Source organism: Dipodomys ordii, unplaced genomic scaffold, assembly GCF_000151885.1.
Source record: "Dipodomys ordii isolate 6190 unplaced genomic scaffold, Dord_2.0 Scaffold150, whole genome shotgun sequence".
Classification (NCBI taxonomy): Eukaryota; Metazoa; Chordata; class Mammalia; order Rodentia; family Heteromyidae; genus Dipodomys; species Dipodomys ordii.
This window is the reverse complement of record NW_012267366.1, coordinates 1416321-1488409: the sequence shown is the minus strand read 5'-3', so window position 1 is coordinate 1488409 and position 72089 is coordinate 1416321. Positions and strand designations below refer to the sequence as shown.

The 72089-nt window shown below is 39.9% G+C and overlaps 1 protein-coding gene across 4 annotated transcripts; it reads right to left on the bottom strand.

The window, feature by feature from the left end:
* Positions 1-32159: 32159 nt before the first annotated feature.
* Positions 32160-46420, bottom strand: Msl3 (male-specific lethal 3 homolog (Drosophila)). Of its 4 annotated transcripts, none has more exons than XM_013032195.1 (13): positions 46228-46420; positions 44728-44810; positions 44255-44350; positions 43527-43627; positions 42605-42690; positions 41955-42077; positions 41236-41396; positions 40401-40559; positions 38858-39120; positions 37668-37777; positions 34827-34926; positions 34442-34526; positions 32160-32278 (listed from the first exon to the last, which is right to left on the bottom strand). In XM_013032195.1, the coding sequence occupies exons 1-13, from the start codon at positions 46327-46329 to the stop codon at positions 32179-32181; spliced, it is 1569 nt and encodes a 522-aa protein (XP_012887649.1). In that variant the 5' UTR covers positions 46330-46420; the 3' UTR covers positions 32160-32178. The 4 variants fall into 4 exon arrangements, with proteins under 4 accessions (XP_012887649.1, XP_012887650.1, XP_012887652.1 ...); XM_013032196.1 differs by having other exon boundaries at positions 38858-39124; positions 40405-40559; positions 46228-46348; XM_013032198.1 differs by having other exon boundaries at positions 42608-42690; positions 46228-46348.
* Positions 46421-72089: the final 25669 nt, after the last annotated feature.

Here is a 72089-nt window from a genome sequence, read left to right as displayed (position 1 = left end):
CATACAAGGCAACAAAGAAATCATCTTATAAATATGTTAGACACAATCGCAAGAAAGAAAAAACATTTGAGTCCTAATCTTGGGGTTCATTTCACCTAACATCAACTTATCTGACCTTTTCCGCTTGATTCACACATATACTAGATATTGCAAATAAGGGAAACCATGGGATCTATGTTTCTTTGGGCTTGGCTTACTACACTTAATATAATGTTTTCCAAGTCTTTCCATCTCCTAACAAATGGGGCAATGTCATTCTTTCTGATGGAGGCATAGAATTCCATTGTGTATATATACCACATTTTCTTGATCCATTCATCTACTGAGGGGCATCTGGGTTGGTTCCATATCTTAGTTTTTTAAATAAAAGTATCTGAGGTTAAGAAGCCAAATCTGATAGCCTTCCTGCTGACAGACTTCCAAAGAAGTGCAAGGTATTAACACGACAAGGGACAGGGAACACCTGTGTGCATTCTGGTCTTTCTTCTGCTTAGAAAGCCACTAATATTCAATTATAGGTGTTCAACCATAATGCTGTTATTTAATGTTAATCCCTGCCCAAAGACTCTGCCTCCAAAAACAGACTGTTTGTCCCCTGTTAACATCATAATAGAGATTAAAAACCACTATGAATTTTGGATGAAACAAGCCACAATTAAATCATAATAGTAATAAACTGCCTTTGTGCTTTTAATTCACACTATCTATAGTGTGAAATATTCAGCCAGAAAGTTAAGTTCCTATATTTTAGGGCCCAAAAAATGAATCTCAGTTTCACTCTTTGCTTGTGTCTACTTTAGCAACTCCTATGAACTGTCTGTCCCTCTCCTGTCTCATCAAAAAGAATAATACTGCCTACTTTATACATTACTAGGTAGACTGAACAAGGTATTTTCTCATCATTAAAAAGCTCACATTTAGCTGGTGACTCATGCCTGTCATCCTAGCTACTAAAGAAGCTGAGATCTGAGGATCGTGGTTCAAAGCCAGCCCCGGCAGGAAAGTCCATGAGACTCGTTATCTCCAATGAAAACTAGAAGTGGTACTGTGGCTCAAGTGGTAGAGTGCTCATTTTGAGCTGAAGAGCTAAGGGACAGCACCCAGGCCCAGAGGTCAAGCCCCATGCCCAGAAAAAAAACTCACATTTATTGATACTATGGTAAGATGCTCACTACAAAAATATTTCTGACCACATATTGATTAGAAGCAATACCTATCGTTTAGGAATCAGCTTCCTCAGGCTGGCAATGTATCTTAGAGGTACAGCATTCGCCTAGAAATCAGCTTCCTTTATCACTATAGCTGTTTATCCTTTCAATTCACTTTGTTGCCTGAGGAGCCATTTTCATGAGTTGTCTTCTCTATGCACATATGTCAAGGACCTAATCATTAAGTTAGCTTCCGATTACTCAAAAATAAGAACAGGTTGCTGGTGGCTCATGCCTATAATCCTAGCTACTCAGGAAGCTGAGATATGAATATTGAAGTTCAAAGCCAGCATAGACAGGAAATTCTGTGAGACTCTTACTTCCAATTAACCATCAGAAAAATAGAAGTGGAGCTTTGGCCCAAAGAAAGTAGTATACACTAACTAGTCTTGAGCTGAAAAGCTCAGGGACAGTATCTAGGCCCTACAACTGACAAAAGAAAGAGATTAGACATCAATGAGTAATTTTTGTGTTTTCTCATAATAGGTTTTGTGCAAAAAAATAAAATAACATTTCTAACTCAAAAACTAGTTCTGAAACTTTTATATTGAACTCATTAATCATATTACTATATTCATAAGTCTATCGAATTTTTAAGATCATTCCTGAGGAATCTTTAATTAATATTTGTTCCCATTTCCAAAGTAGTTGATTAGACCTTGTCTGGTGTATTAAACAACACTTAATTTTAATATATTCTATTTATTCTCTTTCACACAGGTTTCAATTGTGTGAGTAACAAATCATCCCAAGTACTTAAGTACTATTAATAAATTGAAGAGATTGAATTTATAAATATGTGAATATACTTAAAGTTTCTCTGAATTATTTTGCTTTGTTTTGTTTTGTTTGTAGGTCCTGGGACTTGAACTCTGGACCTAGGTGCTGTCTTTGGACTCTTTTTTTCTCAAGGCTAGCACTCTACCACTTGAGCCACAGCACCACTTCTGGCTTTTTTTGTGATTAATTGGGGATAAGAGTCTTGTGGACTTTCCTGCCTGGGCTAGCTTAGAGCCTTGATCCTCAGATCTCAATCTCCTGATTATCTAGGATTACAGGTGTGATCCACTGGCACTCTCTGAATGTTTTAATATTGCTGATATAGTCAGTATTTACTATGCAAACAATGAACTACGTAATTTATGGGCAGAGACAGAATTGAGAGAGTAGGAAAAGTGAAGGTAAGGGTGACATTGTCCAAAAAGAATTGTAATCATTACTTGACTTATAGAATGGTAACTCTTTGGTGCAACACCTTAATAATAACAATAAAATATTTTCAAAAGTACGTTTCCAAGGTAAAATCGCAACTTTGAATCAATAAGTCAAAGACACACTCGAATTGCTATCACAATGCTAATTAGTTATTTTATAGGGAAAATTCTCTTAGATATAGAATTCCACACTGAAAGTTCCAAATGTGCGTAGATTGTTTCTAGCACCTATATATTAATTCTTGAGTTTTGATTCTCTTATTTTTTTAAATAAATTCTTACTTTACTTTGCATAGTTGTTTCCTGAAACATTGAGTTTTCACTCAAGCAGTTATGTCATCACCCAAGAACCTCTCAGATTAAATTTAAGCTTGTCTTCTAGTCCCCTGAAAAAGAGGCCCATGCCTTCCCCTACAAGATTCTAGTATGCAATCCCAAAGGGATGCACTGAAATCTCTTTATCGCTGACACATTAATGCCCTCCAAATGGAGTCGAGTGGTCTCACAGCTCAACTCATGTAATCTGATTCTTGAGTCTGCTAATGGAAGTCTGGAACTCCTCTCCAAATCTAAATGATGAGGTTTTGAATTTGTTTGGCTCAGAAAGCTATTGATTACCTTCGGGTCTAACTCTAGAGACTTTAGTGAATTTTATAGTATTTTCTTAGACTTACTGTCTAGGAAAGTCACATTCCTATAGATATTAAAATGACATACAACTGAAGAATGCATTGTAAGAGTGCAATGGTTGAATGTGTATTCCCCAAAGCATAGGGAAACTTCCATTTCTAATGTAACAGTGTTAAGAAGTGGAGCCTAATGCGAAGTCTTGAGGTCATGAAAGCTCCACCTTCATAAATGAACTAATATAGTTTATAAAATCGCCTGAGGTTTCAAGTTCAATTTCTTGATCTTTCTTATTCTCTTTTTGCCATTTCATCATGGAAGACTGTATCAAGAATGCATCTCATCAGGTGCTGGTCCCTCAATCTAGACTTCACAGCTTCCACAACCGTGATCTAGTCTGCAATCGATTATAAACTACCTATTCTGTAACAGAACAAACTAGACTTAAACAGGATATAAAAACAGAAGCAGGAGAGCTAGGAAAGAATGGCAGTGGCATAGGTGACACATGCCGTTGGCCAGCACCAATGCGAAAGATCATTGAAAGGACTTGAAGGATTTCTCTCACATTGAATGAAAAAAACAGAAAGCAGGGATAATGGCAGGACATTTGCTTGGTAATTGGTTATGTTGTTTACCAAGCTAAGGAAAATGAGTGAAAGGAGCTATTATTAAAGAAAAAGACTGATAATTTTCTTTCAGGCATGTTAAGGTTGAGATGCCCTTCAAACAATCAAATGGCAATGTCATATCACAAATTTGAGCCTCCAGTGCTAGAGAAAAAAATCTGCACTGGAAATAAAAATTTGTAGGCCATCACCATAGAGAGAGTAGATGAAATTACAAGACTGAACTAAGTTACCTAGAGAGTAAATGTAGATAAAGAAGTCTAGGAGGGAGCACTCAGGGCTAGCTACTCCATGAAGTTGCATTTACAAATTTTAAGAGAAAGATATTTAGCAAGAAGCAAATGTGAATGCATACAAGATGGAGACTGAGGAACCCTAGTACTTGGGGAGAGAGACAAGGGAGAATATCCTGTGTGGCACATAAAACAACGTAAAAGCTTAGCTCTTCATCAGTAGTCCAATGCTTCAGTTCTCCTTCCAGAAGAAAAGACAAGGCTTAGATTAGCCAACACTAGCTTCTACAAACATTTTCAGAATAAAAATGAAGTCATTTCTGTCAAGTTCTCATAAAATGAACTCGGGAGGCTTTGAAGGTAGGGTTCTCCCATGTGTTCATCTGATAACATGAACTATCATGAGTCCATGTCAAACCACATCTTTGTAGTTAGGGCCACTTTCATGGGGACATCTTTCCAGTAACAGCAAGCCTAATGGCAGAAAGCCTTACTAAGGGGCTTACTGCAGTGGTTCACACCTGTAATCTCAGCTACCTGGGAGGCAGAGATCTGGAGAATTGAAGTTGGAAGGCAACCCAAGCAAGAAGTTATTAAGACTTCATATCACCCAACAAAAAGCTGTGCATGGTGTTAGATACCAGCCATTTCAGCTAAATAGGTAGTATAAATAGAAGAATAATAGTCCAAGCCAGCCAGGGCATAAACATGAGACCCTGTTCAAAAACATGGATAAAGTAAGGCAAAAAGGGCTAAGGGAGTGACTCGAGCCATAGAATGCCTCCCTAACAAGTATGAAGCCCAGAGTACCATCACAAAACAGCCTAACTAAACTGCATTCAGGGTTGTTCCCATGATGAACCTCTCCTAGCAACATCCAGTACACATACCATTGCCTGAGATCAGCCCCTAAAATGAATGAACTTCTGTTTTAAAATGCTCATGTACTTCTCCTTTCTGCCTTTGAAACCTCACCAGGTGTCCCTTTATTCTATCATAGCGCATGTGTCCTACATCACATGCATGATCCCTCCCTTGCTCATTCCCAAATGAACTGACAATGTTTTAGAGACTTACCCTGTATGTTGTTTAGGTTGTTATTATATTTGCTACTCCATTATCATTTCTATAAAATAAGTCAAAACCATGTCTACAGATACCTTGTTTACCTTCAAATAAGAAAGAATATTTTCATTGTACAAGCTCTGGATACACAGAATCTTCTATCACAAGATTTGTAATCATATTTGTAATATGGATTGCCCTTGAAAAGCTAGAACATCATAGAAGATACTGGCTAAGCTAAGAGCTATATGTTACTGTGATGCTTAATTTGCATATGTCTACTTGTCTAGGCTATGGTTAGTCATTTGGTCAAACACTAATCTATATGTTGTTGTGACTAACATTTATTACCAAGTGAAAATATGATTACTCTCCATAATATGGATAGGCCTATCCATCCAATGGATGGTCTTAAGAACACAGACTTTCTCAAGACTTTGCCACAGACTTCCTTTCTGAGTTTCCAACAAGCTTTGGCCTTACACATTTAAAAAATATCAGGTCCCATGACCATGTGAGCAAATTCCATAAAGCAAATCTATCTGCACATCTATACATGTACATACATATCTGATTGCTTCTGTTAGGTCTGGAGAATTCTGAATGATGAAGTTATTTATTAGAAAATTACATTTACTACTCAAATAGTATTGTGAGGTTCCTTTTTACTGTGTATACTACCACTGGCACATCAGAGATGCTTTGTAAAGCTTTGATGATTGTCAAGAGAAGAAAGGAGGCAGACATTTTCATGTGCTGCATAAAGGGCTTGTCTGGAGTTCTGCTTGGCTGGAGAGGGAGGTGATCTACAACAGCTGGCCTCGCTGCTACTGAAGACCAGCCTCGGCACCTCTTGTCAGGTTTGTCATGTGCTACTCACAAAAGAAAAGGGCTGATGAGCTGTTCTGCATAGAAACCAGGGGGAGATTTCCAAAACCATAACTATTTTGGGAGACAATACACCATTGATAAGAAATTATTTCAAATTGCAAAATGCATCTGTGTAAAAGAAAGGCATGTGAAAACCTGTGCCTTCTTTTGTTAGTTAAACGGAATTCGGCTAGATAGTGTTTTTCGTATTGTTACAAAGCGAGTTGTACATTAATTAGCAAGCTCTCCGAACAGAATGAAAGGCAGCTGATTTTCTAAATCACTTGCTTACTAATACATGACTGCAATTTAATAGGCCACTATGAATAACTTATTTTTAGGACAAATTTTCTGCCTGACATTATTTTCACAATGAGGTGTTTTATTTTATAAATTGTTTTCCCTGTCCTTGACAAATTTTATATGAGTATTAAATTAAAAAAAACTTAATTTGATTTTGTTTTGTTTTTTGGGGGTCCAGTCGTGGGGCCTGAACTCTGGGCCTGGGCGCTGTCCCTCAGATCTTCAGCTCAAGGCTAGCGCTCTACCACTTGAGCCACAGCGCCACTTCTGGCTTTTTTTCTTTTTGCTTATGTGGTGCTGGGGAATCGAACCCAGGGCCTCATGCATGCAAGGCAAGCACTCTACCATTGAGCCACCTTCCCAGCCCAAAAAACCTAATTTGATTGTAGGCTTAAACCTACAAATTTTATTGCGGAAATCAGAGAAAATGATTGAAAACACAGAACACAGATTTCTTTTAACAGGATGCAAACAGCACTAACCATAAAATAAAAAGTAATAAATTAGACTTCACCGGAATTTAAAACTTCTGCTAACCAAAAGATACTGTTAAGAAAATGAACATAGAAGCCACAGACTTGGGATCATACTTATAACATATAATCCATGACAAAGTACATGAAGCCAGATAATAAAGAGAATTTCTAGAAATCAATAACAAAAGACAAACTACCCAATTTTATAAGTGAAACTTGAAAAAATACTTCACAAAAGATAATAAAGGTTAATAAGAAATGAAAAGACACTCCATGTCATTAGTCATCAGGAAATACAAATTAAAATTACAATGAGATGTTATTATAAACTTAATAAAATGGCTAAAATGAAAAGATTAACAATTATTAGCTGCTGGGGAACACATGGCATTCTCATACATGGCCGGTGAAGTTATAAAATGATGTACCATATTTTTAAAAAGGTTGACACTTTTTAAAAGTAACTTTCCATACTTCTATGTATTCTACCCCTAGGCATTTTCCTAGCAGAAGTGTAGACATTTCTACCAAAAGACTTGTATGTAGATATTCATAGAAAATTTATTCATGCTAGCCCCAAACTAGAAACAGCAAAATTTTCATCAACAGGTGTTATATTCATATAATATTATATTACTCAGCAATAAATAAGAATGCACTAGTGATAGATGCCGCAGTTCAAATGAATATCAAAATCTGCATGTTGATCAAACAAAACCGGCTGTGAAGAGTATGCTGGCTATTGTATGGTTCTATGTATATGAATTTCTAGAACAAAGGTAACTTCGTTAGCAAACAAATCAGTTTGATAGTAGCCCGGAGTTTGGGTAGAAACTTGAATTTAACTGAAAAGTGAAAGAAATAAACTTTCCAGAAAGACAGAAATGTGTGCTTATGATTTTCACTGCCTGTCAATTATGCCTCTCCAGAAATTTCTTCTTCATAGAGTAACATATATTATTGTTTCCATATTTTCCCACTCGTGAGAACATTTCTAAAATATTTATAGGCCAGTTACAATGTTTGAATATGTGCTCAATTTCTTTCAAACACCCCCAAAGTAAACAAGTCCTTGGGAAATGATGATGATTGTAGTAATATTGATTTACAATATTTATCTTTTCTAGAAGAGGATGAACATTGTAATGATAGACTGAGTTTCCATGCTGTGCTCCTGTGAGCTCTCACAGCACTGAGGGCATTCAGATGCAAAATCACATGTGGAAGAGCAGGCATGGTGACAGCCACCTACATGATTCAAGACCACTTTCTGCTCATCAGCCTAATTTCATGATATCCTGTGTTCTATTGTGAGAGTTGAACAGTTCTCCCTAGGCTGCTATGGGGCTGTGTGCCAAGGTAGCCATGGCTCTACTCAGAAAATGTTCTTTTGCCGGATTGGGGTTTTTACTCAGGGGCTGGGTGCTGTCCCTTAGCTGTTTCACTCAAGGCTAGTGCTCTACCACTTGAGCCCCCACTTCCATTTCTGGCTTTTCGGTAGTTAACTGGAGATAAGCTTCTCATGGACTTTGCTGCCCAGGCTGGCTTCAAACCACACTCCCCTGATCTTAGCCTCCAGAGTAGGTAAGATTATAGGCATGAGCCACTTCTTAGGTATGCAGTCTAAGAAGCCTTCTAACATGCACTACGGTTCTCCATTACCCTAACTTTTTGTCTCTTCTCTTGAAAGCATATGTCCTTAACTAGGATTGGAAGATAACTCAAGGATATCTGAGGATTCTTTTCTACAATTGTTGCTTCCTTCTGCCTTGCCTCAAACCTCTATCTAATCTTAGCCTTACTGAGCTCTTAACTGTGAAGTGTTGAACTTCTGTCCAACACTTAGCAGTTGGTTCTGTGGTTTAAAAGGAAAATTCAAGATATTTAAGGCTCAGCTGCTTCTCCTGTGGCCTGAACCTTAATATATCATCTGATTCTCAGTATCCTTTATTCTATCCTATAGATCCTAACTCCCAGTTCACGTACTGAGCTGTCTTCCAAAGGGTTAAGACCTGTCCTTCTTTCTACCAGTATTCATTGCTATAAATGATGCATTTGCCCCAGTGATTGTCAAGAAATAGAATGTAATAAGCAGCATGGAACTAATGAAAAAGACAAATATTTGAGGACAGTTTACAGAACTCAAAGATGAGTAGGTTTACAAAGTATTTTTTCTAGTTTTTTGGTATATGTAAAATTGAAAATATTTGAACTATTCCTACCTTACATACATTTTGGTCAGAAGGACATATTGTAATTTGGATACATTGAAATGATGTTTTAACAACTTGGTGTTTTAAGGTATAAATCTGAGTGGAAATTTTCTTTGAAATGCTGAAACCTCATATACGTATACTCCAACTTGGAAGGACTGGTAATTCAGTAGTAAAGTACTTGCCTCCAATACATAAGGCCCTGAATTCAAACCCTAGAATTAAAAAAAAACATATATCCAAATTTGAGGGATAATATTAGGTTTTTATGAATAAAGGGCTAGATCACCAAATTAGCAAGTTTTTGTGTTATCTAAAGAAAAAACCTATATATCGATCCTGAACTAACTTACTATCAAAAATAGAGGCCTTGTTTTTGTCTTCTTGTTATTGTGGTTAATGAAGTTTTGAAACCAATCTGAATTTATAGCCAAACCCAATAGCACATCTTGATAGACTAAAATGAAAAAGAAAACCTACAGAATTAAGTGTGCATCACACTTCAAAATACTGTGTCATAGAGAAACTTAAGACACTCAAAGGAAATTCTTTTGTCCCAAGTTGAAATGCAACAGACTAAAGTTCAATTTAGAAGGCTGGAACTATAATCTATTATTTTTTTCACCCTAGCCACTACACTGTTAAAATGGAAGATGTGGCTAATCAATTATAGCAGCTGAGGTGGAATATTGCATGGCTTGTAATCTCTGAAGCTTAAAAGAAAATCCGTTTACAAAAATTCAGAGATACATCAAAATGACAAGGGGAATAAAAGTTCCTTCATTTTCAATTAACACCAGGCAGAGTTTTAGAAAGCTGTAACATCCTATTCTCCTTTCTCTTACCTCTTCAAATGTCTTCCATTTTGACCATAATCATGCCATGGAAACAGAATTGATGGGATGTTTACAAAACAGATGTTTTCAAGTGATGCTAATAATATATTTAGAGCCAAAATCTACTTTCCCAAAGGGACATAAATTACAAGTGACACAATACAAGGTAAACAAGAATGCATGAAAGTATATACCACAGAGCAGACAAAATCATGGGAGATGTTGTCTAGTAGGTATTTATTGAACTACTATATGGCAGAAAGATCCAAATTTCTTCTAAAGAATTCATCTTCTTTCAGTCTGTCAAATTGTCTACTTTTCATAAGATGACACAGAAAGAAAAAAGTATAATATTTCATGCTACTCAAAATCAATAGAGGAAGACACAAGAACACTGAAGATCATATCTTCTTATAAGTGAAGGAGTAGGGTAACCTACCTGCAAGCAAGAAATTCGATACATATATAGGAAAAAAAGCCTTAATTGTAGTTTTCCTTTGTCTGACATTTTGGAATGAGGGGGTGCTTGTGTTTTTCATCTCTTGCCAAGCTCTTTATATAAGCCTGTCCCTTTCCTATAGGATGTAATCCTTCTCCAATATTATGCAACATGCAGTTAAGTTCTTATCCAGATGGATGACCCACAGGGAGCCAAAGGAACTACCTATGTGAGAGATGAAGGCCATTCATGATGTTAATGGTGATCTTGTGGAGGTGGGTAGGGCTCCAGAGAGTGACTATTCAGTGGGCACCACTGCCTCACTCCTAGCTACTCAGGAGACTGAGATCCAGAAGATTACAGTTCAAAGCCAGCCCATGCAAACAAATATGACAGATTCTGCCTCCAAAATGATCAGCAAAAAGCAAGGCTAGAGACATGAATCCAGTGGTTGAGTACCAGCCTAGCAAATGCAGTACTTGAGTAGTGGGGGAAGGGGGTCAATTTGACAATTCATTCCAGAGACCACTGTTTTCTTTATAGACAACCCAGGAGACAATATTTTTAAAAGAAATGTAATCTCTGAACCCAATATTTCATCCAAAAACTCGCTAAAATAGAAACTAGTCTATGTCTCTTTAGAAAGTGACAGTGTCTGCTACAAAAGATTATTTCTAAGAAAATGCCTTGTTGCATCTTTAAAATGTTCCTTTCCCTCCAGGACTTTCAGGGAAAAGTCTTCTTGTGAGAAATAATAAATCAAGCTAAATAAAATATGGCCTAAAAACGGATTTACGCTTCCATTTACAAGAATGAGTAGCGGCAATAGATGAATCAAAGTCAACTTATTTAATTCATGGTCCTAACAAGCCTGGTTTGTCTGCTTTCCCAGCCTATAGGAAATAAAGAATGAGAAATAGGAGGGGGACAGAGATAGGGTTTCAGAGAAATCTGCAAGGCTGGTGGCAGTAAGCAGACACAAATAAATACCTGCTGCCTAAGGGTGAAAAAAGAGAGGCACCAACAGCTACTTGACAAGTAGCTCTAAACAATGTCAAGCCAAATTTGTGAGGTATTATTACACTAGACAAAGAAAGAAAGTTGAGTTTCTGGGTTGGTATTAATAAACAGCACCTGGCACATAGTTGACATCTTATGAATGCTTATTGAATAAATATTAAATGGATAAATAATACTGAGCCTGGACACGGGGTAAAGTGAAGTGACCATATGGACAGCACTGGTATCAGTAGAAATTATATTTTCTGTTTTGGAAAGTTATCTTAAAAAAAAATGTAACAGATCTTCAAATTACTTATAACTTTGGATTCACCATTGTTTTTAATAAATCTGATTTTTAAAAATAATCACTTTTTTTGCCAGTTCTGGGGCTTGAACTCTAGGTCTGGGCACTTTCCTAGAGCCCCTTTTGCTCAAGGCTAGTGCTCTACCACTTGAGCCACAGCTCCACTTTTGGCTTTTTCTGTGATTAATTGAAGATAAAAGTCTTAAGGCCTTTCCTGCCCAGTGCTGGCTTCATACTGCGATCCTCAGATCTCAGCCACCTGAGTAGCTAGGTTTACAGATGTGAGCCACCAGTGCCCACCCTAAAGAAATAATCTTTATCTTTAAGAAATGCCTTATATAAAAATATTCCAATTGATAGAGTGTTAGTAATATTATTGGAAACGAGTCAAATTTCCAATGAAGAAGAATGGTAAAAATTTAATGGGATATTAAATAGCCAGGAATATTTTTTTTCATCACAGTCTATAGTAGGTAAGAAAATGCTTCAAATTATTGAAATTTATCTATATATCTATATACATCTATATATGAATAGATATAAACCTGTATATATGATGATTGTAACTTTGTATTGGATGAATATGCATTCTTTCCTCTTTGAATTATATGATAATCAAATATGTTTTAAAGGAAAGTTTCTTTTTAAGTATTCCAGCAATAAACATCAAATGAGAAAATTCAAATAGCATTGGGTTTATTATCTTTTCTGACAAATCACCCCAGAATATGAAATAGGAAAAGCTAAAATAGCATAGTTTCTAAGGGTCAAGAATTTAGGAGTAGTTAAGCTAGGCGTTCTGGCTTGGTGTCGTTCAAGAGATACGATCTAGATGTCAAGATGTCAGCTCAAGTGTAGCCATCTGAAGGCCTGATGTGGTCCACAAGTTAGAGCTACTGGTTTTGTCCTGAGGGAGTGGCCCAAAGCAGTGGGAGGAGAGGGGCTTTTAAGACTTAACCTTACAAGTGACATACCATTTATTTTTGTTGGTCATGAGGCTTGAACTCAGGACCTCGGCGCTCTCCCTGAGCTTTATCCCTCAAAACTAGTGCTACCACTTTAAACCACAGCTCCACTTCCATTTTTTTTCTGGTGGTTGATTGGAGATAAGAGTCTCACAGACTTTCTTCCCAGGGTTGGCTTCAAACCTCCATTCTCAGATCTCAGCCCGAGTAGCTAGGATTACATGCACCAGCCACTGATACTCAGCTCCATTATTTCTTTTATATTTTTGGTCAGGCCAACTTGATATAGTGCAGGAGAACATTACATGAGAGCATGAATACCTGGAAGCAGGGAGCATCAGGGGCCATCTTGGAGGTAAACTATGTCAAATACCATTTTTCGACCATCAATGACTTGATGCATCTATACTATGATCATTAATACCCATTGATGCCCCAAAAGAAACAATCAGACATGAAATATCACTAATCTTAGTGACCAGATCAGCACTGAAATAGTCTTGCCAAAAAATTTGAACTTGGACCTGATTAAGTTGTGATTCTCTTTACTAATGCACAGGAATCAAGGAGAACAAAAGAACATAAAACAACACCATGTAAAGGCAATTACCATGCAAATGCCATACCATGTAAATACTAATCCAAATGGTGAGCAATTTTCCAAGACAAAGAACTACTTGATTTTTTAAAAATCAATTGCAAAGGGATTTAAGAGCAGGAGGGAAGAGAAAACCTAAACTCTAGTAGAAACTTAAAGATAGAATATCCAATCACAATATTTGAACATTATCTCAATCCTGAGGAGAATAACTAAACTGGAAAACATGTCTATGCATGTAAGGGAGAAACTTTACACCACACAAATAGATAACACAATATGCTGAAATCATTCCTTTTAAGGGGGAGAATATTCCTACATACCTAATATTTTAAGAAAATATTATGGTAGGATTGTTCATTTATCCACTCTGTTAACAAAGGCTTATTGAGTAGCCAATATGAGCAACACATGTAGTACAATGGTTTCTTGTCATCTGTGGGTGACAAGTTAGACCCTAAAATGTTCCTTGCTTGCCTGAACCCTTAATGATACCAAACACTATACAAACTGTTTTTCCCATGAATGCATACAAAGCATAAAGTTTAATTGATAAATTAAACACAGTAAAGAGAAAAATAATTAAGAATAAAATAAAATAATTGTAACAACAAAGTGGAATGAAAGTTATTTAGGCAATACAAATTATTTCTCGAATTTTCCACTGAATATTTTTGGATCATGTTTGATCATTGCAAACTGAAACGATACAAAGAAGACTACTGTTAAGTATCACTGCCATAACATTATGCTTGATAATCAGTATTCAAGAAGGTAACTAAGTAAAAGGTGTGTTTTTACATGGTATAAAAAGAAGATTGAGATTCAAATATCTACAATTCTGACTAGTGCAGAAGACATCAAATAACATTTCGTATCTTCCTTGAATTAGTTTTATAACAGACATTTTAGAAAACATCTGATTTATAACTTCTTGCCTACCACTCAACGTGAGCTCAAATAGTACAATTCTTTAGAAAGACTAAGTCAAAGCCCAACAAAATAAGCACCAGGATATAGGTACTTTCAAGGGGCAGGACAGAATAAGGCAAGGGAACCAATGGCATAGGGGTAGACAAATGAAGAGGTAGGGTGGGGACAATAATGCAGTCCAGAATTCATTGCGTATACCACAAGTTAAAAAAACTAAGGGATGTGGTGGGTCAAAGGGCGTTGAAATGTTGAAGGAATGACACAGCTCAAGAAGTATTGTATACATAAATTGCCTTGTTAAATGGCTAGAAAATTCACTTCATATCCTAAAAATAAGAAAAGTGAGGGAATAAGTGGGTTGGGAAGTATGGGTGAGAATGTGGAAAGGGGTAATGATGAAACTGCTATGGTGGACGGCAGCTCTTTCATACAACTACTTAAAGATAATAAAATATTCTAAAAATAAATAAACATTTCACCATTTTACATTTATGATGAACACACTTGTCTTAAACCTTCCATATTAATGACAAGGTAAATCTATTAACTTTCCTTTGGTGTAAACATTCTTATTTCCATATATACGCCTTTTGTTTTTGTTCTTGTTCTTGTTTTTGCTGTACTTGGGTTTGAACGCAAAGCCTCCTGCTCTGTCTCAGCCTTTTTATTTACAGCTAGTATTATTCCACTTGAGTCACTTCTCCAGCCTTGTTTTTTACTGATTATTTTAGACATGGAGTCTCACACTTTCCTGCCTAGGCTAGCTTGGATCTACAATCCTCCAGGTCTCTGACTCCTGAATAGCTAGAATTACAGGTGTGAGCCACCAGAGCACTGTTTCATAGCATTTTGGAGATAAGATGAATTAATCAAAAGTGTACAGTTTAGTTTTTAGTATACTCTCAAAGTTGTGCAGCTATCAACTTATTCTAGAACTATTCATCAACCCCAGGAGAAACTTCATGGCAGTCCAGGCCAAGATTTCCACTGCTCTTTTCTTGCACCCATATTCACTCTCTTGACATCTTTCTGTTTCTATAAACTTGCCTATTATAGATATTTCATCAGCGTGGTACCATATTATATATGGTCTTTTATAACTGGCTCCTTTTCCATAGTCTAATGTTTTCAAGGTTCATCCACAAGGTACTATGCATCATACCTCATTTCTTGTTATGACCACACATTGCATGGATAGACCACATCATCATTCAATGATTTTCACCACTTGGCTACTATGGAAAATGCTATTATGGACATTGGCACACAGATTTTATGGTGGGCATTTTCTTTCATTGAACATGTTTTTAATTCTACCTATCTAGAGTGGAATTGCTGGACTCCGTGGCTCCTATAAGTTGAACACTTTGAGGAACTTTCTCACACTTATGTCCATACATTTATTTATTGACAAAACAAATACAAATGTTCCTCACTGTATGATGGTATACTTGCAAAAGGCCACTGTGTGTGGCAACAGCATTTAGCACTCTAAGTACCAAATTTCCTCACCTAGCAACATGGCCCACCCTAAAATACTAGTGTGCTGCCCTGTGATTTTGTGGCTGGTGGGAGCTTCTGTTGGCTAGAATCATGAGAGTGGGCTATAGAGCCCCAGTGCTGGAAAAGATCAAATGCCAAATATAAAGTCCAAAAACTGTAAGTCAAAATCCCAATGTAATTCTGGGAACCTGTATTTATTGAACAGTTAGAACATTTTGATTTGCCTGGCTTTCAATTCATACCTAATATGTTATTTTGAAAAAGTGTGGTTTATGCCATGAGGGTTGATAATTTGATTGCCAGATGTCACTCCATTGTCTTGAGTTATGTTGACATCATAGCTGCGATTACTTAATACTTTATTTAGACTTCATTTTGTTCAAGTTTTCCAGAATGTTTCTATTTGTAAAAGATATAGGATAACATTGGAAATTATATAGGATATATAAGATAGCACTGGAATTTACTTCAAAAGAAGAGTGGTTTGGGAAGTGGGTTAATGTGTAAGATAAAGAGTGATGAAACAAAAATGACTGAGTCGATAATGTCCAAGCTGAGTCTTTAAAAAGCCTGAATAACAAACAGGAAGGTAAAACAGATCCTCTTAGAGGATTGGGTACTAGAGGGAAGGAGGAAGACGAAAGAGGGAGAATACAGTCAAAACTACAATATGTACCTGTGTGGAAATGAAACAGTAAAGTTTAGGAATGGGGGATGAAAGAGAGTGATGGATGAGTGAATCAGACCAAGGTAATTGTATGCAGATATAAACATATCAAAATGCAACCTCCTTGTTCAAGTAATGGATTCTGATATAAATGTAAAAAAAGGAAAAATGTTATGCTAATAATCATATCTTGGGCCTGAAAATTCTACTGGATCAAATTTTGCACACATTCAACACTTACTATGAAAAGCTGTAGAATAAGTATTTCGCATGACATGTTTAGATTCAAGTCAAAGCTTAAAAATACTGAACTTATATTCTTCATTTTGCCAAAAAAAACCATCATACCATTTCTGTGTCACACAGCATGGATAAATTTCTTCTTCTTTGCTCCACAGCAAATATATAAATTTGATGTTATTTATATAAATAACACTTTTATGCTTGTTTATATAAATTTATATAAAACATATAAATTTTATGTTTGTTTTTCACTATAGCCATGAAGTACATGCAGACAAGATCTCTGTCCCATCAACCTAAAGATGCATTATAGAGTCCATTAGCAATGCGCAAGTCAAATTCATTGTAGGTGACTTAGAGTTGATTCTGCTTTAAACAGCCACCTATGAGAAACAAGTGGCATTGTCAGGAGGTCCTAGGCATGGATTATATGTCAGCCTCCCTGTCATAAATCCCATTAGAAGCAATTGTCCCTGAAAACTTTACTCAAGCTTGAAGCCAAGCCACAATTCTAGCAAGTCTGAGGCCAAAAGAACGCAACCACCGGTAGTTACTAAAATTATCTGTGTAATGCTGTCTTAAATATATTCCATATCTAAATTCCATATCTACATATATTCCATATTGGAGCATACGCTCAGATGCCCTTTGCTTACCCTGACTGAAATACACAATGCTGCCTCCAATACTGCAAAGGCAGTTTGAATACGTCATTCTAGTTGCATGTCGTGAAAGCAGGTCAATTTGCATGTCCTCACAGGAAGATATTTAAATGGTTTTTTTATCTAATATTAAAAAAATCTGGGAAACAGAAAATTATCCTCAGGGAAAGTGTTTCCTTCTTCAGTTCATCATTCACAATGTGATATCCAAGATAAAATAATGACCTTAGAAGTATGAATAAGTTACTAGAAAAATGCTTTTTCAAAAATACATACTGTGAAGTGACTAAGGAAAGCATATAGATGATTCCAAAAAGGGAAATGGGTTGAAAAGTGAATGGCATGTTGTAACTGTTCATCTTCTACCTGCCAAGACCTGGATCATTCCAAGCCAGCAATTTGCACTGTAATCTAGCAAATTGAAATGAAATAACTATCATCCGAAGTCTTCAGCAAACTCATTACTAGCACTTGCAGACTCCTCTGTGCGTTTAGAAAATACAGAAGGGATGTTGAGTTTCACAGTGGATTTCTGGCTGGTCTCTCAAGCCTGAATTGCTGACATCATCTAACAGCAATACAAGCATAGTTAAAATCTTGGTTTCCTTATCTATATGAGATGTTTTAAGAGAGAATGGGAAAGGGTATAAAAATCCAAGGAGGTGGTTCCAGAAGGCAGTTTAATGAAACTGACCGAGATGCATGGTAACTTCATCCAATCCATGGCTGGTCCATGCCATAGAATGAAGTCTCTGCATTGCCTCAAGGAGACATAAAGAAAAATGGCCCCGCCCAGGGACCCAGGCCCCTTGTCCTGGGTTCTAGAAGCCTGCTTTCAGCAAATTACATGATTAGAACTAGCCATCAAGTTGAATGTTCAGGGATAGGTGGCGGGAGGGGGGGAGGGGTGAGAACCACTAAGTGAAAGGGGATAGCAAAGAAGTATCTACTTAAGGGGACCTACCAGGAAGGTAAAACCAACTTCCAGCCCTTCTTTAGAGCGCATTTTAATTCCTTCTGTTTTCTTTTGGAGCCAGTTCCTGGAGAGACTCATAGCAGAAGCTGAATAAAGACATGTGGCAGGGGGCAACCATTGCTTATCCAGTGATAAAGAAGTTCTCAAGCTCATCAAGTCCACACCTTGTCTGCATGAACCATCAAATGCCCAATGGTGTTTGAAATCAGGAGTTATGTGAGCCAGGAACCATAAGAGAAGGAACCAGATCCTTTGCTCATGTAGAATAAGCATTTGGTAAAAGCTAATCTCCAGGGAGGGAGGGCTTCTCTTAACCCTCTCTATGCTCTGCCGGAGCCTCACATCTTTCTCCAAACATCCACATCATCTCAGGGGGTGAGGAGGTTCCCTTTCTCCTAAGTCTCAGAATGCTGAACCCATGCCTGAAGTCCCTCCCACTGTGGGTGAGCGATTGACAGCCTGGCTTAGGTGGCAGGCTAGAAAAATATAACCACACAACCACAAAAAAGAGCACTTTCACATTATCTCTTACAAGCTGAGTTAGTGCTTGTCATTTAATACCTAAGAAAAAGGAAGCCTAGAGGACAGCCCGATGAAAAGAGTATTTCTATTCTGGTGTCTGATTTGCAAGAAAATAAAATAAAATATGACCTCATATAGCACTGAAGTATCATGGATGAAATATGAGATGTTAAGAGCTTCCAGAAAGTGCAGAGGTCAAAACAAGTCTGTACAAAAAGTGCTCTAACGGGTTTTGAAATCATAACTTTCCTTCTGATTCATTATTCAGAACCAAAGAAAGCAAATATTTGGAGTCATGGGAACATAAAGCTAGTAAAAAGCATTTTGCAAATAGCAACTGTCCCATTGTTTGCTTTTCACTTCCCAAATAGGATTTCACAGTATTAAATATCATTTTTCCCAGGACATGATGTGATTTTATAGAATCTGAAAGGCAGTGGTAATCAAGTAAGAGAAAAAAAAACCCACTGTGCCTCCTATGCATGGCTCTCAATAATAAAGACATTCAATGCACAGTGCTTGATGTTATTAACACAGAATGATGATGACACAAAAATAGCAAGTACAAGCTCACAAAGTGATTCTTATTGCATTAACTTGTGTTAGTTGCAGATAGTCTATCTGAGATCTCAATCCCATACAATTCATTTCAAATCCATTTAGAAGAAGCAAAAGCACTATTTATCCAGACTAGAAGTCAGTACAACAGCCCAAAGGATCAATCTTAACACCTGTTTTTATCAATAAAGTTTTATTAGAACACAGTCTTGCTCATTTGCTTAAACAGTGTCTGCAGCTGTTTTCACACTTTAAAAAACAGTAGTAGAGTAGTTAGGACAGAAACAATATGGCTCAGAGAATCTAAAATATTACTAGCTGGAAGAAAGATGAAAGGGATTACAATCATCAAGATGCATTATGCTGACAAATTGACAAACTGAATTGAAACCCCTTTTTATAACTATTTAAGGATAATTTTTAAATGTAAATAAATAATCTTCTTTACAAAAGATGTTTGCTGACAAGTAGACTAGACATTTCATTATCTATCCTCATGATCACTATAAGACAATAACAATTAGACCTGTAAAATTTTAGTATTTTGCTTGATTTTCTTGAGTGAGATAAAAGGGTTTTTTTCAGGTTATATCCCAATAGATTCCCTGCACATATGGCTGCCATGTAATCCACTCTCTCCATCTATTTCTCTTCCTTCTCTAGAATCTGGACTGGCCTGTAACTGGCTTTGACAGCACAGTATGACAGGTCTGGACTTTTTTGTTTTTGATGTTGAAACCCTGACTCAGGCTGTAGAGTGTTTGTCTCCTATACCAGAGAGATGCACCGCTACGTGCTGGTATACCAGATATGATGCCAGTCTTTGAATAAAGCCATTATGGAGATCCAGCTACATGTATGGAACAGAACTGCTTCGCTCAAGTCAATACAACCAACAGGATGAGAATAAATCATTGTTGTTTCACACCACCAACTTTTGTCATCAATAAGTAAATTCAACTTGAGATTTTTAATGTTTCATTAAGTATTTCAAAACTTTAAGATATTTAAAGTAATCTTAAACTAGGCACTGGTGCCTCATTCCTGTAACTTTAGCTATTTAGGAGGCTAAGATCTAGAGGAAAAAGATTCAAAGTTGGCCTGGGTAGAAAAGCCCAACTCCAAAATTACTGGCAAAATGCTGGGCTGCAGGCATGCCTCAAGTAGAAAAGCATCAGCTATGAGCAAGCAAGCAACCAAAAACTAAAATCAAATGTTTTCTCTTAAGAGTTGGTGAGATCAGTCCTAGAGAGAAAACAGAAGAAAAATTAAACCCCATATCTTGGCCTACCAATATTCACAGGATTCCCTCCTGAGGAAGTCCATCATGGTCACTCATTGAGATAAAGAAAAAATAGAGACTGAGAAAATGCCATCCCAAAAGCCTTCAAGGGAACCAAGGCTCTAGGATTTGAAGGAAGTATTGATTAAAATAAGCGACTCTAGGCAGAGCTTGACAGGAACACAAATCTGGGAGTCAGAGCTTCTCTTTGCTCCAGCTGCCCAGTGTAGTTAACCTAATTCAGTTTGGGTATTCTCTCTAACCCCATTTTTAAAAAGTAAGATAGAGGTGTAGTCTGAACATAAAGCATTTGCTTAACCTGCCAGGGATTGGGGGAGCTCTGTGAGGACACTTCAAAAACAAACCACTTCAAAAACAAACCATGGATAAGAAAATAACCACTGGAGAAACTGGGACAATCACAAAACTGGCTCTGAAGATCTCGAAGGCCATTTGGTTCGAACTAAACCCTGAATCATTCCATGTGAATAATCCAGATGTCTGAGAAGGAAAAAAAGCTATGCAATTAATTTTAGAAAGCTGAAACACAAATAACATTTCTACAGGTGTGATCCCATGATGCTTATGTGGAGTTAAGCTACCATTTGAAAAGCAGTAGTCAAGGGTTAATTGTAAAAACTCCCCACAAGACAACGATTCCTTTGATTAACAACATTAAATTTACAGAAAGGGCTGAGTCACAAGAATTCATTTGGAAAGCAATTTGACAAACGCATCAAAGACTTCAAAAATGTTCATACAGGTGATACCTGTGGAAGACAGAGCCCCATCCAGCTGCTGCAGGACCGGGAATTAAGGAAGAGAAACTCCAGGCTGGGCCTTCATCTGTAAAAGGGGTGTCACTCAGTTGTTGCTGGTGTCACCCTTCAGGCCCCACGGAGAAACTTCTAGAAATGATGAGAAGTGTTGGCTATAACTAGCTGCTGCTGCCAAGGCTAAGGCACTGCCACATTCCAGGCAGGAAAGGCAAAAACAGGTCGAAGCCCCTCCTCAGGCTCCGCCGTCTCTCTTTAGCGTCCCCTACTGGCAGAACAGAACATGGTTTTGCAGACAGCTGTGAGCACTGTAGAAATGCAGAGTTTAGAGCTACCTGATAAATGCCAAGAGTTAACACTTGAAACCTCTTTGTAAAACCCCACAGGTGTACAAAATATGCTCGCTATCTTTCCAAACCAGATTCCCAATTCCAAAAATCTTTTAAAAGACAAAATGAAGAAACTAACACTTGAGATTCCTTTCATTGTGATTTCTGAAAGCAGGCAGGATTTTAACGTCATTAATATTGTGAGGTTGCTTGTGCTAATTATAACTTTGTCATGGGTCTGGCTTGAGAATTTTAATAAGGATAGAATTTTCTGGTAGTTTCAGTTCTCATATTTTCTGTAACAATGCATGCTAGAGTATTACTTTTATAAGCCAACGATTCTTTTTAAGTATATGTGCCCTCGAAACAAGCACAAAGCCAGTCATTCTTACTGCTCACTTGTAAGAATTTAAAACTAAGAGCCCCTAGAATGCAACCTGACATCAATGAAAGAAACCTCAGGCGACACTCAGATATGGTTATAAAATTGAAAGCAACTCTGAAGAGGTCGACATCATCCTATTCTGATCAGCTGCTCTGTGCTGAACCCAAAGAGCAAAGGGTACACATAATTTCTTGAGAAGAGCATTTACTATGAGGGCAAGCTTTTTTGTGTTAATTCACTTTGACAAAAAAATGTGCAAAATCTAAGCACTTAGCTTCTTATTCCTTAAGCAACCAGAGGGAAATTGTTTCACTTTACCATGACCTACACCCTGGTAGGCTTCTCATATCTTGACATGGTAAAAGATACATATTGAAACTTAACTCCTCCATTGATACACGCAAATCAAAAGAGCTGCTTTACCCTATTAAATAAGGAATCTAAGCTAGACACAGTGATTCACACCTGTAATCCTAGTTACTCAGGTGGTTGAGAACTAGAGGATGGTGATTCAAGGCTAGCCTGGGCAGAAAGGTCAGAGAGATTCTATCTCCAAAATAACCAGCAAAAAGTAGGGCTGAAGGTGTAGATCAAGTGGTAGAGCTCCAAGAGAGGCAAGCAGGAGCATGAGGCCCTGAGCTGAAGCTCTAGTAACAGTACAAAAAGAAGTTGGCCTGGGAACAAAATAGACCATCACCTCCCACTCTGCTTCCTATCATTGTTAAAATGCTTTTTGTCTGCTCATGATGCTATTTCTGGAGATGATAGGAACTTCTGGGGGTGAAGCCTCACTGGAGGAACTATGTCACTGAGGGTGGGCCTTTGAAGTTATACCTGGTCCCTCTTCCGTTTCCCTTTCTTCTTCCTATCTGGTGAGTAGCCTCTACCACGTGGCCCTACCACCATGATGCACTGCAACATCTGAAACTATGAGCTAAAATAAATCTTTCCATCACAGCGATAAGAAAGCTATTATTCTAGCTTTCTTTCTTCACATTTCAAATTGTCTTGGTCTCCCCTCCCCAATCTCATGCTGGCTACAAGATCCCAAAGATGCATGACTCTTTTTGTCTGTTTCTTCCTTGTTACCTGAGAAGTAGCCACAGTTGCCACGAGTTCCCTTGAGTACGTAATGGCTTCTTAACATGGCAAAATTTCAGCTAAGGCAATGCAAACTGTTTCATGGGCAGTATGTAACACATACCTATCACAAAATCAGTGTGAGGTTAGATGGTACTGCATAACAATCCATTCCCAAACGCAGTGCTTTAAAACAATTTTTTTTTGCTGGTTGTGAGGCTTGAACTCAGCCTGGGTGCTGTCCCTGAGACTGTTTGTACTCAAGGCTAGCACTCTACCACTTGAGCCAAAGCATCACTTCCAGTTTTTGAATGGTTAATTGGAGGTGAGAGTCTCATGTGGACTTTTCTGCCCAGGCCCATCATCCTCATATCTCAGCCTCCTGAGTAGTTAGAATTGTAAGCATGAGTCCCGGGCATCTGGCTCAATAAGCATTTTTTATTGATCAATAGAACATGGACACTTCAAATATTTCTGCTAGGGTGGGCTAGCCTTGTCAGATCGTGAGAAACTCCTATGTGCATCTGTTATGGCCATTCAGCAGGCTGGAGGCTGGCACAATAGGGATATCCAAGACGTGTGGGTCTTACCACCCAGCAGGTTAACCCAGACTTGATCTTACTTCAGCAAAGTTCCAAGGGAGATCATGGCAATAAGTCACTTCTGCCATTTAATCTTGGTCAAAGAAATTCACAGAGCCCACAGAATTCAAGGAAAATAAACACTTGCTTCTTTATTCAAATTTCAAAATCACATTTCAAAAGTAAGGGAAGGGAGTGCGGCTGGCAGGGAGGGTGAGAGTATTAAAACTTAGAAAGGAATTGCTAATTTATCTAACTGGAGGAGATGGATGGGTTGGGAGAGCTGGGAAGAATGATGGAGAGGGTGACACTGACGCAAATCCATTGTGCTCATAAACTGCCATGTTGAATGAAACACCTTTGTACAACTATTTAACGCTAATAAAAATAAGTAAGTTCCACCACGACTTCTTAGGAACCTCTGGAATCGACCACTTCTGTAGTCTAGTTAAACTCTGTATGTGACAGGACATAAAAGATTAAATATCATGAATCAAAGGAAAGTCTTACTAGGCTTTCCAATAGAGTAGGGTTATTTTTTGCTTTGATTCGCAGATTCTATTTTATGTCCTGTTGGAACACATTTGAACAGCCTTTATCCTTTGACATTAATGGCTCTCTTTCTGTACAGCTCACAAATCATCTTGTTCAAAATTATTTTCTGGATACTAATGGACAACTAATAGAGGCTAGCAACCTGAAATAGTCTCAGAAGTCACCTTTATGATTGTGAAGACCAAGCAGTAACTAGAGCTTGTGGGCTGGTGCAATTTACTTCCTGCCAAAGCATATCTCCACAATGACTTGTTAAATCACTCCACTGAAAGTTGTAAATCTAAGTGGAAAAAGTACAAATCAATAGAAAAGCATAGTTGAGCACTTTACAACCTAAGGTTTTCATGACCTTCTCAAAGGATGATGATTGATGTTGCACAGAAACTAAAATTTGTGAAGACTTGTTACATAGGAACTAACTCTGGTTTGCATTCTCCTTCGCAATTGCTTTTATTTTTTGCTGTCACTAACATCTCTGTTTATTAACCTTTCTTTCTTTGCATCACATGCATGAGCTTATGTCCTATGTGGTATGCAGAAGAATGTGTGATCCAAAGAAGTTTGGACATGTGTCAATCCTGGACTTAATCAGAGAGAAAATTGTATAAAGATACAATCCTGAGATCTCTAACCTTCAGATGAAGCAGGAACTTAAAGGTGTGACAAGAAGTACCTTGGCCTTCCTTGAGCAATGATTCATGAAAGAAGCCCCTATTGTACTAAAGAGAGTTTCGGCTCTCAAAAATAGATTTTCATGGTGAATTTTCCTTGAGTTTTAGTCATGGCCATAATCTAAACCACCACTAAAAAAAAGGAGCTAAAACTCATATAAGTTTTGCCCTTTAAAGCCATACAATGGAGTGATTTATAGGATTTTCCAGGTACTACAGTCACTACTATTTAATTCCAGAAACATCATCATCCTCCAAAGAAACCATGTACCTATTAGTGTAAGTTGTAATTCCCTCCTTTCCTCAGCCTTTGACAATCACACATCCAGTTCTGACTTTATGGATTTGCCTCTTCTGGACAGTTCATACACCTGGATTCATCTATGTTGTCTTCTGTTTCCAGCTTCTTGTAGATCCCTTCTGACATTAGAACGGTGTATCAACATGGTGTTACCAAATTGCAGCGTGTCTTTGCTCCTGCCACGCCCACCAGGCAGCCAGTTGCCGCCTGGCAACTCTATGCCATAAAAGCAAAAGATCCATCTCCTCACAAACTACGCATCTGGCTAACAATAGAGCTGAAGCAAAACAAGCGGATTGTGCAGCACAATGACCAAGCAACCACAAGTGCCCATGCCCTTTCCTGCCTACTCATTTCCCTCAGCGGAGCTTTCTTTTCATTGCTTTGCCTTTCCTTTCATCCTCATAAACTTCTGCCCTTCCTTTGAGGCATAATCCATCTTCTGTATATACTTCTCCAAACCTTTCTTGTGTCAATCTCACTTAACAAAAGGAGGCACAGGCCCGTTGTGGTCACCTTACACCCCACACTCACTGCTCCTCAGAGTCCTCTTTGGAGTTCTCTATTTGTCTCATTTCACATGGATTTACAGGGCAGGAACTCACTCAAGTTTCATAGGCCAGGAACAGCTGTTTAAAGACTTAGAACATAACAGGTTCCAACAGGGATGAGGACGAAAAGAGAATTTTAGGGGATGAACACTATCAGAATACATGCATCTGTGAGTGAAGAAAAATGAAATGAAACTCACTTTAGGTTGTTGAACAATATGGGGTTTGGGAGCTGGTGAAAGTAAGAGAAAGTGAAGGGTCCATTTGATCATTGTATTTGATATGTGAAAATATCCAAGGTATGACATTTTTTTTGCCGGTCCTGGGGCCTGAACTCTGGGCCTGGGCACTGTCCCTCAGCTCTTCAGCTCAAGGCCAGCGCTCTACCACTTGAGCCACAGTGCCACTTCCAGCTTTTTCTGCTTGATACTCTTTTAAACAATTAATATACATTTTACAAATGAATGACGACAGGGCTGGGTGTCATAGGCTGATGCCTGTAATCCTAACTACTCTGGAGTCTGAGATCTGAAGATCTTAGTTCAAGGCCAGGCCAAGCAGGAAAAGTCCAAAAGACTTTAATCTCCAATCAGCTGCCAAAAAGGTCAGAAATGGAGCTGTGGTTCAAGTGGTAGAGTGCAAGAGCTCTCTTTGAATAACACAGAAGTCAAAGCCCAACAAAATAAGCACCTGGAAATGGATACTTGCAAGAGGCAGGGGTGTGGGGAATCAATGGGATAAGGATAAACCAATGAAGTGGGGGGAATGCATTGTAGCCAGGCACCAGTGGCTCACACTTGTAATCCTAGCTACTCAGGAGGCTGAGATCTGAGGATCGTTAATCCTAGCTACTCAGGAGTCTGAGATCTGAGAATCGCCTTTCAAAGCCAGCCCAGGCAGGAAAGGCTGTGAAACTCTTTAACTCCAATAAACTACTAAGGAATAGCTCTCTAATACTTGGATCCTACCCTAGTGTGACCTGTTGAACTTCTGAAGTACACTATTCCAAAATAATAAACTTGAATTGCATGAAATCACTACATTCATGGTAATCTGTTTTATATTAGGAATTGTACCAAATTATAATGAATAATCAACTGAGAATAGTGATAAAGGCTCAGGAACATTGGTTGATCTGTAACCATTTGTTTATTTTGGTAATACTAGGCTTCAGGATCTCATGCTTGCTAAGCTAGTGCTCTACCATTTGAACCATGCCATCCATCTTGATTTTTGCTAGTTGTTGAGTTACTTCTACTGGATTGGAGACCTCTATTTCCTGGTACTTTTTGAATGTAACTGACAACTCTGTCCATTTAGCATCTTATCATATTTCAATTATACCCCATACAACAAAGGATTTGAATGTCAAAACTGAAGTATACTGATAAAGACTCTAAAAAGCATTTATAAAATTTGAAAATGTGACTGGCAAAAATATGCATTGAAACTTGGACAAATGATGTATTTCTTCTTCCACAATCAACCGTCAAATTTCAGACCTATAAAAACTATATTCAAACCAGGCACCGGTGGCTCATGCCTGTCATCCTAGCTACTCAGAAAGCTAAGATCTGAGGATGATGGTTCGAAGTTGGCCTGGGCAGAAAAGTCCCCGTGAGACCCTTGCTGCCAATTAACCACTCAAAAAATTGGAAGTGGAGCTGTGGCCCAAGTGGTGGAGTGCTAGCCTTGAGCACAAAGAAACTCAGGGACAGCGCCCAGACCTTAAATTCAAGCCCCACAACTGACAAAAAAAATTATATTCAATGTAGATCTTACTCCAGAAAACAGTAAAGTCTTAAATTAAGAAGTGTCTATTCCTTTAAGAGCAGAATGAAGCAAATGGCTAGGCAGATGGTGGTTTCAATCAGTGAGAATCCTGGGGGACATGTGGGAAGGATGAGAGGATGAGGAAGAGGGAGAAAGCTAAAAAAACAACAGAAAGCTCTCAAACTCTCCCCTATGCCTTCCTTCTCCCCTCTCACCCATAAAACACACATCAACTTGGTGGGGGGTGGAGGATAAGAGAAAACATTTTAGAACTGGACAGAGCCAGTAATCTGAATTCTAATTCTTTGATTTATGTAAAAGATAATATCTTCCTCATGCAGCTGTCTGGAGAACAAAGGGGGGCACAAGCAGAAAGTCATCCATGTCTGAATCTCATTTCCTGTCCCTGATTTCATACTTCTTGCCCCTTCTAACAACATCTGATAACCTCACTAGTCAAAGTATGGGCGGAGCACCAATAGCATCAGCAGCCCTAAGTGCTGCTTCCTTGCGCAGGTGCCATCCCCAAACTTGTTGAGTCTGAACGTAGGATGGCAAGAATAGCAATGGAATAGCTAGCATTGAATAGAAATGGAGTAGTGTTTGGTGGTAGTGGCTCACATCTGTAATCCTAGCTACTCAGGAGGCTGAGATCTGAGGAGCACGGTTCCAAGGAAGCCCCGGTAGGAGTCTGTGAGACTCTTATCTCCAATTAATCAGAGAAAAATCCAGAAGTGGCACTGTGGCTGAAGTGGTTGAGTTCTAGTCTTGGGCAAAAGGAGCTCAAGGAGAGCACCCAGGCCAGAGGAGGACTGGCAAAAAAGAAAACAGAAAAAGAAAGAAAAGAAATTACATAGCAATACAATAGCTAGCATTGAACAGAAATGGAATGGCACTGAATAGCAATGGAGCAGCATTGTCATATAGGAAAGGTTCCTCATGATTTCTAACAAGCTGTCTATTCAAACTCTTGCTTACTTGGCCACTGATAGCCATCATATAGGTGTTTTCATGTGAGAAATACATACTGCAGAAATGTCCAGTCTGGATAAGACGATCTGGCATGGCTGGGGAGGGGGAGGGGTCCTGTTTATTTCCTGTCACTGCTCAGAAGAGGCAGGGCTGATTAAACACACCTCAGGCCTTGTGCATGCTTCACTGGGGAGCTTCCGTTCTGTTCACTGGTAAGGAAGTCTCATTCTACACATGAAATGGAGGGTAAGTTCAAGCCAAGAAATGGCCATTTTTAAATCCTCCTGCATTTAGAAGATGGATTCCAGGAAAGGAGGAAGCAAATAAAAACAACTTCCATCTCTTAACTAGACCCAGATAAAAACTACACCATTCAATTACCTTAAATACGTATTAAGGATTTGTCTCAAATGAACATCTGAACTGAGAATAGTGGCACACATCATCTGTCATCCCAGCTACTCATCAGGAGGTAGTGGCAAAATGATCTAGGGTCCAGGCCGGCCTGGGAAGTAATGGAGAACTTGTCCCCAAAATAAAACAAAAGGCTGAGGGCATGGCTCAAATGGTAGAAAGCTTGCCTAGCACAGGAAAGGCTCTGGGTTCAATATTCAGCACAATGTATGCACGTGCCTGCACACACACACACATGCACAGATGCAAATAGGGGAATTTGGCCAAAGTACATGACAAGCAGCAACCAGAATAAAAAGTTGTCTCTCCAACTGCATTGCTTTCAAATTTTGAAAGTGGTTTCTTGGCTAGTGTAATATAGCTTTGACATCTAATTACAATTTTCCCTAGTTACTGCTTTTAAGTTCATGCATCAAAATGGCCTCCTCTGATGGATATCACTCTCATAGCCAAATTACACAACCAGTGAGACCCACCAATGATCCAACCTTCCTAACCCGACCACCAGTTATAAAATGGTCTTTGCTTTTATGAGTATACTGTATATAATCTATTTAAAAAAGTGCTTTGACTGTTCTCGTGTTCTTGTCAAAGATCTACTATAAGATCTGCTGTAAACATTACATATATTTCCTTTAAAGGACTACTAACGATGAGCTGGAGGTGTGGATCAGGTGGGAAAGAGCCTGCCTCACAAAGCCCTGAGTCCAAACCCTCATACCTCAAAATAAGTAAATAAATAAACAAGCAAGCTAGCAGGTACCAGTGGCTCATACCTATAACCCTGGGATTCAGGAGGCTGAGATCCAATAAACCAGTTTACAAGCTGTCTAAGCAGAAAAGTTCAAGAAACTCAATCTGCAATTAACTAGCACAAAGTCAAGCTGGAGACATGTCTAATGTGGCACAACACCAGGTATGAGCAAGAAAACTGAGCAAGGGCTGGGAAGTTGGCTCAGTGGTAGAGCGCTTGCCTTGTATGCCTGAGGCCCTGGGTTCGATTCCTCAGCACTACATAAGCAAAAAGAAAAAAGCCAGAAGTGGCGCTGTGGCTCAAGTGGTAGAGCACTAGCCTTGAGCTGAAGAGCTGAGGAACAGCACCCAGGCCCAGAGTTCAGGCCCCACGACCGGACCCCCCCCCCAAAAAAAGAAAACTGAGCAAGTGTGAAGGTTTTGGGTTCAAGCCAGTACTGGTAAGTAAGCAACAAACAAACAAAAATAGAGGACTATTAACAAGAAAACATTGACACACTATGATATCTAATAGTTGCAAGGCTTAACTAAAACAATTTAAAAATTAACAAAAGAAAGGTAACTTGTGATTCTATAAGGACTGGCTAGAAACTTAAATGAGTGATTTGAACTTTTGGTAATATGCACTAAGGGATGGGTATTTTGAAGAAAAGTATTATTTAAATCAACTTTAAGCTTCATATAATCAATCTTTAAGTGAAGTTATAATTAAGGAAATGCCTTAGAGGGAAGAAGATTTTTCATTAGAAACGATTTGTCACCTCTAATAACTATGTAATGTGCTGTAAACAGTCTGTGCTCATTTTATGGGGAACAAACAAGGATCTTCTAAGGGAAATTATTTTTCTTTTCTAAGTCAGGAGTAATTGCTAAATTTTGAAAAAACAAAAAAGTCAGTGCACACTGCAGGGGCATGAGCTTTAAACAGGACGAAACCTTGCATGCATCAAATGCTACTCCTGATTAGCTCCCCAAAACCAGAGTCTTCCTTCGTCACCAAGTGCCTGTGAGAGAACATCTACTTAGTAAATGTGAAGTGTTTATTCTTACTGGTCCGTGTACACACAGATCACTTTGGTGAGAACTTTTTCTATTCTTTCCCCTTGTATGAGGATTGAATCCAGGACCTTGTGCTTGCTAGGTGAGCGATCTATCACTTGACAAATGCCTCTAGCCACTTCACCATTTTTTATTTTTTTTTTGAGATAGGGGCTTGGCAATATTGTCTGGGCTAGCTCTGAACTTATAATCCTCTTGCCTCAAATTCCTGAGTCACTGGGAGTGTACTTCCCAAGCAGCGGAGATTACAGCCATGCACCACCATGCTTACCTTGATGGAAACACTTACAGGTTTCCTTTAACCCACTGTGGTGGGTTGTTCATGACCACCGGTTGTTTATGACCACTGGTCCTTGGAAGTTAAGTGAACTTAGCTATAAGAAAAGCCAAGCGTTAATTATTGTACAATGTACCTGTATCCTTTCTACCAGCTTAATGTTAAAACATGGAGTGTGTATGCTGGTGCTGGGACTTGAATTCAAGGCCTGGGTGCTATCTGATAGGTTTTTCTGCTTAAGGCCAGCACTCCACTACTTGAACCACAGCTCCACTTCCAGCTTTTGGCTAGTTAACTGGAGATTAAGAATTTCAAAGATTTTTCTGCCCAAGCTGGCTTCAAACCATGATCCTCAGATCTCAAGCTCCTGAGTAGCTAGGATTACAGGCATGAGCCACTGGCGCGTGGCTCACCAACTAAAAATTTTGCAGGAGGATAAACCTGTGTGAGCCACTGGACACAGTGCAGCAAGGAGACGGCACAGAGACACAGTAACTTCTGATAACCACCATCTACTCATGCTGCCAAGTGCAGCAAAGGCAAACCCAGGAAAGGACTAAATCAAACAACCTGAAACAAACACTGTGAAGAAAGAGGTTACCCCACTGTTGCCTGCAATAAAGAGAAAAGAGCAAGGGCAGAGCACAAACTCCCTCTTGGTTCTTTCAAACAAGACAGGCACTGTTTTATTTAGATCGCCAAAAATAACATTTTATAGAAAAGGAGCTGTAACATTACCCAACAAAGTATAACTGTCAAATGTCAAACCAGACAGGCAATGCTTTATTTAGATCACCAAAAACAAGGTCTCACAGGGAGGTAACTGTTGCAAGCCAAAGGTATAGCGACACATTTTCTTTTGCTGTTGATATGAATTCCCTCTATGGTACTTTGAGATCACTTCAGGGTTTCCAAGAACAAACTTAAGTAGGGTGGACAGGTGCCGAACCTCCTCATAGAACTGAAAATAGTGTGGAAAAACATTTTGTTTCATGGTAACAATGTAACTGTGTGGCTCAGCTAACAGCCCATACATCTGGCAAGATGGGCTAAACCTGTGTTCCGCCATTAACTTTTCACACCAGGAATGCAGCTGTCCTTTCTCGCCCCCACACAAAGGCTTCTGCAGCAGCAAGTGTTACCTCGGAGGGCATTCAGGCACCCAGGAAGTACATCGCAACAGAAAGATCTACAGTATGTAGCAAACTCAAATAACCACGCCTGTCTCTGCCCAAATCCCCGCCCCCCGCCCTAGGTGGGTCTGTGTTTGCAGTCTCTGGAAAGAAGGCTCACCTCACCATCCCATTAGTTCCTCACCCGGAGCCCAGACCACAAGTCAACAGAGGAGCTGTGCTTAGAGAACTAGGAAAACTTTAATAAATTGCTCTGGGGTTCTTGGTGCTGTAGTGTGCCTCACAGGCAGCCACGTAAGCCGACTCTGGGAAGAAGTCATCGTGGTATTCTGCTAAAAACCTGGAATAAGAAAAAAAATTAAAAAAAAAACGGCCCCCATGAGCAACATAGTAAGTACTGAATTCCATTAAGTGAAAATTACCTTGCGTAATTATTTCAACTCTGTTTTGGTATTAGGAGGGGAAAAATTGATTACAGTCTTGATTTCTATATAATGATTACTTTCATCACACTCATCTGGCTTCTAGGTTAATTACTATTTATCTAAAGCGCTTTACCATCATCAGGTATCATGGAACTAAAAATAGAACCTAAACTTTCTTAGGTTATATAAGTGCTCTGCTTACAGAAACACTTTTTTGGGGGGAAAAACACCTCAGTTGAGTATTTTCCCATTTCTCAAACTATACAAATAAAACACTACAAACCCAAGAAATTCACATGACTTACATGAACTCAATTATACAAAAGTGAATAACTAGGCCTAGCGTTCTGTGACATGATTTGTCATGTCAAAAGCTGCTCGATTTCTGGATCATAGTATCACAACATGGCAGAAGATATGACGTGTTGGAGATGACTGTTCAAAATGTGCCCATTCACTTAAGAGGGCAATATCCACATGGCATTTTAACCGACACTGGTTTTGTTACAAAGGGTTAAAATAACCTAAAATGTGTAATATTAACTTGCAAGATATATAATTGGTTTCTTGCTGGTTTTCTCAGCTATCTCCCAACTGTCCAAATCCCTCAACGTCTGCAATGTTTTCTTCAATAAAAAGTCAAAAATTCATTTGGCAGTTCAGTCTTTTTTCTTCTAGGACATTTATAAGGGCATGACTGAGTCCATTGATGTAAACTGATGTCAATGGATATATTTTAAAAATTACTATCTTTAGTTGTAAATCCTACTAAATTCCTAGAATCCTAATGTCTACTTTGACTTGGGAATATTTCAAAATCACCAGGCTTACATGCACTACCATGCATTGATCTCCTCATATGTTTTTGACACTGTTCGATTTCCTCGTACAAAGGTCTATGTCAAATAGAATTGTGGGTTTGTCTGAAGTAGAGACCGACAAGGAAGAGGAAAATTTCGAAACTGGTTTCCAACTAAGTGTTGGAAAGCTTAATTCTGCTTAGGGACAACTTTATTCTACATCCTTACTAGAAAGTATTTTTTTTTGTAAGTCATGGGGCTTGAACTCTGGGCCTGGGCACTTTCCCTGAGCTCTTCAGCAGGAAGGCTAGTGCTCTATCACTTGAGCCACAGCGCCAGTTCTAGTTTTCTGGTGATTCATTGGAGATGAGTCTCATGGACTTTCCTGCCCAGGCTGGCTTTTAACTGGGATCCTCAGATCTCAGCCTCTTGAATAGCTAGGATTATAGGTGTAAGCCACCGGGTGCCCTGCCTAGGAAGTATCCTTTAAACCCACGCACTGATGTCTCTGGGTGGGGTTCCCTGTACTTTGGTAAATCCTGCTACAGTCAGGGTGGGGGCTTGAAGAGAAGAAAAAAGGTAGGCTTTAAAGAGAAGGGCGAAACATGTTCAGGTGGCTAGGCTGAACTGGGTGAGGCAGGGTGAAGACAAACCTTGAAGGCCAAGGTAAAAATGTGGTCCACAGACAGCTAGATGGGCTGGAGCTGGGCCACAGTTGTCAGAGGCTAAGAACAGAGGGCAGATCAAGTCAAATGATTCCATTAGGTAAGAAAATGGCTGGTATTGTCAAGTGAAGGAATCAATGCGTTCCTTTGAATTCACAAATGTCAGCACAGACAGTGATCTTAACTCTAAAGCAAATGCCAAAGTCCAACGTGCAAATGCTAATATTTAAGTTAGTATACGTACAAACAACAAAGAAAAGTCCAATGCTTAAGCTACTTACTCATGAATGAAACATAAACTTATTGTGAATCTCAAGCACTTCTATTTGAGAAAATTTATTTTCTACTCAGCTTTATCGAACTGATTCCTTCTAGTGACACAAAAAAATTAGTTCTGAACAATGAGTACCCTTTACTCAAAAACTGGAGAGCTCAGAGAAAAAAGAAATAGCCCCCAAAGCTCCCATTTTACCATTATAGTTACAACCCACCATAGTTAGATTAGACCTCTAAGCAAGATACCACACTGCTGCCTTCCACATGCTGTAACATGAAGTCTAGAAAAATCTTGTATATGGTAGCAGGGGTAGGTCTGAACAAGTGGAAAAAATACCTCAGAAAGAGATCAAAGTGCTTCAGTAAAGCCTTGAGATTCTTCTCAGAAAAGGACATCTTCCCAAGGATTTCTGGAAGTTTTACTGGATTCAAAATACAGACAAACACAGTTACAATCAACAGAACTGACAATGCACCCTGCATATCCTGAGGTCAGCTGCGCCTCTTTCACCCTTTTTGGAACAAAAATCAATATTTCCATTAGCAAACAAAATAAAAAACAATGCCTTTCCTATTAAGAGGTCACCTTTGGATAGGTTTTTTTTAAGCCCCAAATGGAAAGTAAGTATCCACATGAGTTAGGTACTTGTGGCCCAAACCACAACACCTACATAAGCTAACAAAGCAAAAAGAAAAATGGAAATAAAAGCTGGGATTCTTACCGAACAATCGTAGCAAATGTTGTGCCCCATAAATGTAAGAGGGCGGAGGTGGCTGGTCACCTGGTGGATAATTTTCGGGCACAAGCTTCCAGGAAAGGACCTGGAAAAAGTATGAATTGAATGCTTTCAATATTCCAGAGACCAATTTTAGCTGCCTAAATCTTAAGGCGGTAAGATGTACTGAGAGGAAAAACATAATACTGTTACATCAAAATAAATACAGTTTTATAAAAATAAGCATAAGGGGCAAGATGATTTAAAATCAGAAAAAGGAATTAATTGATTTCTTAATTCTATTACTTACAACTAATTGTAACTGTTTGGGATTACTTAGCTCTTTTTCCTGTACTGCAAATCCTACTTCACTGGAGAGGAAAGAAGCACTAGAAGTTACATAGGGGTGTTTTCCATAATATTGTCATTGTTTCAAGACCCCTAAAGCCTTACCACTAGATTCACCATAGAAACTAATTTGAAGCAACTTATAATGGACTTTCCACCTGGCAAGTGGTTTTGAGTCTATAGATATGTATTGTGATGCTCATGGAAGCTTTTACTCTGAATTTCACAACTACGAAATTATGGGGCTTTTGTGACAGTGAGAACTGCATATCAAAAAGATGACTTCTCCAAGAAATACTTCAGCAAATCAGAGAACCACAGCCTAGTCTACTAAGCTACTTGGATTTTGAGACATGTAAATATGAATACGGAAGTAGTCACGTTCAAAGAAACCCCCCATGAAACAAAACAGAAAAGTGCCTCTCCAAATACCAGAAACACTGACTTAGTCCATTTGACAAAATGAAACTGTGGATGTGCAAAAGTACCATGTTGGTGCGTCAGGATTCCCAGATGAAGGCCTCTGCCTCTCACAAAGCTCTTTTGCCACAACCTACCCTGAGCTGCATAGCATAAATGTTGAGGGCAGGGGGAATTCCGACATCTCTGTACCATCTCAACACCTAAACAAGTGCTTGTCCCTGAAGCTGAGGAACTTCTGTGACAGTGGTACTAAGCAGGAATAGATTGAAATTTAAACTGGGCAGGGACCTGAGCAGCATGCAGTGGTATATGCAAAAGCAGGTCATTCGGCTAGACAGCAAGCAGTTCCACCTCATTCAGTTCCGCATTTCAGCAATGCATAATCTTGTCTCACACATCTCATGGAGGAGAATAATAATATTTTTCTGGAGAAGGTTTACTCAATGAGGTATCCCCTTATGGATCTTAACTAGCAACATGCTCATCCACTCTTTCCTGATTCAGGGAGGTAGTGGCTGATCAAGAGAAAGAGTCCCAAGGGTTTGGATAAGGTACCCTGGTTAAAACACATGGAAAAGGGGGTGCATGTGGGGGTTAGGAATTCACTTAGGGTTTCCTGAGTCCTGGTAAGAGCCTGCTGAACTCCAGGCTGTTTAACTAGAAAGCAGCCTTTTCTTTCATTTACCACTAGATGGCAGACACTTACCACTAGATGTCAGGCTCATATGCCTGAAATTGTCCTGGACTGAATTAAATGCTAATTCAAAGAAAAATAACTCCCCTTAAGCAAGAAAACCTACAGTGCCTTTCTGTCTGAAAAATGGAAATGTTTGGAAACACAACTAGGAATTTATTGATTTACTCTCAACAATTAGCATAATGCAAATCAGACTTTCTAGCTTCTATATCAGGCGTGAGCCAAGCAGATAGTCCTTGGGCCAAATCCAACCCAACACTCATGTGGCTTACCAAAAAAAAAAAAAAAGAATATATTAAAAACAAGACATGAAATTCAGCTCCAGCCTCCATGAATGAATCTGGTAGGGGAGTGACAGCTGTGCTTGATTATTTGTAGATCACTCATATTTTCACAACATAAAAGAGCTGAAACATCTCAAAAATATGATATGGTATACAACCCTGAAAATATTTATATTTCAACCCTTACCAGAAATAGTTTGCTAGCCCATACTCCCATCATTAAATGCTCTTTGCCTACGAAAGCCTTCTTCCCTTGTTCAATTCCTACTCATCTTAAAGGAACAAGAAAATCCCACCCTAGGGGGACTTTCACAGTGTAGCTCAATGGACTAGTTTTTTCTGAACCCCAGAAATACTCATCAACTATATAACCAAAGCAGTGGCTTTCAAATCAGGTTTAAATTTTTTCTTAACAGCTCCTCGTGTTTGGTGGCAAAGCTGTTCATAGAAATCTAAGGTAATGAGTTCAAGAGTCTGGCACAATGGCTGGCTGGCTGGCTGGCAGGCAAATGGCATACCTCAATGGGATTGCTATTAGGATCACCAGGAATGGAGGAGAATCGGATGTCTGAAGCAGAGGTCAGCTGACATCTGGCTCAACCACTGCTTGATATAGTATTACCCAAAGCTGAATATGACAAAAAGTTTATTTTGTAACACAGCAATAGCATGTTATTCAAACTTCAGTGTCCATATGCAAAGTTCACTGGAACACAGACCAACCAATCACATATTGTCTGTGGTGACTTCAGGAGTGGACTAGTCTCAACAGATACCATATGGCCCACAAAACTGAAAATATTTATTCTGTCACTCTTAAAAAACAAGTGTATTGACGCCTGTTTCACAAAATGAAAATATCCACTGCCCTTCTTAAGGTTAAAAAGATTACTTGCTAAGTGTAGAATTAGAAGCCTAATAATTTTCTACTTTGAAATCAGAAACACACTATTAAGCATACTCTTATGAATAATCTTGCTCATATTTATAGTTAATATTCATAGTAATAGCAACATGATGCTTCACAAACCTAGGATTTAAGCAATTATAAATGGTGAAAGAGTCAATGGAGATGAACATCACTTAACGATTTACCTCGTTTATTTCATTAGTTCTTCTCCCTTCAAAGCCAGCAAACACAGCAGTCCCTTCCTTACTTGGAGTAAGCGGAATGGGGGATGATGATCTGCTATGCACAGGAGTCTCTTCAAATAAAAACAGGTGAAATTATTTGCCTGTAAGTTACATAGGAACCATCATGAAGACCATTAAAAATAGCAGATGGTAAAGTCGATTCTTGGAAACTGCCAATCTGTAAAAATATGACTTTTCTCTTAGAAAAAGATAATACTTGGAGGGCTGGGTAGGTGGCTTGATGGTAGAGTGCTTGCCTAGCATGCATGAAGCCCTGGGTTGGATTCCTCAGCACCACATACACAGAAAAATTCAGAAGTGGTGCTGAGACTCAAGTGGTAGAGTGCTAGCCTTGAGCAAAAGCAGCTCAGGGACAGTGCTCTGAGTTTAAGCCCCAGGACTGGCAAAAAAAGATAATACTTGGAGCATTAGTTGCTAAAAAAAAATCATAAAGTATTATGTGGGTGGGGATAAACTGCCTATTTTCCTATACATGCTACAATGTAGATGAATGTTGAAAAGTGTTATACTAAACTGAAAGGAGCAAATTAGAAAGGGGTCCCAAAGCGTAAAATTGCATTTCCAAGCAAAATGCAGATTAAGCCAGGTGTTGATGGCTCAGGCCTACAACCCTAGCTCCTCAGGAGGCTGAGATCAGAGGATTACAGTTCAAAGCTAGCCCAGGCAGAAAAGTCTGTTAAACTCTCATCTACAATTAGCCACTTAAAACACATAAGGAGAGCTCTAGCTCAAAGTGGAAGATCACTAGCCTTGAGTAAAGAAGCTCAGGGACAGTGCCCAGGCCCTGAGATCAAGCCCCATGACCGCCAAAGGGGGGGAAAACAAAGAAAGAAAAAAGGAAAAGAGTCCAATCATTCCATCTGCTCACAAGCAATGGTAGAGGGCAAGGCGGGGGGGAAGCAATGTCAGACCACAGAGCCCCTTGCTGCCTGTACCACAGCCTCATTATGCCACTGCTGCCAGCTTCTTTCCCTTTCTACACTCAGTTTCCTCTTCTGAAAACCGGGTGGTCTATTGTGTCCAGGAGTCATAGCCACAGTGTGCATGCTCAGGGAGGCTTAGCATGCATGGACCCAGCCCAGGCTGACCCGCAAAGTAGCAGTGGCTTCCAAGCCTGGGATTGAACCTACTCTTTTCCAGGTGCAGGAACAACTTGGGCATGCTGGTGGATGTGTCCTGCTGCCGACGCTTGGGTTGAGGAGATGCGCTGCTCTCAGACAGCCGGTCGCAGTTGGTGCTGTGGCGCGTAGACCGCCTCAGAGATTGCAATGCTTCCGGCTCAGCTTTGCGTCGCTTGGGAGTAGCTGGTTCACCAGTAGCTGGCTGGCTCTCTGTGGACTGGGGTGTGGATGGATTCAACAGAGGTGGGCTGGGAGAGAGCTCTTCCTGGCTCCTAGGCAAAAGAAGAGCATCGCAGGTGACTTATGCAGACCTGGTGATCTCCAGAAGCCAGAATAAAAAGCCCAGGCTCCAGTCCATGCGGGCTGAACACCTGCCCCATCAAGCATGCCAAATGTGTTCCTTATTTAAAGAGGCATTTGAATTCTGCATCACTTGGCAAGGCATGCTGGCACTAAAGAGCAGAGCACCTCTTCTACATTTCCTTAGCTGGAGTGGCAGCAATTTTTCCCTAACAGGGGATGTTGCCTACAAACAGTTTTGGTAATGACAACTTTAGAGCATGAGGGACTAGACCGCTGTTTCTGTCCAGTGGTTGGAGGCCATGGATGATATTCAACATCCAACATTGCACAGGATAGAGACTCATGACAGAGAATTATCCAGAGCAAAATATCAACAAGGGCTGGGACACAGAAACCCTGGTCTGGGGGATGAGAATAGACATCATCAGAATGGATGTGCACAAGCATGCCCCGGTCACCATAGATACCAGGAATCTCAATGTGTGGGGCAGGCCAAGGGAAGATATACTTCCTTCTATTGCCCCCCCCCGCCGCCGCCCTGCCTCTGCCTGCAGTGAGTCTTGAAGGTCTCTCAGTGGGGATTAAATAACAGAAGGAAAGAAAAGGAGAGGAAAGCTACCAAAGAGAGATGGTGGAGAAGCAGAGAGAGAACCAGAAGCCATGAATGGAGGGGGAAAGTGTGTGGAAAATGGCCAGTCCAAAGCAGAGCATGTGACAAGAGGGAAGTTACTAGTGCCAATGGAAGAAGTGCTTTGTGGGGTAGTGGTAGAGAAAACAAAGGGATAAAAAGGGATAACACAATAGAGAAGATGAGAATCAACCATTACTGAGGGCCTCAGGCTGCAGGGGCCCTTGTGTGCCATTCCATTCAATACTACCCACCAGTGATGTTCATTCCACTGTACACACACAAATGCAAGAGACTCAGAAGACACATCCCCAAGTCACTTAGCTACTCTGTCCACCCTTCCTGACCTGCTCTCTCTTCCCCCCACTCCACTGTCTTCCAAAAGCTGGGGACATTCTCCTACCTAAGCTCTCTACCCTGAAATGTTCACTTGGAAAAAGCAGATCTATAAGAAATCAAATGATGAATCAGTTTCCCCAAGGAGGAAAAAAGATGCCACCAGGATGGGTACTTGTCAACCTTTCCCCCCTTTTTTTTCCTGTGGCATCAGACTATTCAAAACAAGAGTTAACTATGTCACTGCCCATATGGGACAGTGAAGGTACAAACTATGCAACTTACCTAGTAGTGTTTGTGGTACTTTCCTTAATTGGAAGAAAAAATTTAGACGAAGTCACCTTTTTATACTGAGCTTGTTCATATGGGTAGAGTAAAACCAATGGGAGTGTATAATCAAAAGTTATTCTTAATCCATCCACCATCTCCTTACAAAGGTCAACACTGCAAGAATCAAAAAGAGAGATTACAGATGAATTTCACAATGGAAAGGCATATTGTTTTGATAGGACAGTTTTTAAATTCTTCTATACTATAAAGAATGAGTCTACAGATGCTAACAAGAAAGAATAAGGAGGGCTGGGAAGATGGCTCAGTGGTAGAACGCTTGCCTTGCATGCATGAGGCCCTGGGTTCGATTCCTCAGCACCACATAAGCAAAAAGAAAAAAGCCGGAAGTGGAGCTGTGGCTCAATGGAAGAACGCTAGCCTTGAGTTGAAGAGCTGAGGGACAGCGCCCAGGCCCAGAGTTTAGGCCCCATGAACGGACCCCCCCCCAAAAAAAAAGAAAGAATAAGGAACTGATTGATAATACAGAGAAAGTATATTAATACAGTTAAGTAGAAACCAATAGGTTCAATGCCACAAAAGGAGTCTCAGCAAGCTATGCTGTGAGCAGTGGACAGATGGACTGGGCCCAATGGTCTACAAGTCTCTATCTCTCTGACTCTGGTCCCATTCAGGACATGTGGGCAAGGCAGGATAGGAGGAAAACTATTTAGTGTAGAACTATCGTGTCTACTCTGATGCTTCTTGCAGAAAAATTTCTAAGTTATTTCCCTAACTGGTATCATGGAAAATATACAAAGAATCACGTGACACTAAATATAGCAGTACTCACTTCTTTTCTGCTGGGATATAATGCACATTCATATGAGCATGAACCATAGCGTGATGGTGACGAGGTCTCTCATTGGCTGAAAAGGCTGCATTGATAGCAAAATGCTTCACATAGGATTCCAAGATGGTTATGATGTTGGTCTGGCATGGAAGTTTTACTAACTGTTAACAAAAATACAGATATCTTGATGTGCACATCCATTGTAGAAGATCACATGCTCCAACAAAGCATCACTTTAACTTAAAATTAATCAAACCAATTGTTAGAAGAGAATCCTTAAATAAATATGCTCTGAAGTCCTTTGATCATTTTTTCTCTTCCTGATCCTATTCTCATGCTGCCTACAGTATTACTTAGTTAACTAAATGTCAGTAGTGATCCTCAATCTTAGTGCTCCATTAGAACACTATGGGGAGCTTCTCAAACTAAAGAGGTCCCCACTACAGATCAATTAAATGATTAGTTCATAAATGAGGCCCAGGCAGCAAAATTCTGGAAAGTTCCCTAGAGGACTTCAATTGGAAGCCTGGGTGCATGAGTCCCAAGTTAATCAGCTGCACAGTAACATTGTCAGGGAACTTTAAAACTTGACTCAATACAAAATTGAAGGTTCAAATTTCATCCCTTCAAACTTCTATATTGTTTTGAGACCAAGACTACAAAGTAGAGCTAAATGAAAGCACTCTATCAACTCTGTTTTCCACGCTCTCCTTGCTTACCCGTTTCCTCCGGTTGATATAGTAACAATCATCCTCAAGCTGCTTCTTCAGCACTTCAGGGATATCTATAGTTATTGATCTTTCATCCATTTCCTTTTTTGTTTGCAGTTCCAATTCTCCTTTCTGCAATATCACAATTTTACACTTAATTAGTTTAAGTTGGTCTATATCCAAAGGAAAGCTAACATATGAGACTCTGCTGTGAAACAAATCCAGATAATCCTCAATGTTCACATTAGGACACATGTTCTATGTTGAAGAACATAGATATATGGATATTATGTTGCATGTTTAAGTATTTAGCGTACTAACTATGTTTCAAATGCTTATTGTTTATTCCTCATTTGCATCTACCTCTGAGGTTTCTGATAACTTTGGAGGCAAGCAGAAGAAGCCATACCTGATTATCCTCCACAAAATTCATCATTACAAAATACAATTTATCTTTTCTTGGGAAAAAAAGAGATAAATATAACTTGTGGAGCATCAACAAGAGGTTCATACCACAACTAATGTCAAGGGAAACTTTAGAATAATGGTTCAAAAAGTGCATCTTTAGAAAAGAATTTGTAATTGGAGAATTCTACTATGAAATTTTACCACTAAAATATATACCAAAGGAAGAGTGTTTGTGATGGAACTTTTTATACCACGTTAGTCTTTCCTTCAATGTCACTCTCTTCACTTATTTCTTCATTCTTCCCTTCACCACTGTCATCAGAGGAACTGTTTATTGCTAAGAGAAATAGAAATATAAGGCAACCTCATAATATTCACTTTGCCAACTCTTACATTTACTAGGCTGCTTCTTGTACCCTACTAAGAAAATGTACTACATATATTTTACATTTTAAACACATATACTATGACTTTCCAAATAGAATTTTTTTTTACAAAGCAAACTCTAATTACAATGGATAGAAAAACCATATGAGCTAATGATGTGAAAGTGTTTCATCAGTTAGGACCCTATGGCTCAGACGGAAAAAACATGGACCACAAGAAGGACTGTATGAGAATATTAGTGGCTGAGACAGTGGCAGTCATAAGTATGACTGATAAAATCTTATTTTACTGATGATTCCCTGACTTGTCATACTGACTACTAGTTTAACTGTCAAAACCAAAAGGGATGCATATTATACACTTGCTCCTTGACTCAGGATGGCGTCATGTCCTTCAAATCCGTCAGAAGTTGAAAATATTGTAAATGAAAATTCACCCAAAACACCTAATCTACCAAATATCACAGCTGATTACCTTAAACATGCTCAGAACACTTACTTTAGCCTATGATTGAGTAAATTTATCTAGCACAAAGTCTGTTTTACAATAGTGTCGAGGATCTCATGTAACTGAATGAATCCTGTACTGAAGGTGAAATATACGGTTACATGGGTATGCTTTAGTGCCATCATGAAGTTACAAAAAAAATCCTAGCTTGGAAAATACCTTTACACAAGGAGTTTGTGATATATGCCTGTCTATAATTTCTATGAACCTCCCTTTAAGTCTGTAAGCATGGAACAGCTAGGAAAAATTCATTTGGCTATAGAAAATGAAGTCACTTACAGTTTTCATCATTTTCATCTTTTTCTTCAACAGGGAGACTTTTTAAGACAGAATCCACGCCGGGCAACCGGCAGCGCTTCTTCTTTCTTCCTGTGCTTCTTCTGAAAAAGATAAATCCAACCAAAATAAAGATGAACAACGATTGATTAGCCTGGGTCCTGGGATGAAAACATGATAAAAAAAATAAACAACAAAGCTTGAGCCAAGCACTCGTGGCTCACAGTTATAACACTAGCTACTCAGGAGACAGAAATCTGAAGACTGAGGTTTGAAACCAGCCTGGACTTAGAAAAGCCTGTGAGACTTAGCTCCAGTTAACCATCAAAAAGCCAGAAATGGGTCAACTGCTAGAGCACCAGCCTTAAGCAAAAAAGGTAAGGGAGAACTTAAGGCCCTGAATTCAAGCCCCATTACCAGCACAAATAAAAAAAAAACACTTAAATTTCTCAAAACTTGAACTATCTCAAAACTGAAAATCTCAATCTATCTCAAAATTGAAATAGCTCAAAAAGTTAAACTGAATGGCAATCTCCATTTCAGAATATTATACAAGGACCAATCTGAAAACATCTGTAGATATTTAGCATACAATAGGAAGTCTTCACTTACACACTTTTTGAAAGCACTTAATTAACAAAATGTTATTATGCTGCTTTTATACCATAAAACCCAAAAGCAAAAAGGAAGTACATCAAATAATATTTATGCCATGACTGTGGTATTCTTACAGACGAGCTACTGCTTTTCTTGCCAATTTACGCTGTAATCGACGATTTTCATCAGTATCACAAAGGACGTGATCTTCAGCTGCCCATCTATCCCAGCTAGTTGAACCAAAGAAGAGGATGCAAAGTTCAGTATTTTAGTCTGGTATGAAACAAATAACTAAAAACATCTAGACATACTCTCAGAATTGCTGACATTTTAGAAAACTATATAAAACCTTTAGAATCCGAGGAAACAAAATATACGAATAGATGAGTCAGTCAGAGCAGAAACCCTGGGTTGCAGAATCACTAAAAGATACATACACAATACAATGAACTTATGAACTTAAAAAGTAACCATTCCACGCAAGCCTCAAGAACAAAAGGAGGAAATAAAACTTCACTGCAAGTGTTTCCACAACTTAAAAGAAGTTTGCAATGCTCTTTATGCTGCAAAAAAAAAAAAATCAATCTAGTTTCACAAGTACACTCACCTTCTGTTCCAACCATTAAAATGGATCAAATATTCTGGAATCTTTCTGCCTTTTTCGTCTTTGCCAACAATAACATCGACGATCTAAAACCAGGAAATATTGCAGACCAGTAGAAGAACACACAATTAAAAAGAAGTTAGATCAGGAAAATGAGATCATAGCCCCGTTTTTAAGAAAAAAAAATGCTTGCTCTCTTGTAGACCAAGTGCTGCATGGTAACATATTTTCCTCCCAATACCTTTTTTTCCCCCTTGAGTAGATGCCTCAAAATAGGAAACATCCGTCCACCCACTCCGTGATTGGTCTCTGCGTTTGAGACAGGGTGAAGCTTCCGAGGCCATTGGCCATCAGATTTGTCTCACTAAGGAGAGTTGAGACCAGACCAGAGAGCTGCAGCCCTAAGACCTCTGGGAGTTGTAGTTTCTCAAGCTCTGCCGTGTCCAGTGCCAGACGGGCTGTCCAGAGACTTTACGCCTCTTCCAGTCATATCCCCGGAGGGAACATCTGGGACAAAGTGCCCCCCCCACCTCCCCAGGACTCAGAAGTCCAACGGAGTGGAGCAGAAGCAGAGATCGCAAAAATACTTGGAAAACAGAAACCGGGGTACAGGAGTGGAGCCAAGCCCAGAGACCTTGGGGTGTCCCCACCAGACCTAGCCGCCCAAGCACAGCTAAACTCACTTGGAGCCCATCCCGGTCCCGAGGCTGACAAAGTCTTTGCCCGGGTGGTTGTATGGGCCAACCAGAACCAACCTCGTCCCCTGCCCCCACCCCTCGCCCTGCCATCTGCCTGGGACACTGAGTCACACTTTTGGTGGGGTCCAGCACGTCGGTGCTCATTCCGAAATGCCCCCCACACTCGAAGAACTGAAAGAGGTGACTCAACCCCTACACATGGGCCAGAGAAGTAACTCTTCCCAAACATGACCCGCACAAATCCTTCAGGAATTACAAGGATCGATACCGCCAGGCCTTAAGGGCGCCAGCGCTGGACCAACTTTGCCTGTAGCCTGTGGATCGCCGCCTGTGGGCGGGATCTACCCCTAACGAGGGTCCCGGTCAAGGACTTGACAAGTTAGCAGTCCACGCAGTGGACCTAAGGATTAAGATCTGGTTCAGACCGAGGGAGTCGACGCGACGCTGGGCTTCACAGGACGAGAAAATGATCGCAACCGCCGAGAAGAAAGTCCACCCAACACCAGCAAAGCGCGTTGGCGCCGCTGGCTTAAAACTGCCTTTGGCTTAAGCCGCCGCCCCCGTCTAACGACCACGCGTGCGCTACAAAGCGACGCTGGAAGCGGAAGCGGAAGCATCCCGGCCCCGCCCCGCCCGCCACGCGCTCCATCCAGCGAGCGCCACCTGCTGTCCGCGCGCTGCTCCGCACGCCGACGTGTCCAGCCGCTCCCCGGGCTGCACACCGCGCTCCGCCCCCGCCCCTGCCTCCCGTCCCGGGGGGGGGGGGCCCTGCCCGCGCCTCCTCCCTGTCCCTCCGTGGTGGCACCTTGGCATCGTACAGCACTCGCGCCTTGGTGGGGTCAGGCTCGAAGCACAGCACTTTCTCCCCTGAGTGGAATTTAAATTTCATGCCCTCACTCGCGCTCATTTGCTCATCGTGGCGGAGGGCGAGGCTGCGGGGCGGGCGGCGCGAGCGGCGGGGGAGGGCGGGTGGGGAGGCGGTGCTCGCCGGCCAGGGGGGGCCGGGAATGGCGGAGGAGGTGGCCGCCCCGCCCTCGGCCCCTCCTCCGGCCACCCCGCGCCACGGCGAGGACCTCGGAGGCGCTGGGTGCGCGCGTCCCAGTCCAAGCGCGTCCTCGTTTGTCCTCTCCGGGGTTCCGGGAGGGGGGCGGGTGAGGGGCACGACCCCCTGGCCGAGATCTTCGGGCAGAACGGCCCCTGGTGTCCCCCTGGGAAAGGTCCCCGGGGGCCGCCAGGCTGCGCCCACGTGCGCGCTGGGCCGTGCGTTCTCCAGCCGGGCCGCGGGGGTCGCGTGGAGAGAGAGCCGCTCTGGGGTGGGCAGCGGGCGGCGGGGGGGCCGGGCGACGTCTGGCCCCCGGAGCTACCTGGCCGCGCACGCGCACGCCAGCCCCCAAGGCAGAAGTGCGCGCCGTGGAGTGTGGCCACGCAAGAAGGACGCCGCGCTGGAGCTGGCTGCAGGCAGGCGGTGGCCTTGGGCGAGGGGAGGAGGACATGGCTGGCGGTGAATAGAACGCCCAGTCATCCTTCCGAGGGAGGACGAGCAGGTGGCAGGCCCGGAGCCCCCAAGGGACGGGGTGAGCGGTGGGGCAGCGAGGCAGATGGGTCCTTAAAGGGTCGTTAACATCTTAGGTGTCAGCTTCCAGCACCACCGGAATTGCTCCCTCTTGCTCTCGCTTCAGTCAATCAAAACACTCCCTGAAGACTGGAAACACCAGCGAGGCCGCTGTTTACACGGTACCTGCACAGAGGGAGTGCTTAGTAAAAATAATAACACTCGTGGAAAGCGCGATGGGGCAGGGATGAGTGAAGGGGAGACCTCCAGAGACAGCGGGGGGGGGGGAGAGATGGTGGCCCCGGACGCTTTATTTTGAGGAGTAGCAAGCCATTGGACAGCGTATTTACTGGATTGACACTAGGCTAGAAAGAAACAGCTAAAGCTCATCTGCACTCCTGGGTCTTCTCACACTCCTCAGCTCCTCTGCTTGTGACCCCAGCAATTTACACTTGCCTCCCCCCGCCCCCTGCATCGGGTTGCAGGCACACATTCTTCCTGTTCCAAGCTTGGGCACTGCCAAGAGAAAAATGCCCTCAGCCAGAGAGAGAGAAGAGACTCGGATTCTCCTCCAAGGTTTCCCTCCCGCCTCCACTTACCCTTTGCTTGCACTGACTGCTCTGCTGTAGAATGGGTTGTCCATTTGCCAGATGCCCTCATTAAGGTGGTAAGCTTCTTGAAGCTGGAGGTGGGGGGGATGTCTTAGCCAGTCCATCATTGTATACTCCTGGCACACAATAAATATTTAATGAATGAATGAACAGATTGCAGATTTATGAAATCGAATCCATAAAACTCAGTGGCCAATTGGATAGGAAGGAGGGGAAGGGAGGAGGAATCTTGGGAGACCTCCAGGTTTTCTGGCACAAGGAGCTCTGAGTGATAGCTCCACTGGCCAGATAAGGGCCAGGAAGAGGAGGGACACTTTAGGGGAATCTGCCTGAGTCTATGATAATAGAACACAGAAGCCAGAGCTGGAACTATGGTTCCTCTCCAGGTTGTGGTTTACCACGGATGTAGGGAAGAGGTAGCAGGATTCCCCACAAATATAAGGGGCAGCTCTGAACCACAGGTAATTGTGTGTCATGTGTAACCAAAGTGTTAACCTTTTGATTTCCCTTACTCATGAATGGAAAAGTATGTTGCAGGTTCTAACATTTCAGAGGCAGGTCTTCAGATGGTTTGTTTTTCTCCATTGTCATCCTTATGTCATTGATCAGCATTTCTTTTCCTGACCATATCACCTCCCCCGCCCCCCCAAAAAAAGTAATGCAGAAATCAAAAAACTCCAATGTCTGCCAATGGCAATACCCCTTGTAGTTCTCTGGGCTAAGGTGCTAGCGATGACTCCATATTTACCGATGTAAAGGTTAACATGGTGAGCTCTGACCCAGCCCCACACTTACCATTTCTTAGCTTATGATGTGTGACCTTGGACTCGAGATAAGCCCTGGCATAGGAGTGTTGGCTAGTGTTTCCTATTAATGCTAAGTGTTTCTCATCCACTTCTCTTGATCCTTATTGGGCACCCCTTAGTGCTAGGTGCTAGACATAAAAAAAAGAGCACATACATTCCCCCCTGGCCTCCAAGATGGCCCATTTCAGGATATGGAATAGCAACATTGCCAGCAAATTGGAGCCTTAGACAGATGATGATAAAGCTGGTGTGGAATAGACAAAACGTAAGTCCTTTTTCCTTAGGAGGGACAATGTCCAAAAAAGCTTCAGAGGAAATTGCTCTAGAACTCAAACCTACTTGTTTTCTCCTTTTTCCAGATTTTCCAAGGGATCAGGGGATTTAGAGAGCCATGAAATCTCATACAGCAAATCCGTTTTACTTCTTAGAGGTATCTATGTGAGTGACAACTTAGGGCGATCCCCCTTAGCTATATCAGGGTACATCCAAATAGCGATCCCAGCCAGTTCTTGACTCTTCCCTGTGTCTACTGTCATAGATGTGTGTGTGTGTGTGTTGTGACAGGTTCTTGCCGCTTGGCTCAGACTGGCCTGGATTCCCTGGGCTTTAACGATCCTCCTGTCTCCGTCTCTGTCTCCCTAGTAACTGGGCCCACAAGTGGGTGCCACTCTGCCCAGCAGCAGAGCCGCTGTTTTGTTCAGGTGTTTGCCCTCGCTCAGTCTGGACGTCCCCTTCCCACCAGCGTGTGCGCATCGGCGAGAAGCTTGAATAAGCTAGTTCAGTAGGGCTCCCTTCGACATACATTTGGAACAGCTGGGGAACTTTGAAAACTCACAGGTGCCAGCCATAGCAATTTTGTTTCCAAAGCTCCTAGGTGATGTCAGCAGACAAGCTGGGCTGAGAAACTCCGTTCTGAACGAATCCTGGCTATCCTTTTCCTCAGGCAGCGATTGGTTTCGGCGTGGCCTCGTGATCACTCCTAGCCAATGAGAAGTTTTCATAGCGAGAGACCGGGTAAAGGAGGCTATTTCTGGAAAAGAGTCTTTCTTCTCCCCCCCCCCGCACCCCCCCAAAAAAAAACCCTAACTAGATGCAGGTTTAAGTCTCTTCCCCTTTAAGCACTACTGCCTTGTAGAAATGTGGGTAAATGCTTCAGCTGTCTTTACATCACATGAAGCTTGTCATCTTTACAGATACTCTGAGAGTCAGAGAGCCCAAAGCTGAAGCTTGCTTACCTTAGTAAACAAGGCGTTGTGGAGCCCCAGACTCACCAAATTAACCAACACTGCCTAACACCAGGCTTCAAGTAACATAATAAACCCCTGTTAGGCAAGATCTGGGTTACACCTCTTCTGCAGCTGAAGGGTTAAGTTATTGGCATCGAATGTGAGCTAAACAGCAGCTTTTGTTATATTGGTGAAATAGTTCATTTTTCCATGGAAGTGCAGACAACACTGATGGTGCATTTGAAATAGAATTTCACATGTACTAAGAAGTAAGACTTTGTGAATGAAGAATAAATCTAATCACTATGATATATTTTCAATCAGAAACTCTTATTTCAGAAACAAACAGCAAGTGAATCTAGGACTTGCAACATTGTTTTTGGTATGAAGCAGATAGACATTCTAAGAAGGTGTTTTGTAGTTACTGAATATTCTGATAAAATTTGTAGTGATCCTCCTGCAGACAGTTGCCTTGATTCTTGAACCTGTTATATAGTACTTTTAAACATCAAGTAGGAGAGGTTCTATGTACCTCTTTGTCTCTCACTCCTGATTTTACACATGATATTCAGATGTAGGTCCAAGGGAAAGCAGAGCTGTACGTTGTAGTTCTGTTTTGAATGTTCAACAGCAGTGTCCTTCAACCCAGACCATCAGAAGCACACTTGTTGAGCTTGAACACAACTTGAGTTTAGCCAGGCAAAAGGCACACCTTGAGAGCTTAAGGCATCTAGATGAGCAAAGGTTCGAAAAGGCTCATTAGAGGACTTGGGCTCGAATCATGTGATTTGGGGAGGGGTTAAGAAAACTGGGATTTGCTCTGGATTAGAAACTGTCAAGAGAGGGGAGAACTTGATTCCCTGTTGAAAGGGAAGAATGAAGCTCAAATCGTAAGTAAATAATTAAAAAAGATGAAGTTGTCACTCATAATTGCCTGGAGAAGTGAGTGCTTCAGCTGGCTTTTGTGATTTGAGCAGAAGTTGTGTTTTGTCTTGTGTTCAGGCATGATTATGCAGAGTGGTCTTGTTTTTGCTTGATCCACCATAGTCACTAGTGGTTTTGTCTGGAATTCTGTGACATTGCTTAGGGTCAATAGGAGAACAGGCAGGCCTGGCTGTGTCTGACCAGTTTCTGGATGTCAGGAGCTGCTTGTTTTATTCCCCCTCAGAGGTACAGTTTCTTGAGTGTTTACTGCCTGATATATTGTGCTACATACCAAAAAGAATCATCTTTACGGTCTTATGAGGTAGTGCTACATTCATCCTCATTTAATGGCTCTAGAAACAGGAGAGCCCCATCCGCTCCCCAATTTGTCCAAGATTTGGGTGTGAACTCAGGCTGAGAGTGATGTTTTTAACCAATTCTTTCCACCAAACCTCCAGCTGTGCTTGGGCAGTAAGATTCAAGACAACGTCTGTTGCTTTATAAATAGCAAGAGTAGTAATATGTGCGATAGCTATTTTGGACTAGAAGCCAATCAAGTCAAACAAATGACGGCTGCATGCCTATGGTATGAAAACATTTAATTTTGCTGTAGGAAGATATAGATTGCTACGGGAAAATGGATAACTGTGATAACGAAAGTGCCTTACAAAACAAAACTTGGAATACCTGAGGAACTTCACGACTGTATTCTTGGCCTCCTGAATGGAAATATTGGGAGGGAGGTTTCAGTGGGTAGGTACTCAAGATTTAGAACTTTTGTGTTATAGACACAACCTACTGTTGTTTATGAGAGGTTGATCAATGCAAGTGCTTTCAAACTTTCCTGGTAGAGCCAACACTCGGGTGGATTCAATTGAGTTCTGATGAATTTAGGCCTGTTGGATGTAGTTATTTACCTTTCTCTTGCAGTACTATACTTAATGAGGGTCAGCTGTTGCCTTTCAAGATGCTGAGGATGGTTATTTATATCCATTGCCATATTAATTGTAAGAGTGTTGTATCTGGTGACAAGTTTGAGAAATAACTTTTGGTCCTCAGTCTTCTTATTCAATATTCAATGTTCAAATTTGATACTCTGAGTTACAAAACCAAATAATAATAGCAACTATTTATCAAGTGCCTGTGCGATGAGACCTTTCATCTGTCATTTTTAGTTAGCCCTCTAAACAAACCTTCGAGGCAGATCCCATTACCTTCACCTACACACAAGCAAGCTCCTTCTAATTCCCATGTTCTGCTTTCTCAGTTTACCTGCTAACATCCCAACGGGTTTCACTAGCTTTGTAAAATGCTAGAGGGGTTTCAAATAGCTGTGTCTTTGTACTTCTCTGTAATCTGTGCTTTGTGCACCTGGAACATATCAAATTAGCACTAGCACAGGGACTATTATTTGCATAAAAAAGACACTAAGATTGTGCTTGTGAAATGATATTAGTCTCATGATATTGTGAAACTATCAGCTATAAAATCTAGATATGAAGAGTAGCCCTACAGTTAGGATGTCAGATGAGTTGACAAAAAATGATTTTCTAAAAGATCTTCTGAAATATCTAGTTTTGGGAAAATGGCTTTATAATGAGAGTCTTCAAATATGCAGATTTCTGAAATATTGAAGTATAATTTGTTTGATGTAGGAGATTTAAAGGGAAAATTGAATGGCTTATTAAATTTGCTTTAGTGAAGTCTCACATGATATTTCTAAGTAAAATGAATATGTCCTTGTATGAATATGACTTTGTATTATGAATAATGAAACTACCATGAATTGTATATTATAAATTGTTAGTGAACCATGGCTGGGGAACAAAACATATAAATTCTTAAGTTGTTTTATTTACTATATCTAGACAACTGTTAGTTCCTTTTTTATTGTCTTCAAATATTTGTACAAGGGAGATTTAACTTACCAATGGGGATTCAACTTACCATGTCCATTTATCTGCCCAGTGCAACTTGATCTGAGTCACCAATTGTTAGTTTCTTAATCATGTAAATATTCACTTTCCAGTCAGTGACTCTTAAAAATAGTGTTTTGGACTCTTTAACATATTTGAAAAAATGGCTTTCGGTTTCCTGTAATTAATTTATTTTTTGAGTTTTTGAAGAAATAGTAAAGAGAATCAGTTATATTGAACCTCACTAAAAGCAATCATGGCTATGTGTGCTCTGTAATTTATGATTATATGGCATCGTACAGACTTTTTTTTTGGTCAGTCATGGGTCTTGAACTCAGGGCCTGGGTGCTGTCCCTCAGCTCTTCAGCTCAAGGCTAGCACTCTACCACTTGAGCCACAGTGCCACTTCCAGTTTTCTGGTGGTTTATTTTTCCCTTTGGTCTGTCATGGGTCTTGAACTCTGGGCTTGAGCACTGTCCCTGTGCTCTTCAGCTCAAGGCAAGCGCTCTACCACTTGAGCCACAGCGCTACCTCCGGTTTTCTAGTGGTTTATTGGAGATAAGAGTCTCAAGGACTTTGCTGCCTGGGCTGGCTTTGAACCGTGATCCTCAGATCTCAGCCTCCTGAGTAGTTAGGGTTACAGGCATGAGCCACCAGCACCCGGCTTCTGGTAGTTTATTGTATATAAGAGTCTCAGGGACATTCCTGTTGGGGCTGGCTTTGAACTGCCATTCTCAGAGCTCAGCCTCCTGAGTAGCTAGGATTACAGGTATGAGCCATTGGTGCCAGGCTTTAGACTTTTAAAAATTGAATCTCATGAAGAAATTGCCACACCAGTAAGTGATTGATGGATCGTGAATATATGTGCTAGCTAGGTCATCAAATTAAAAATTACTGACTTTGGGTTGTAAAACCCAGACTAAAAATGTCAATAACAAACTGAAAATTGTTTTCAAGTCTATTTTTCAGATATTATTAATTCAATGCAAATAGAATATTTTCAAAACTTTCAAACATTTTTGGGGTGTCAAGTGTGTGTGTATATACAGTCTTATTCTGTCTGCATATATAATACTCTCCAATAAGAATTACCTGTCACAAAAATGATTTTGAAGTTATCACCAAATAATTTTTTCATGCTGTCCAAATTATTAGATTTTGGCCATCATTATTGTGCAGATTATACAGTTGTACTTCTATTTAGTCTGCCTAGGAAGGTTTGCCCACTTATCTATTTTGGGAACAGATGTTCCTTCTGTTCACAGTTTGGTTACAGACTTCACCTAAGGTCAAAACCTCTGGTCCTTCAAGTGGGAAAAAAATACAATTACCATGGTGAAGTGCCATCAACCAGAATCATTCTCTGTATTTGCTACTCAGATCCATGGAGAAAGCAATTATGGTAGAAAGGAAGCAGCTTATATTTCAGATGTCACTTGCAGCCCAGAGATCTAATGAACATAATCAATTGACTTATAGACAAAAGTTTTAATGAATATAAGCAAACTACCAAGAACCTGCTAAGAGCGCCACTTTTTTTTTTTTTGTCAGTCATGGGGCTTGAACTCTGGGCCTGAACGCTGTCCCTGAGCTCTTCAGCTAAAGGCTGCACTCTACCACTTGAGCCACAGCGCCACTTCCAGCTTTTCCCCCTTTTTTATGTGGAGCTGAGGAATGGAACCTAGAGCCTCATGCATGCAAGACAAGCACTCTACCACTGAGCCACCTTCCCAGCCCAGCCACTTTCTTATATGTAGTGAAAGTACGCCATTGAGTTAAATCATTTTAGATGTATTTTACAAGGTTTAAAAGAATTTCTTGTTTTTCTTTTTTTTTCAGGTAAGGGGTAGGTTTATTCAGTAGATCTGCTGGGACCAGGCAAGGTTGGCATTCCACATGGCTGGGAAAGGCCTGGGAAAGAGAGCTGGGAAGAGAGGAAAGAGCTAGAAAAGAGCAGAGAGAGGGCATCTGGGCCTGGGCTAGGCCTTACCTAGGGTGGGGGCGGAGAAAGGTGTGGCCACATAAAACTCAGATATGACCTCATCGGATGCAGATGAGACCTCTTCCAGGTGTCCAGTTGCCTAGGTAATGCAGGTACTGGGTGGAGACTTTGCTGGGAGGAGGGTGGAGTCTGCTCGCCATCCTGGAGCGGACCTTACATTCCAACCTTTTAATAATCATGAAATAGGGCGCGGATTCTCTCTGGCTACTTCCTGCTGACAAGGGGCGTCGACAATAGGGGTAAAAGGCTGGAATTTGGTCCCCTCCCAGAGAAGGCAGTGAGCAGCAGCTGTCCCTTGGTGGCGTGAGTCCTTAGATGAAGTCTGGAGAAGTCTCTTGAGCAGTGAGGGGCTGGAAAAAAATACTAAAGAGCAAATAAATGGCAAGAGGAAGTACTTGGGCTGAAAATGTTGGTAGAAATGTTCCTAGCTACCTTTGACATCTGGCAACTAGGTAGAGAAGTCAGGTGACAAAGGCAACAATATAAATTCCTGTTCAGTTAGTAGGTAGACAGGTATAGACATTGGCTGGGCAGGCTTCTTACTTCTACTGACCTCCCGGCTCTGGTTCATTTTGAAAGGGCAGGCACAAAGTAGCTGATGTGACATCATCTCCTCTTACTCCTCTCCATGGTCCCTTCTTCCCCAGACTGACTGAGTCTAGGGTGCTCCTTGCTGGGATGGCTTGTCCCAGTTGGTATTCAAGAAGGATTGTACTCAAGGCCTGGGCATTGTCCCTGAGCACTTCTGCTCAAGGCCAGCACTGAACCACTTTGAGTTATAGTACCACTGGTTTAAAAGAATTTCTTCTCCATGATGTGTATCAAATGTAATGTTTTATTTTATTGACAATTTGCAAAAGTTTGATAATAAGGCAGGTAAATATTAACCATTGTGAGTATCCTAATCTCATATTGAGTTTGCAGATTGTTTCCTACATACAAGTCTGGCATGTGTATATTGTTTCATAAACGTTGGTCTGCTATATTAGGCAACAGGAAAGACAAATACAGTTTCACACCCAGAAAGAGAAAGATTGCAGAAAAGGCAAGTATGTCCAAATAATGCTTCTGCTTTTATGTACTTAATACTTGGGACTAAGTGGTGACTAGCAGATCTGATTGTCAATCACAATGCACTCAATATATGAAATGCATAACTCCTATATGGCATATTTATTTATTATGGCTATTTATTGATTGATATGGTTGTGGGGCTTGAACTCAGGGCCTGGACGCTGTCCCTGAGTCCTTTGTTCAAGGCTAGTGCTCTACCACTTTCAACCACAGCACCACTTCCGATTATGGCTATTTAATAACCATTCAATTGTGTCTTTCCTTTGGGAACAGCAGTAGTTAAATTTAAGGAGGTTGCACAGACAAATTATAAATTATAGACAAATAGAAACAGGTTGGTTGTTTTTTCATTTTGACTTTCACTAATTGGACTTTTTGAATTGATTAGAGCAGAGATGGTCAGTTTTGCAACCCAAGTTCTTATTGGTGGTGCTTCCCCAGAGTTCCATTTCAACCCTGGTATTGGAGCCAGACTACAAAATCATGCTGCCTCTTGTTTCTGTTCCTGTGCTTCTCCGTTTTTGTTCAGTGCTGATACTGGGGCTTGAACTCAGGGCCTTTCACTCTCCCTTAGTTTATTTTTTTTCTTAGTGCTTTACCACTTTGTCCACACCTCCACTTCTGGATTTTTGCTGCTAATTGGAGGTAAGAGTTTCAAGGACTTTCCTGCCGGGCTGGCTTTAGAGTGTGATCCTCAGATCTCAGCTTCCTGAGTAGCTAGGATTATGGGTGTGAGCCACCAGTGCCTGATACATTTCTTCTTAGTAAAAGACTCTTATTTCTAAACTGTGATCTTGCCTTGGATCCAAGTAATACTCTTAAGTATATGAATGAGTTAAACCCAAATATACCTCATCACCCTTCCTCCTAGATCACCTACTCTGCAATGGTCAATCTCAGTGGCTAAATCACTATGTACCATTTACTTTTCTTCCTTTCCTCCACCACTTATTTTCTAGGGTGAAATTAACATCATTTTCATAATTTTTCTAGCCTGATATATGCATTGTTATTTTAAATTATCTTTAAGTAGTTGTGCAAAGGAGTTGCCATCCAGAATTCAGTCTATTCCCTATGTAGCTCTGAAAACTGAGATTCATTCTTGTCAGTCTCCTTCTCTCTCAGTCTGCTTAGCATGCCCTAGCCAAGTCCTATCATCTAAATAGTTCTCTAACTCATGGATCTTTTATTCCACCTCTACTATTGCATTTCTGATCTGTGCCACCATTAGCTCTTTTGGATTAGCTCAGTAACATAAAAGGATGCCTTGCATCCACTATGGCCTCTTTATATATTTTTTCATAGCACAGGTTGAATGGACCTTTAATTTAGATTTAATATGTACATCTACTAGATACTACACTGCATTCAATCTCCCAGAGGCTACCTTTAGTCCTAGAAAGAAATGGCCTAGCTCACAAGGTTTTGTATATTCTGGACATGCTCTTTCCATAGACCAAGGATACCGATCTTGTCCCAGGTCTTTTAACATTCACTGTATAATTTTTTTTACTTCATTCACCAGTTGCCATCTTGGCCCTTCCAGGCCTCAGAGGTGGAGCTTTTGTGGGGGTGGAGGTGGGGGGTTGGGGTCATAGTGCTAAAGCTCAGTGCCTGGGTAATGTCCCTGAGCTCTTCTTGCTTAAGGGTAGCACTTTACCACTTTGAGTCACAGTGCCACTTCAGGGTTTCTGGTGGTTAATTGGAGATAAGAGTCTCACGGACTTTCCTGTCTGGACTGGTTTTGAACCATAATCCTCAGATCTCAGCCTCCTGAGTAACTAGGATTACAAGCGTGAGCCACCGGCACCCGGGTTAGGGCTTCCTTACATTTTCACCTGTCCCTTCATCTTATACAGTCATTTTAGATTTTCATTAAACTCATTTCTGTGTTTGGCTAATTATTTGACTGTCATTATATTATAACTTCTCTGAGACAAAGGACCTTGTGGACTTTCGTAAACAATTTGTCCCCAAGAGCCTAGTTTTCCCCCCATAGACATGCAGTGATGACAGCATATTTTAAATAGGACTATTAATACTCTGCTATGGGTTAAATTAAGATAGGATTATTAATATTTGTATTATTGCTTAAATAGGCTTTGGGGGCTGAAGGACTGTGTTGTTTTGGTGAGACTGAATTGTTTTTTTATCATGTGATTTCATTTGGACATGAGAGTGGTAAAGTGGGAGAGTTCTTGCCTAGCACAATGGGGCCCTGGGTTCAAGCCACTACCAACACTCTCTCTCTCTCTCTCTCTCTCTCTCTCTCGGTGTGATGGCTTGTAGTTCAAGCCAGTGTTAGAAAAAGTTATTAAGACCTCATTTCAGTGATAAGATGAGCATGGTGATATGCTTGTGATACTAACTACGCAGGAAGGATCAACAGGAAGATCACAGTCTAGATTAGTCTGGGCAAAAATGTGGGACCCTACCCACAAATGCTCAGTGGTAGAGCACTTGTCATGAGGCCCCAAGTTTGGACTCTAGTACCATGCACAAAATATTCAAGGTAAATGAATTCCTGAGACATCCCATGCAAAACTAGAAATGGCCTCTGAAATTATTGCTATTGACTAACATTGATTTTATCTTAGCAATATATGAGTATGCAGACTATTATAAGAATGTATTTGGACTTTAATGAATACTTAGGTAAAAGGTCTTAAAGAATATTATGTTTATTATTGGTTCTTCTCCTTCATATTAAAGCTACTGATGAGAGAAGGAAGCCTGTCTATTTTTATTTATTAATATCTGTGTCATATATCATTGGTGACATTGGAAGTACTCAATAAATATCAAATGAACAAATAAATGTAGTTTTGTTTACCTTTGGACATCTACTTATGTTTCAGTAGTTCCATTTGTACTCCCATTTGACCAATTAATTCATATTCCTTTTAGACTTTCTCTTAAGCATCACCTTTTATATATAGTGTTCACAGATGCCCAGTGATTATTACCCAGAAGCAAAGGGCAACTGCACACATGTCCATGTGCACATATATGCCTGTCACGGTGCTAACTGCGCTGTTTGTTATGCCTCTGTTTTTGTCTTAGTCTTTCCCAGTGCCATGGGAATTATTGAAAATGTCATGCTATCTCCAGGGCTTTGAAAAGTTCTGAGTTATCATTTCTCAAAAAGTCCTTGTTAAATGAAATAATTAGTAAGTGTTCAGCCTTCAATGCCCCAAGAGGCCACCCTGATTCTTAGTACTTCACAATTGCTCCACAATTGCTTGTTGAATAAAAGTGACTCATTGTATCTTCAGTTTGTAAAAGCTATTTTGATCTCATTTTAATTTAAGAATACAAATGAGTGACTTTTAACATAAACCCAAGTAAAAAATGTGCATTTTTCTTTTATTCCTAGAAAATATAGTTGTCAAGATTCAAAGAACAAAGTAGAGGTAGACTCCTTAAAAGATACTACTAAAATTGCCCTTGCTCTTCAAAATAGAAATCACATGTCAAAAAGTACAAAGTACTAAATGCTTGTGTTTCAAAAAAATGATGCTATATTTTTTAAGTAGATAGATGGATTATCAAATTAAGCAGACTATTTATGTAATGCATACAAATGATAAAAAGTTTTGCGAAACATAGGACTTACCAGTGATTTACCAGCTATTCTTCAATTCTATTAAAATTGATATCCTAGTTCAAACACTAAGGTAAGTAAAAGAAGTGAAAATCATAAAGACTGACATGGAAAAGCAAAATTAGTATCAAATATAGCATACTTACCTCAATAACAAAAATCTATATGCTACCTCTATAGATCAGCTATAAAAATTAATTACTAAATATATTTAATAAGCTTGCCAATTGTATTTCTATATACCTGCAATAAGTAAATAAAAACTGAAATTTATAATGCAGTACTATTATCATATTACAATACTGTTATCAATAGATTTATATATGCCATACATTTCTAGGAGTTTTTGAAAAGTGACAGATTCTAACATTTGTATGGAAATGAAGAGGCCAAAAAAGAGCTGAAAAATACTCTGAAGGAGCAAAAAGAAAATCAGGTAGTTAGGATTCAGCTACCACAAATACATTGCTTTTTATACTTTCAAAATAGCTTTTTTTCATGGAGAAATTAGGAAATGAAGTTTTCTTCTGGAGACCTAGTGTATCTGCACTTCTACAAAAACCTTAATTTTATCCTATAGATTACACAAGAAACTATTAAAACTTCTGCTTTAAAGACATTTTTACTTAAGCCACAGTGGGTCACAAACTTGGAGCTAGGCCCTGTAATAAAGTTAGTTTTGTTGTGTTGTTGGTTGTGGGGACTGAACTCAGGGCCTGGGTACTGTTCCTGAGCTTTATTGAATTATCATTAATCTAATTTATAGAGGTGATTTACAGAGGGATTACCATTACAATTACAAGGAGTCAGGTAAGGAGTACACCTCCTTTCATAGAGTGTCTTGTGTTCCCTCACTGTCTCCCAGTCCCTCCCTCCCATCTCTACCCATGAGTTGTATAGTTCACTTCCATCCATGTCCAGTGAGCTCCACTGCTATACTTTTTCACCCTTTTCCCTGGACTTCTGTGCCCTCCCCCTAACACTTCTGAAAATGTACACTTGAATATACCATACAGAAGTTAAAGAAGACAGAATCATTAAACACTAAAAACTAAAACAGAAGAAAGAAAAAAAAGAGGTCTCTTTTCCCTATCTTGGCGTTTTTTTCAGGAAGTATATTATTTTATATAAATATAATGAGGCACTTGGGCATTGCCCCTTTGTGTTTCTCGCTCTACTACTTTGAGCCACAGCTCCACTTCTGGTTTTCTGGTGGTTAATTGGAGAAAAGAGTCTCATGGACTTTCCTACCTGGCCTAGCTTCGAACCGTAATCCTCAGATCTCAGCCTCCAGAGTAGCTAGGATTACAGGCATGAGCCACCAGTGCCTGCCTAAGGATTTTGTTTTCATCCTAATATTCTGACTCATTAAACTGTCCTACAAAGAACAATCAGGTAGTGATGAAATTTGTCAATGTATGTTCTGAACATACAAACGAACTTATCCACCCTTTCCTCCCAAACTTTCCTTTTGTGCAACAATGTCTAGATAGGCAAAGCTATGAGGAAGGTGTCAAACAAGACACATGTAAACTTTCTCGGTCTAGTACTGAAATGAGTGAAATGAGCTCATAGAAGTTTATGGTGAAGTTGGGTGCTGGTGGCTCATGCCTGTATTACACCTGGAGGCTGAGGAGGCTAAGAGGTGAGGATCAGGGTTTAAAATCAGCACAGCCAGGAAAGTCTGTGATACCCTTATCTCCAATTAAACATCAGAAACCTGGAAGTAGAACTGTGGCTTAAAGTCATAGAATGCTAGCCTTGAGCAAAAGAGCTCAGGGACAGCACCCAGGCCCTGAGTTCAAGCCCCACGACTGAGAAAAAGTTAAAGAAAAGTTTATGGTGGATAGTTTATAATTTGAGAATCATAAAGAGACTTTTACATTTTCTACCCAAATGGCAATTTTGCACTGACAAAAGTTTACATTGTAAAATGGGGTAGCCAAGAGATATCAAGGACAAGAAAGAGAAGCCATATTGATCATTAATTCATTTAAAAGTGTCTAGGTGACAGTAGACACAGGAAAAGGTACTCAGAAGACGACAGTACAAGAGTACAATCCCTCATTTCATGTAATTGTGATAAGTCTATGGACAGATCAATTTACAATGAAGCAACAAATGTGGCAATAGAAATGTGGGGTACTGTAGAAGCACAGAGCAGAAGGAAGAAACTCCATTTTCAAGGGTGACAAGGCTTTCCTGGAGGAGATATTGTGCTGAAATCCACATGGGTGGAGGAGGAAAAGCTAGTTATGGAGCTAAATGGGAAAAGCCAATGCAAAGATTTAGAAGCACCAAATCAAACCTATTCTGGCTGAAATCTACTATCTAAGGGAGCTTTAGGTATTGCTTGATGCTTGGTGTGGCCTTGACCAAAGTTAGTAAGAGAAAAATGTGTTCATGGGTATGACATCATGAACAGTTCAAAAAGATGTAGCATAACATTCTAAATCCTACATCCTTACATTGAGTTGGTGCTGATCTACATTCCTTATCTTACAAGCATACTTTCTACACCTTGGATTTTCTCATTGAGACTGATAAATGTAATAATGTCACATTTTCCTGTATTGAATCTTGCCTGACATTTTCTTTGTTTATACTCCAAAGGAAAATATACAAATAATACTACATTAGTTTATAAACACAAAGTTACCAGATCCCTTGTAATGACAGTGTTTCTAACTGAATAGATCTGTACTATAAAACATCCCTTTTTTGGAAATCTTAAAATTTTCAGTCAACAATGTTTATGAAACATTTTTTAGGGTTATAATAAACTAAGGTTGTCAAATAGCAATTGGAACAAACCAGGCATGATTTACTCATGTTTAAACCGTGCTACTTCAACTAACCTAAATATTAATTCGCTTTGATTAGCTTAGTAACATTTGCAGACAAAATTTTTAATGAGTACTGGTTACTTTGTAAATAGACTTTTCTAGACTTGAGACTAACAGACATCCTAAAAGGAGTATGAAATATATAATCACAAGGAATATATTCTAATTTCTAAGGATTTTCATTAATGTAGATGATAAAGCTTAAGTCATGAAATATATATATTATATATGTTTGATACAAATTTGTCTACATCAATTTATATCAGGATAAGTGTTGTTTATACTAGATTTTTAAGTTCTAAGGGGCAAATATGTGCATGATAAATTACTCTTTGCTAAACATTATTCTAGAAGACGAATGGTTTTAATGGACTTTCTCATTAACTTAGTGAAGTTAAAATGAGTCTAAAACTCATTACATCTTTGTCTTCCTAGTGACTACTTCCTTTAGACTTTAGAGAATTGTAATCTTTTTGTTCTCATTTTTGTTTATGATTTTTCTTTTGTGCCAGTACTGGGCCTTGAACTCAATGCCTGAGTGTGCCATTGTTTATTTAACTATAAATTAATGCAGAAAGTGGAAATTCATTTGACTTAGGACATAAAGTGGTTTAATAAAGAAAAATAAGCATGATGAAGTGATTCAGAGGGATAAAGAGTGGAAATAATAAGGCTAGCATTAGATTAGTGATTGCAAAGTTACATAACCATAGCCATCATCTAGAGAGCCAGAAGCTGTGGTTGCTATGGTTACAGGTACCACTGATGTTTCCTACCTGTGAAGCTGGTGAGCAGAGCCTGCACTATGGAAGCCACTGCCACAAACAGATTCCCACCTAACTGTCAGACTTTCTACACAGCCTGCACAACATCAGAGAGACTGCCATCATCTCACTTTGTACCTTTCCCGCTGGTCCTAGAAACTAGTCACCAAAAGCTGGATAGAATGTCCTGATTTGTAATGTACCTGTAGAAAAGTCCAGTTTGAAAAATTATTTTCTTCATTGTTTCATATGTCAGAAAGTAATAGCAAACAAGCAATCCCCTACATTTTAGCCATTTTCATTTTGTATTGCCTATTTGCCTGTCTTCTTTTGAGAAAATAGCTATGCCTGCTTTAGTCATGTTAATTGTTTTCTTGCTATTGCATTGAGTCCCTTGTATTTGGGATATGATTCCTTTACCAGATATATGTCTTGCAAATATTAGCGCTCATTTTGTAAGCTGTCTTCCCACTCTGCCAATGGTTTCCTTTGCTGTATAAAAATGAGATGTTTTGTATGTGTTAGTATTCTTCATGCATGTGCACTGTAATTAAAGTCATCCTGTGTCATCTGACTTGCTGGCGCTTTTTGTGACGGGGTCTCTGGTGCTGGCTCGGGTAGCCCGCCACTCTAACTGGAGTAAGTAGCTGCTTATATAGCTGCCTACTCTGATCCTGAAACAGATTTCGCTTCTTTTTGCTGGTGGTAGCGGCCACAATATTCTCTCACAAGCTACCCCTCCTGGCCAATGCTCTCTATTTACAAGAAAATCAGGAAGTGGAGGAACCCACCAACATACAGGGATCTTAAGTTTATTGAATAGACCCATACGGAATAATGTCATTTAGAAGGTTTAGGAGTCCGAACAACCATGTTCAAATTTGAATCTGCCACGTATTTTGTGACCACTCTAACCCTTGAGACCTATTTCTTTTATCTATCAAAGGAAAACAAAAAACACATAACTCAAAAGCTCACAAAGATCAAATAGATAATGCATGTGTGCTCCTTGGTAAGTATTCAGTAAAAGTTAGTTAACTCTGAGTCCGCTGCAGTCCATAGATTCCCAGAAGACACAGAAGTTCTGGCTATGAACTACCACAGGATCCAGAAGAACAAATTCTCTCAGTCCTCCAGATGACTGTCGACACGATGCCAAGCATCCAAATGTTTGGATTGCATTCAAAACATATTCAACAAGGATCTTTCTTCCTTTCAGCTGAGTGTTTTGGCTTCAAGAAGGAAACGGGGAAGGGGGGTTTTATGTAGAGAGATGTTATCTTTCCAACTTCACTGGCTCCTTTGTATACTTTGGAGCAGCTTACAGACATGTTGGAAAATGGTAATGCATGCAACGTGGATAATCTCAATTTTCAGAAGGCCTTTGATTCTGTTCCATACAATGGGCTCCTTAAACCAAAGACAGTGGGGAGTCTTGATGAAACCCTAGGGAGGACAAAAAGAAAACAAAGGAAAATTTGGCAAAAGAACAGAACAAGAAGTTAAGAATGAAACAGAATGGAAAATAGACGATGGGGAGGAAGGGCAGATGTTGTCAATGTGACTGGGACAGCTTGGTACACCACTATGGCGAACGCTCAAAATGATGGCTGGATCTGTGGTTCAAATGTACATGAAAAACAAGCATGCAGTGAGATGACATGTATATGACAATTTTCTTCAATGTTTCTTCTTGAGTTATCGTTTTACTAAGTAACCCGGACTGGCACAGAACTAAAGAACCTTCAGCTTCAGCCTCCTGAATGCTAGGATTGTGGTCATATGCCACCACACCTAGCAAATGTATCCATACTTTAACATTGAAAAGCTACCTAGTAATTTGACTAAAATACTGTTAAGGATACTCGATCTCAAACCTGTTGAAAATTGAAAATAAAAATACATAGTTGCCCTAGTGTTGGTGATTCTTGCTGGGCACCAGTGGCTCAAGCCTGAATTCCAACCTACTCAGGAGGCTGAGATTCTGAGGATCACAGTTCAAAGTCAGCCAGGGTAGGGAAGTCTCTGAGATTCTTATCTCCAATGAATCACCAAAAAGCTGGAAGTGGAATTGTGGCTCAAGTGTTCAAGCGTTAGCATTGAGAAAAAAAACCCTCAGGGACATCATGCCCAGATACCCTGAGTGTAAACCCTAAGACTGACATTACACACACACACACACACACACACACACACACACACACACACACACACACACACACACCCCGAAGCACAGGGCATTTTGAAGATTTTTAATATTTTTAATTATTTGTATTGTAATAATGGGAAGAAAAACATAGATTCTACTTTATCAATAGTGGTCACTTGAGGGAGGTTTTCCCTGGGGTATTTGATTGTTACATCCTGGGAGGAAAGTACCTTTGGCATCTAATTATTGGAAACCAAGTGTACTTCTAGATATTGTCAGTTGTAGGACAGCTCCCCCCCCCCAAACAAGGTATCCCTCCTCACATGCTATTGATGCACCATTGCACCTATACGCCTGGTTCCTCCTCTTTAGTAATTTCTGTGTATTTGTACTTCCATACTATGGTTTAGCCTTCTCTTTAGATGTCTCTGATTTCATGATGTTCTATATTAATTCTATCCTATCATCTACTGTGTTGTCTGACTCATTTATTGATACCTTTATTTGAATGATCAAATCAGATTTTTTTCTATCTCCAGTTCTTTGCAATTTATCATGCAATCTGATTTGCTTTTAAATTTTTTCAGACAAACTGACAATACCGGGCACCAGTGGCTCATGCTACTAAATCCTAGCTACTCAGGAGAATTGTGATTCAAAGCCAGGATGGGCAGGAAAGTCCATGAAACTCTGATATCCAATAAACCTCCAGAATCTAGAAGTGATGCTGTGGCTCAAGTGGTAGAGCGCTAACTTTGAGCTGAAGAGCTGAGATACACCCAGGCCCAGAGTTCAAGCCCCACAACCAATAAACAAAAACCCCAAAACTGACAACCTTCTAAAGGGTTCCTTTCCTTATTATTTGCTTTCATGGTCACCTTTGCCAAGGCCCAATAGGGTTTAACCTTCCTAGACCAGATACATCTGTTTCAGAGCCTCACATTTCTTGAGCTTATGGATCTTCAAATAAACTTAGGTGTTATCTGTACCCAGTGCAGATACAAAGTATGAGTTCTTCACAATCTTTCTGAAAGAATGCAATGGAAAGGACAGTTTAAACCGGCTAGACAGGAGACCTACCATCACCTGGACATAGGCCACTCACACTGCAATGCCTGCAAACCAAGAAGGGATTTTTTTCATTTTAAGTGGTTGGAATAAATGTGAGTACTTTGTCATGTAAAAATCACATGAGATTTGAATTTCAGAATTTATAAACAGATTTATTGGGTCATACCATGCCCATTTGGGTTCATTTTCTTATCTTACAACAATAGTGTTTTGCAATTGCAATAAAGAACGTAGGGCCCACAAAGCCTAAAATATTTACTATGTGGCCCTTTGAAGGAAAAGTTTACTGGACTAGGTCATTCAATGGGAATAATTCCTGTTGAAAACGAAAGTTCACACGACAGTTGTGTGTTAAAATTTTCTGCTGATATAAAAACTCAGTATGAAATATAGAAAGAAGTTTTTGTTTTTATTAATCTCTTAAGATACAAAGGAAACGTTTTAAAAAAAGTTTCCCTGTTTTTTCAGTCACTCATCAGTTCCTCTCTGGAAAAGGTGTCATTGCCTATCATGTCCAGCAGATGGCGACTCCAATGATGATTCAATGGTATAGTGACATTTAGACAGGAAGATACTTTATGATTAAAAAAAAAAAAAACCCAAAACACAGTTTGTGAACAGTATGAATTTAGAGATCAGCAAAAGCATGCCAGAGTCAGAAAAGTGTTGATGTGTAAACAGATAAGGGCTTAAAGCTTTTTTGGGGGCCAGGCAAGTGCTTACTTATAGGAAGTACACTATGTTTTTTTCTTTTAAGTTTTTTTATATTTGTTTTTTATTTTTTTTATTTATTTATTGTGAAAATACCACACAGAGGGGTTACAATTACATGGGAAGGTAATGAGTACATTTCTTATCAAGCATTGTTGCCTCCTCTTTTTTTTCCCCTTCCCATCCCTTCCCATTTTCCCTTCTTCCCCCCTCTTCCCCCCCCCACCCCAGCCAAAGTTGTAAAGTTTGTTTTTTGACATAACGGTCTTATACATCTCATTGTTGCCTTAGCTAATAGTCTCAAACTATATTGAGACTACTTGCTAACAAGGCATACCCCTAGACCACACTCTTTTTAAAGTCCTCGTCAGCAATTTAGAAACTGTATTTGTTCAGGGCACTACATTTATATTCTGTTGCACATACTACAGTTTGGATGTGATTTAAACATATCATAATGGTCTATTTACTAGAAACTTAGTATCCCATGTGGGGATATTGAGATGTGGTGGAAAGTCATGAGGTCATGGGATGCCACAATTAGAAGACATTCCTGTAGATTTTACAGGATGGACATTGCCCCCATGAGAATGGGTGTTATTAGTGTGTTTGTCTTAACTCACTCTCCGGCTGTCTCGCTCACCTGGGATCCATCCCCTCACACATTCTTGCCATTGTGTTGCTGTCTGTCTAAGACTCTTACCAGAGCCAATCAGGTGTCAAAACACCAACATTTTATATCGTCTTTAAAAAGTATTATATTTAAGTAGCTGGGCGCCGGTGACTCACACCTGTCATCCTAGCTACTCAGGAGGCTGAGATCTGAGGGTCGCGGTTCAAAGACAGCCCAGGCAGGAAACTCTGTGAGACTCTTAGCTCCAATAAAACCACTAGAAAACCAGAAGTGGCGCTGTGACTCAAGCGGTAAAGCACTGGCCTTGAGCTGAAGAGCGCAGGGACAGTGCCCAGGCCCAGAGTTCAAGCCCCATGACTGACCAAAAAAAAAAGCATTACCATTCAACATAATGTGACTTGATCAATGTCACCACTTTCAACATTCTCACCCATCCCTTCCAAAACACACCTTCCTTGGTTTTGCTTAATTGACATTTTATGTCTTCTGGGGAAGTATAGGGGATTTTTATTGTTCACTTCCTGGTTACAACAAGCCTCCTGTGTCTTTTGGTTCCCATCTTATCCTTTCTTTAAAGTTTCAGTTGCGAACATCATAACATGATATTTAATTTAAAATTTAAAGCATAAAACTTCAAAGTATGATTCTGATTCGGTTATATTTATAAATGAATGAATTCATTGATAAGGATATTGGAAAGAAAAATACAGGCGAATAATTCATTAAAATATTGTGCCTGGGTATTGCCATTTGGTTTTTCTGACTATGATAGTTATATAACATTTTTACATTGAGCATGTGTGACAAATTACCAAGAGAGTTGGTAAGGAGGACCAAAAACGAGGGGAGAGAGACCAAATTTCTTTGAAAAAACATTATTATAATACTATCAATGAATAGAGATATGGTTTATTTTTTTTAATTTTTTTGATGGCTTAGGGGTATCAACTCGGGACCTCATACTTGCTTGACAGGTCCTTTCCCACTTGAATCTTGCCTCTGTGAAATCAAGGAGATTTAATCAGTTTCCTGCTTTATCTTTTTGGAAATATGATGGTTCAGTTAAATAGCTTTCAGAATGACAGTAAGTAAAAGATTCAGAACTCACTAAATAATCACTTATAGAAAAGTCATTTTGAATCAAACCATGTAGCAGTTGTATTAAAAAAAACACATGTACATAAGGGAATGTTTTGTGATATTTTAAGTCTTGTAGTTTATTTTTTAAAAGGTTTTTTTTAGAAAGAATGACTAAGCATTTTTTAAAAGTTCAGTTATACAATAGGGCTTTTGCTGTAACCTTACTATTTAATAATAAACTAAAACAGTGTTTTAGCAAATTTTCCTTTGAAATTTACTCAGTCATCCTGGATTTGTGTAACGATTCCATAGATTGCAGCAAAGTGAAAATGTAAACATCAGATTTAAGGTCAAACATACAAAAGGAACTAAGTTATTTCTTGTTTTCTTTCTGATTTATTTTCTTATTTTTGTCATTATACAAAGGAGTTGCCATTTACAAAGCAGTGTGTCTTGATCAGTGCCACCTTTTAACATTCTTACCCTATCCCTCACAGCCCACTTTTCTTAATTTTGTAGGATATACATTGAGTTCTTGAACTACCTCCCCACCCCTTCATTCACTAAGTTTTTTTATTGTTACATTTAATGAGAAAACAAAGTATTAGCAAATTTTTCTGAGTGGAATTCAAAGCAATTGGAATAATTCTAGACTTCAAACTCCAACAATGTATAGACAAAATGAAATATTTTGTATATGCTCACAGGAGACAGTAAAGTTGTAATATGTCAGCCTTGGAAAATGAGCCAAGTTGGAAGTCAGTACATGAGATTCCTTTTCTGTTCATCTTTTTCAGTGTACTGACTTTACATCATTTGCACATTTAGAAATTATATCCTGCTGTGAAGGAAATGACCAAATGTGGCGAGCAACTATTACACTGGGTGATGTGCCAGGAAGAATAATCAGGTCAAATATTTGTTAGGTGACTCTTATTGATTTGACCAACCTACAACTGAGGTTTCAGATTATTATCTAAAATAGCATGAATGGTCCAATGAGTCAGTGAGAGAGATGATCTTAGTTGAATCTCCTGCAGGCCCATGGAGGGTCTGTGGGTTGTTTCCTGTGTATTACACATTAGAAAGTCTCCAGGGCCAAATGTGGCATGGAAGGCTTGTAAAATATATCTGCCGGTCTATGACATAAACTCATTTAAAACCAAGTACGATTTTTATTTATTTTTTAAATAATTCTACCCATTTTATTTTTTTAATTCTGTAAGTAGTTGTACAAAGAGTTTTACTTCAATATGCTTCTTTATGAGTAAAATGCATCTTGATGGTGTCATTCTGTCATCACGATTCCCCATTTCTCTCAATGCCATCCATACCTTCAGTTACCTAGTTCCAGTTTCACATATGCACATTGAATATTATGACTGCATTGCCCAATCTTCCTCTCTCCCTCCATCTGCCCCTCACTCTCTCCCCTTGATCTCTTCCCCAGCACCCTCTCCCCTGCCCCACCACCAACACGTTTCCCTTCCTGGTGTTCATTTTTGTCAAACTGTAAGTTACTTGTTCAAACCAGTTACACCATTGGAATTCTCCCCAGCGTTTACCACCAGGAATAACTTTTAAATGGAATTAATTATGCTATTATTTCATCTGTGGCACAAGAAGTTCATTCTTGAGAAACGTTTGTTTTTCAGTGTATCCTTTGCAAGACAGTTTATTCTCCCTCCCTGGTTACAGTGTGATCCTGATCCTAAGACCGTTCTCCACATTATAAGAACTTTCTCCTTATGTATTACAGTTCCTTCTAAGTGCTAATTTTATATCTTTGAAGGATCTATTATAAAGCAAAAATAAAACAAACTAATGCCATAGAAACTGTCTTAAGAAGTTACATTTATCTTTGCTTAAAAACCACACATATATTAATAAGAAAGAAGTCTCTGGCCTTCTTCCCTCCTCTTAGTTTTATTAAACATTTACCAATTGGAGGTGTTTTTTTTTCTGGGGTCAGTTCCTTGACTTTGTTCTCTAAATTATTTAGGAGAATCTCTACAGAAACACATTTTAAAAAATATTCTAGTTGTACCAACGTATGAGTACAATATAGTACTTGATGTGCACACACAGTGTCTAATGATTAAATCAGGGTAATGAACAGTTCCATCTTCCTAGACACTTGACATTTTTATTATCATATTAATTGTATGTATATATTGGTGATACTGAGGCTTGCACTCAAGGACTTTGCACTTTGGACTTCCTACGTAGGTTCTCTTCTGCTTGAGCCACACCTCTAGACCTTTTGGATGATTAATTAGAAATGGAGTCTCTCAGACTTTTCTTCCTGGGCTGGCCTCAAACCCCATCCTTCAGGTCTCAGACACCTGAGTAGCTAGTATTTTAGATGTGCATCAATCACCAGTGCCCAGCTTAGAAGACATTTTTAATCTGAATAGAAAGGCAGTTCAAACCAAGCCTAATGGCTTAGTTCTGTAATTACAGTTACTAGGTAGGCAGAGGTTGAGATGATCACAGTTCAAAGTCAACCCAGGCAATAAGTTACCTAGACTCCATCTCAATCAATAAGCCGGGTATGGTGGCATAGCTGTCATCTAAAGTACATGAGAGGCCTAAATGGAAAGTTCACAGTGGATCCAGTCTTCCTCTTTTCCCTAAATATAGCTAAAAATAGCTAAAGCACAAAGGTTTAGGGATGTGACTTAATTGGTGGAACACTTACCTAGCAAGTGTGAAACCCAGAGTCAAAGCTGCAGTACCACCAAAACAACTACCAACTAAACCAACAGAAGTAGATGGTTCAAGGTGATTAGTGACCCACCTAGTGTTGAGCAACAGGAATTTCATCCTTTTTTTTTTTTTTCCAAAATCTGAGGTCAGAACTGGAACTCAGTGCGTGACACTTTTGCTCTGCTCTACCAATTGAGCCATGCCTCCAACCCCAGGAATTTCCTCTTTATATACTAATTGATTCTTTTAATCAGGGACATTATTGCTGAAAGAGCCAGGCTTTGCAGGAAAGGCCTACAGATAGGCCTCTTCCTGATGCATGCAGTATAGCTGATTGGCCACTATATCCAGGACCAGATGTTCCCTTTTGCTCACTTCTACTGAACATAATTGTTCTTACATAAAGGACAAATAAACATGACCTAATGCTTGTCCATTTGAGTCTGTGTTTTCACAGGTTAGGTTACACAACACAATTGTAGGCAGTTAGAGTTGCCCATATGTGGCCCCCTGTCCAGATGTGTAATGCTAAGCAAACAAAATAGTCAGCAAAACTGTCTGTGAATGGGAACAGAAATGAATGTTTCAGATAAGAAATGAGCTCCTGAACTTCATGCCAGAAAATGACTCCATGAATTGAGAAGTCTGGATGATTTCATAATCTCATTGGTTGCTTCTTTATCCCTAGTGGTTTTAGTTTTCATCTGAATTATGTCTGCCTGTAATTTGCTCTTCAAAATGGAAACTACTTATTTTTCCCTCAGTCATGGGGTTTGAACTCAGGGCCTGAGCTCTGTCCCTGAACTCTTTTGCTCAAGGATAGTGCTCTACCACTTTGAGCCACTGTGCCACTTCCAGCTTTTCAGTGGTTGGTTAAATGGATGGAGATAAAAGTCTCATGGGGAGGACTTTTCTGCCCAGGCTGGCTTTGAGCCATGATCCCCATATCTCAGCCTCCTGCATAGTAGGCATGAGCTACCAGTTCCTG

Excerpts from the sequence above, each read along its gene's own strand:
- Msl3 (XM_013032195.1), bottom strand. The coding sequence starts at position 46,329 with ATGAGCGCGAGTGAGGGCATGAAATTTAAATTCCACTCAGGGGAGAAA. Across the intron at positions 43,628-44,254 it reads AGAAAAGCAGTAGCTCGTCT|AAGAAGCACAGGAAGAAAGA; the intron begins GTAAGAATACCA and ends TATCTTTTTCAG. Across the intron at positions 32,279-34,441 it reads CACTTTGATCTCTTTCTGAG|GTTTTTAGCAGAATACCACG; the intron begins GTATTTTTTCCA and ends TTCTTATTCCAG.